This window comes from Eleutherodactylus coqui, chromosome 1 (genome assembly GCF_035609145.1).
Source record: "Eleutherodactylus coqui strain aEleCoq1 chromosome 1, aEleCoq1.hap1, whole genome shotgun sequence".
Classification (NCBI taxonomy): Eukaryota; Metazoa; Chordata; class Amphibia; order Anura; family Eleutherodactylidae; genus Eleutherodactylus; species Eleutherodactylus coqui.
The window spans coordinates 285,777,954-285,850,042 of NC_089837.1; the positions used below are offsets into that span (position 1 = coordinate 285,777,954).

The 72,089-nt window shown below is 43.3% G+C and overlaps 1 protein-coding gene across 1 annotated transcript; it reads right to left on the reverse strand.

Annotated features, from left to right (window-relative positions):
* Nucleotides 1-4,192: 4,192 nt before the first annotated feature.
* Nucleotides 4,193-49,195, reverse strand: LOC136571798 (pancreatic secretory granule membrane major glycoprotein GP2-like). Its single transcript, XM_066572429.1, has 11 exons — nucleotides 49,010-49,195; nucleotides 39,779-39,793; nucleotides 33,204-33,392; nucleotides 33,028-33,129; nucleotides 31,016-31,236; nucleotides 19,932-20,086; nucleotides 17,553-17,801; nucleotides 16,846-17,002; nucleotides 11,985-12,048; nucleotides 9,675-9,710; nucleotides 4,193-8,515 (listed from the first exon to the last, which is right to left on the reverse strand). Exons 1-11 carry the CDS (start codon nucleotides 49,056-49,058, stop codon nucleotides 8,454-8,456), a joined length of 1,299 nt encoding a protein of 432 aa, XP_066428526.1. The 5' UTR covers nucleotides 49,059-49,195; the 3' UTR covers nucleotides 4,193-8,453.
* Nucleotides 49,196-72,089: the final 22,894 nt, after the last annotated feature.

The following is a 72,089-nucleotide window of genomic DNA, read 5'->3' on the forward strand; positions in this document are numbered from 1 at the left end:
CCCCACTTGCCATTCATCAACGGGTGCTGCTTTCTCGATTAAAGGTTTCTTCACGTGTTCCTCTTCTTACGTAATTTACCTTTTGTGTTGTCCATGTGGACTGCAGTACGTAGGAGAAACAACACTTGAAATTCATATCAGAATTAATGGACATAAGTTCTATTCGTACCCAAAACCTGTCATTACCTGTTTTGCGCCATTTTGTGGAGAGTGGCCACACAGTCGGTCAACTACGATTTAGGGTGATCAACTGTGTGCCCCCTCTCTCACGTGGTGGCGATCGTGAAAAAATTCTTAAAGAACTACGCTGGATCTATACTTTAGACACTTTGACACCACGTGGCCTTAATATAGATTACAATATCACGCAATATCTATAGTGCTGTTAATCCTCACCGTATCTGTCTTTTATTTTTGCATTTCTTGTATTTGGTATTTATTTTGATATGTTTTTGCCATATTTTTGCTTATTTATACTTTTTTCTTTTGTTATAGTGTTGAAATGTATACTCGTTTGTGAAATTGGATATTGGAATCTACCGGAGTGAACTTGGAGCTACACATGGGGACTTACATCCTTTATTTGCAAATAAATTCTGCGTTTTGTAGCGATTTTTATACCATGCATCCTTTTCCTTGGTGCTACTAGTTTCAGCTGTTATATCTGCTATGTTTCTATACATTGCCATATTTGGATGTTTGCTCTGTGTGTTTTGCCCTTGTTCCTACCGTACTGTATGTCTTCTTGTATTTGACTAATGCATGGACTCTTGTTGACACTTTCGGTCTTTTTTCGCATTGAATACGTAGTATCTATGTGCTTCGCTTTGGAACGCACATTTTGACACGCAGGTCCTTTTTCGCAAGTTTGCGATTAATTTATGCGCCCTATTTGGAAGCGCTGACTGATGCGCACATGTGGCGCATTCGATGACGTGTGTTTACGTGACAGTTTAGACACGCTGTATGAGGCCCCTATGTGTGGTACGTCGTGACATCATGACGTTTTATCACATGACTTTCTCCATGACGACGCCTGATGTCGAAGTGCCCACAGGTATCCATGCATTGATTCTGAACCCTCCACATGAGGTACTAATTTGCAATTAACTGATTGGCTGTTTGACTGCATATATACCCTGTTGTACCATGGCTTTCATTGCATTTGAAAAAGACTGTCGAAACGTCATGTATCTGTGACTTGAGGAGGAATAAAGCTCTGCATCATTTATCTGCACCTGGTTTGCTGCCATACTTTTCTCCAATACGTGAATTGTGGATTGTACGTTAAACTGTCATGTATCTAAAATCAAAGATTAGGGCAAAAAAATTGGACTGTTTCCAAAGACATCCAGCAGAATTTTGAAATCACTTGCACACTATAGAAGATTGAGAAAATATAGCATAAATTAATCAAATGTTAGAAATTACACACTTGTGTAAAAGCATATGTATAGTATATAGAAAATAACCAAAGCTTAAAGGGGGTTTCTAAGTTGTTACTTGTATATAGATTTGGAGTCGTCCATGCTCAAAACTATAATATACTCACCGTGGTGCGCGAAACCGCTTTTTTGGTAAAGAGCCCATGTCACCACTGCAGCCAATGTAATTAGAAGACCAGAGTCTTTACATATTTGAATGGAACAACACTCCTTCATTGCTTATTTTAAGTGAAACATTCAAATATTTGTATAAAGAAAGGTAGGAAAACCCAATGTTGCTATTCTAGCACTCTACTAGTTACATAACCGTTTTCACTAGAAAGTCAAACAAAGCTTAGAAAGGTTGTATAGATCTTCTTTAATGTGAACATCAGCCTAATGGGCCATACACAAGCAGACATTGCCGTATCTGGTTTTTGAGATATCTACTTGCCCTCAGAACCTTCATTTCCTGCTGATGAATAGAGCGTTGCTCTATTTACCTGGAAGGGGTCTGATTCCCATCAAAATATAAGTTCTGGCTGTTACAGCACACCAATTTATGGTTGCCCTTAGACCAAGTTAAGGTCAGCTTAAGGGCTCAGTCAGACGGGCGGTTTTTCGCGCGATTTGCGCATGCGTCCAGCGATTTTATAAAACCATTGCTTTGCAATGGTATCGGACACATGAGCACTTTTTATGCGCTCGTCCGATAAATTATATAACAGAAATCGCAGATCGCACCTATCTGCGATTCCTGTTCTCTTCTCTATATGCGCTCAATGGGGCCGGCAGCAGCAGCGCCAACCCCATTAAGAACATATAGTAGACAAATCATTCTCCTCTGCCACAGCTGTGGCAGAGAAGAATGATGTTTGCCCATTGAATTCAATGGAGCCGGCAATACAGCCGGCTCCATTGAAAGCAATTGGCTGCCGGCGATCGCACGATGAATTTTCGGGAAGGGCTTAAAAATATAAGCTCTTGCCAGAAATTCATCCAGAAATGTGTAAAAACAAAAACTATATATATATATACTCACCTAGTCCCAGCAGACGGAGTTCAGCCGCGGCAGTTCTCCTGAACTGCTCTGAGTAGTATTCAGCAGCCGGGGAATTTAAAATCCCCGCCTGCTGAATGAGCTGCCTCTGATTGGTCACAGCCCTTCCCGAAAATTCATCGTGAGATCACCTGCAGCCCATTGCTTTCAATGCGTTGGACAGCTCTGGCTCATTTCTATTGAAATGCGGCTAGGAGCAGTTTTTTCGGGCGTTTTTTTTTTTTTTTTTTCCCCCGGCTCCCGTCACGCGATTTGTGGATGCGCATCCGTCATGCGATCCGCAAATCGCGAGAAAAAACGCCCGTGTGACTAAGGCCTAAGACTGCACAGTTCTATAGTCAACTCCATGGTCTTTTCTATGTGGATTTTCAGTAGAGTAGTACCTCATATTCTATGAATTCACGTTACCTGATAAATGAAACCACACTTTCTCCATCATAAAGTACAGCACAGTCCAAAAGTCCTCTAGCAATCATAGTCAGCAACTAGATAAGCTCTTTTAGTTCCCGTCCTAATATTTGATACAGTTTCAGATTCAAAGATTTCAGTACTCGCCGATGTGTCATTCGTGATACATCAACTTGCTGGGACAGCCCCGTAGTTATTATTAATAATAATAATAATAATCATCCTTATTTGTATAGATTCAACTTATTCTGCAGCGCTTTCAAGCATGGAGTTGCTTTTCCACAACTACTTGCAATCCGCTACTGAATGCACATCTGCCCAGATGGAGACCTTGGTTTCTTCATGTTTGCTACAGACCCAATTTGGCACCATTTCTGAATCAGGCTCTGAATACAAAATTTAGCAGGTGGTTATGTACCTGGGTACCTGTCAGGGAAAGGTCTATTGCATTTCCTTAATTGATCTGCTTAGCACATGGCCTTTTACAATAAATATTTGCTGGGGCAGATTTATGGAAGCGGTCTGAAAGACAATCTGTCTTTGTTACTATTAAGGTAAAATAAAAGGGCCCCAGCATCCTCCAAAAAGTGTGGCGTCTGGATCGAAGATGGACTACGTTTCCATGGCCCACCCTATATTAACCACTTTGTACTAAATAATATACCATGTTTCCCTAAAAGTAAGACTGTCTTATATTCATTTTTACCCCAGAGGAGGCACAGGGTCATATTTTCGGAGAGTCTCTTATACTCACCTAGCAGTCGCTGTTTGGGGCCCTCCCGCTGGGCTGCAGGACTCCGGCAGGCTTCTGTGTAGTCCTCAATTCCGATGGAGCATCTCTTGCTGGTGACGGGGCTAGAATACCCCGCCTCCAGCAAGCAATTGCTCTGATTGGCTGAGATGATGCTCCTGTGCCAATCAAAGCCGGCACTCGATGCACCAGTCATTCATTCAATGAATGACTGATTAGTTTATCAAACACTGACTCTGATTGGTTCAGGAGCACGGTCCCAGCCAATCAGAGCAATCGCTTGCTGGAGGTGGAGTATTCAAGCCCTGTCACCAGCAAGAGATGTTTCATCGACATTGAGAGCTGCACGGAAGCTTGCCGGAGCGCAGCAGCCTAGCGGCAGGGACTCAGCCGATGCCTGCTAGGTGAGTGTTTTTGTTTTTTTTAATGTAGTGTAGCTAGGGCTTATTTTGGGGGAAACGTGATAGTACTATAGTAAAATATGTTAGACCAAAGGTTGGCTTTGTTCATAACTAGACTTAACATACAGGCTTTATACAAATTTACTAATTATGTTTCAAAAGATTTTATTTGAGTTCATTAATAAAGTTGGCAACACTCTGCCGCATGGACCCCACGCAGGGGATGTAGCCATTTCTCTACTGGAGTACAGAGATTGCATTATTAAACTAACAGAAAAAACAAACAAGATAAAATTTTAAAAGAATACAGGGAATATTCATTATCTCTCCATACATCACAGAGGTAAGAAATAAATCTCAATATCTCCATTTTTTATGATGTTTTTAATCACATAAAACATAGGGGCCTAGATCTGCTAGAATACTATCCTTAATCTGCGGATATATTACTGATTCATCATCCTTCTATAGTCTCACAAAATAGTGCAAGTTAGGAACATTAACAAAGGTTATCCAGGGACTCCAAATCTTTTCAAATTGCGAAATTTTGTCTTGGCGTATATCTATGAATTTTTCGTTTAAAAGAATTTTATTTATGCATGATATAAAAGATTCAAATGGGAGTGTTTGTTTTCGCTACTTCTATGCTATCGAAATACGTGCTGCCATAGTAATATATTGCAGCAATTTAAAGGGGGCATTGCGTATACCTACAGGTTTATTTCCCAGCAGTAAGACATAAGGGTTAAGTCCAAGACTCTTCCCAATCACAGAAGCTATGAGATGGGAGACCCTTCTCCAAAAAGCCTGTGCTATTGGGCATGACCACCAAATGTGGTGATGTGAGCCTAGGTCATCACAGCCTCGAAAACCTAAATTGGAGATCTCTGGGTAAATAGCATTTAGCCTCTTGGGTACCAGATAGGCTCTGTGTAACACCTTTAAGAATGTCTCAGTCAAAGAGACTTGCCAGCTATTTTTGCTTAAAGTCTCACAGCAGTGGTGCCAACGGTCTAATGACAGAGAGAAGTGCAAATCTGACTCCCATTGTAAAGGGAAGTTTGAAATCTTGTAATGTTCAATTCAAAATGTTATAGAAATGGGATAGGGTGCCTGGATGTGTGGGGCAGAATTTACATATGGCTTCCATGCGACTCATCTCTACCTTAGCTGATGGTGATATAATAGAGGACCAATAATGGAAAACTTGCGTTCTTCCCCACCATTTCTCTGAAGGTGGTTTATATTTGCTATTAAAAGAGGATATTTAAATCAATTTACCATGTATGAGAAAATCGTAGAGAGAAGTCAATTTATTTGTTTGCCACCATATGAATTGTGCTGCCTCCAAGCCAGGGAAAAATGCTGGGTTGTAGAGTAAAGGGGTAAGTGGGGATGGGGTAGATTGAGGATTCAATTTGAACCTGACCAGCCTCCATAACAGGATAGAGAAAAAGAGTATGGAGCAATATTTCTTAAGTTGGAAGAAAGTCGGACTTTTGTCCAAAGTAGGGAAGGCCAGTTATGAGGAGAAAACTGGCTTTGCTCAATGGAGGTCCATAGCGGGGATTGGGAGCCAGCATAAATGGGTGGAACTTGCACCAGGCGGGCAGCTTTATAATATTTCAGAATGCATGGAACAGAAGGACCTCCATATTTCTTGTGCAAAAACATTATGGATTTGGAAATTCTGGGATGTTTGTGCCCAGATAAAGGCAGATATTTTTTTTTTTGAAAGGCTCGGAGATCTGGGGCAGGAAAAGGAATAGGAAGCGTTCTAAACAGAGCAGTTTTGGGAGTAAAGTCATCTTTATACTATGAATGCGTCCAATCCACGAGAGGTATGGCCAATCCCATCTGGCTAGATCTAGACTTAGTTGACGGAAGAGCAATTCACAGTTCCATTTGTATAGGGTGTCTAGTGTGTTTCTAAATTTGATTCCTAGATAAGGAAGATAGAGGTGCTTAGTTTTAAACTGAAAACTGAGTTCAATTAGTTTTTGGGTATGTGAAGGAGTGTTGCAGTAAAGAACTTCTGATTTTGACTGATTGATTTTAAGGCCAGAAATGAGACTACATTTTTCTAGGAGTGCTAACAAAGTGGGCAAGGAGGTTAATGGCTTACGCTTGATAAAGGCTATTGCATAGCCGAAACGCGTTATATACCCCGAATAAACGTTGCCTCTTTGGTACTACATGGACACGATCTCATTTCTACAAGCCGACTAGGATCTTAGGGGTGTCATCTCACTGACACCCCTACGAAGTCTTCTCTTTGCTGTATCTTCATATCCACTTACTGGAGCATTGGGGTTTTTTGCTTGTTTTATATTGGGGTTTTGGTGTTTGCGATATGAATAAAATTAAGACATTTTCTTACATTGTCAGGCGCCTGCCTACCTGGGATGAAACCCACTTGATCTTGATGTATTAATAAGCGTAGTAATCTGTTAATCCTGTTGGCAATTATAGAGGGGAAAAGTTTTAGATTAACATTGAGAAGGGAGATAGGCCTGTAATTAGAGGGAAGAGTGTGGTCTTTTCCTGGTTTGGGAATGGCTGTGATCAGGGCTTGTAGAAAATCTGGATGGATGTGGCCTTTGTGGAGAATGTGGTTGAAAAGACTGACTAAGTGGGGTTTCAGTATTGGGGCGAATTTTTTTATAATATAGAGATGAAAATCTGTCTAGGCCTGGGGCCTTGTTCTGCTTAAGGTGCTTATTTGATCAGTCTACATCCTCCTCAGTTATATTAGAATTGAGATTCAATAAACCTGACTCTGTTAGACGGGGTAGCTTGAGTTGGGAGATAGTCAGTGTCATGGGTCTCCAAAGGGGTTTGCGGGTCTTTGTATAGTTTCTGATAGTATTGGTGGAAAACACTATAGATCTTATCAGGATTGGTGAAGTGGCCACGCCTAAATTGAATTTTATGAATTGTATTAATGCATTGTTTCTCTTTGAGTTTCTTCGCTAAAAGTCTGTCTGGCTTATTTGCGTATTGAAAATATGTTGCTTGGGTCCAAGCAAGCACCTTTTCCGTTTTATGAGTTAGTGCATCTAACTCCAGTCTGGAGTCCTGAATGGCCTTCCTTGAATAGGGTGAGGGATGTTGAGTGTATGCTATTTCTAATTTGGGGGTTTTGTATTCTAAATTACTTTGGGCTCGAGTTCTCTCTTTTTTTTGTTGTGATGCCAGGGAGATCAGAACACCCCGTATCACGGGTTTATGTGCTAGCCAGCAAATGTCTACCTCCGTATCATCAGAGCTATTTTTGCGAAACTATTCCTCAAGTTTCTGTTGTATGATAGTAACTAACGTTGGGTTAGTGATGAGGGCTTCATTTAGTCTCCACGTATATGGAATTTGTGTTTGGGGTGTAAATAACTCAGATAGGACTGCCTCGTGATCTGACCATGCACTAACTAGATGACGATAGAAGGACAAAAGGGGGAGGATTAGGGAGTTAGTGAGGATCCAATCCAGTCTATAGTGGCGTTTGTGGGCTGGGGAGTAGTATATGTAGCCTCTCTTGTGTTGATTAAATTCTCTCCAGGTATCTGATAATGATAACTATTGGAGTGCTTCGTTGAACCTAGTCCCCCAAATGTACTAATTAATGAGAAAACACAAATCTTGTTTACTACAAATACATTTATTTTATACCATGGGAGAATAAATACATGCAGATCTGTATGCTTCTGATTTGAATAGTATAGGAAATAGAAGAGCAAATGTTAAAACATTCCGGTACTGAAAAGCTATTCTTAGCATGCCAGTTCTAAAAGGAAGGGTATAATGATTTTATTATTGCCAGACATTATCCCTTTTATGTTCACAATCCCTTAAGCCTGGGTTCCCACACAGCGGAATCCCGGCGAAAATCTCGCAGTTTGGCCACAGCGAAAAACCGCGAGATTTCCGCCGGTAGAAGCACTGCTTCAAAGCCCGCGACACTTAGCTGCTGGTTTTGAAGCGGCCAGGCCGCTCGCTCTTCCGCTGCAGCCGGAGCTCCCATAGAGGAGAGCGCGGCCGCAGCGGAGGATGAAAAAGAATGAGCATACTGCGGCCGGCTAATCCGCGCCGCAGTGCCGGTTTCTACCGGCTTTGCCACGGCAGATTTGCTGTCCCATGTGGATGAGATTTCTGAGAAATCTCGTGCACATGGCTGGCCAATCCCAGGATTAGTGGCCACAGGCGGATTTGCCGCGACGAAATTCCGGACGGAATTTCCGCGGCAAATCCGCCCTGTGTGAACCTAGCCTAAGAGTTGCATTAGAGAAATATTTGTAAGTTAAGAAGAAAAATAAATTAACTATAGAGCCAAAAGTAAAACAAGCCTTAATTTGAAGTATTCCAAAACTAGCACATTTCTATGGTTTTTAGCAGAATGAGTCTGAGGGATCTTATTAGAAGAGCTTTAGAGACAATAATCCAAGCAGGTAGACAAGCAACATAGGCCAGGATACAGCTAGACAAAAAGAGATATACAACTGATTATTTTATATCAAACAAAGTGGTATATGGGCATTTAAAGTATTTATTGTTACAAACTGTATAAAATTATCAACTGTTCATTAATATGGGGAGCACAATTTTGATCATAATTATGTTATGGACACTATAGGGTCATATTTGAAATACTGGAGACTAGCCTTGGCATCCAAAACCCAGCCCTACTCTTATGCTATAAGTTTTGTCCCTCAGGTTTTATTCACACAAACAAACGTTTTATCGCAGCTATTTTGCCATGATAAAACGCTGGCTAAAAATCGTGTAAAAATGGCTGGCCGGGAAAGATAGCGCATACGGTGCTCATTCTGGCCACCCGTTTTTCTGCCGTCCGGAAAACATACGTCTGGATTTATCTTCTGGCCAGAATACCCCGGACGGTCCCATAGACTCCTGTGGAAGCCTATGAGAGCTGCCGGAAAAGGTAGGTAGTTTAGCAGAGGACCTGCTAAAGTCCCTTTCCCTCTTCGCCCCTTGCCAGCTGTCAGCAAAGGGAGGGGGCAGGACGGGGTGGGAGTTTAGCACACTAGCTCCCGCCCCCTGCCTTTGGTGATAGCCGACAAGAGACGGAGAGGGGGAGAGAAAGGAGAGGGAGGTTAGCAGAACTAAACTCTCTCCCCCTGCCGTACAGTATTCTGGGCTGCTGCATATATACGCCGCAGGCCTGGCCATCTAAATGGGTTTTAAAAAAGGAAATGTAGCTGGGACTTGGTCACAGCTGCCTCTCTTTCATGCGATTTCTGGCCGCACTGCACCCGTGTGAAGGAGCTCTCAGAGAAAAATATAGTGCTACTAACCAACATATTTGATCAGAGGATAACAAAGCTACTGGGTCCCAATGCAAAATCTGTAACAAGGCCCTGAACTATTTACCCCCTTACGTTCCAAAATACGTGTAATCACATCCTAAATGCAACCCCTATAGTTAAACCCCTGCATTTGATACTACCTGAGTGAATTCTGATATCGGTTGGTTTTATCTACCATATGAAATGTCTAACTACATGTCGAACATCTACCAAATATTCAGACAAATTGCACCGAACATGGTCATCGTTATGAAGAGAAACAAATGGAAGACACCAGCTATTATTACTTGTGTGGTAATATGAATTTACCTGTGTGATGTCCGGAGCTACCAAAATCATCATTAGCTGCAAAATAAATTGAACAAAAATCAAACACTGCATAGCAGAAATACTGAACACATACAATGTAAGAAGAGTCCAGAGCTGGTGACAACACCTGCAAAAGCCGGACAGGTGTCAGGGGCGAACAGCACTCTGGGGAACCGTCTGCTACCCACCCCAAGGTTTGCTAGCTCCCTGGGGAAGGCCTGAACCAAGTCACAAGAAATGCTATGCCCATTACGGACAGCTCACCTATCAATGTTGGAGCCGAAACAAGAAAGATGTGAACATCTGCTATTGTGTTAGCTGCCAGGTTCTTCCATGCTGCAAACATCCAGTGCAGGCAGCATGATGACATCACTGTATTGCGCCACGTAAGAAGGGTAGTGTGCTGCAGTGACCGGAAGAAGTCCCAGTGGAGCGTTATAAAACAGGTAAAGGTGAGTTTTGAGTTTAAGGGTTTTTTACACTGTTGCCGAGAGGGATTATTACTGGATGGGAAAAGGATGCACAAAGAGGAAAAAGTACTATTAAGTGTTTAGCACCAAAGGGGGGAAAGTACTAAGTTGTGAAAGGGCATAGGAAATGACTGCATGTGGGAGGCACAAAGGGGGAAGAGTATTACTGTGGGGGGGGAGGGGGGGACACAAAAAGGTAAAAATTACTTCTGTGGAGACACAAAAGGGGAAATATAACTACTGTCTGAGGAGTAAAAATTATTACTTTGGGCACAAAAGGAAAAATGACTACTGAAGTGGCATAAATGTGGGAATATTAGTACTATTGGGGCACAAGTAGCAAAATTACCACAGCATGGATGCACAAAAGGGAGACATTATATCTATGTGAAGGCACAGGTGGGGACATTATAAAAGGAGAATTTGTGTAGCTTGAAAAATTTAGGCAGGGTTCTGAAGAAGCAAATGGCCAACTATATCTGTGCACAAATTCTAGTAACACAAGTCGTATTATTCAATTACTGTGTGATGGCAATGGTATGACTGTATTACTCAATTATATAGTCGTGATATTGTATTTGTATATATTGATAATCATATATATTGATGATAATGGCATTGGTATGCTATGTCTAATTTGGTAACCGTACAGTGATATTTGTTTGTATAGTGGTATTTGGAAAGTGTGAGGACCATTGCCTTGGCAGCATAGACCACCTGCTCTTCTAGCATGGACCCAGCCACTGATCTCTCTCTGGAGGCACTGATAACAGCTAGAGACCTGGCACAAAAGCATAGAAGGACAGCGCAAAACCACAGGGACATGAGAGAAATGCACACGAGGAGGGGACTAATACAGACCATGATGGAGGGCACAGTGCAATTTAAAGGGTCAGTACCACTCTCTTGGATTAAATGGAGCCCACATAAAACTGGAGCTGGCTCTATAAGAGTCTGTAATCTTATATGATACCAAAAAGGATATTTGATAATGTACTTTCTGATAAAGCATAAACTAAACTCTCATGTCAGTGACAGATCAGAAGTTTTAATCGGTGACGGTCTGAATGCTGAGACCCCCACTGACTGCTAAAATAAACTAGCAAAAGCACTCAGCTGGGCACTGTGTCTGTTCAGTTGTCATCACAAGTGGAGCCTGCTTACCAATAATGGAAATAGCTGAAGGGGAGTGCTTCTGTCCCTTCATTTCACGTATCGGGGAGGGTGTCAGCACCTGGACTACCACAAATCAAAACTTCTGACATGTCATCAGAAGTTTAGTTACCCTTTAGTATTCACTCTTTTTCCATTGTCAGCAACTATGTAAAAAAAACTCTTAATATTAGTTATTATGCTAACTTAGCATTGTAATGTCTTGCAGTAAGTGAAAATGTGATATATTCTGTTAACTGCATATCCACAAAGATGTTTATGGGCCAGAATTGTCCGTATGGATGCAGCACAGATGCGGGTTTTGTCAATTAGTGCGTATTTTGTTGCATTTTTAACTGCAGAATGGATTCTGAGGAACTTCTTACATTTTTTTCATACAGCGTTTTGTTTTAGAATTAAATCTCCTGTATATTAGCTATCCACAAGTACAGTCCGGCAAAACTTTCTTCATTCTGCAGCGGAACTGAATCTTGAGGTTTTGAAGTAAAGACGGGAAGATGCGGAATTTAAGCCCCATGGGGATATGTGACATAGAAATGTCCACACTGACAAATTCCGTCCCATGTGAAAGGTCCCTATATGTGTCTGTCCTGGTAACATCTCGGGAAAAATACAGATGTTTAACTAAATATTTCTTTATCTATAGTACTCTGAGAATGAGATTTACCTTGTAAATTTAGTTGTATTCCCAGTTGTGGAAGGTCAGCTTTTAATGAACGGTCAACATTACACTGCAAGCAGAAAAGAGAATTTAGCAATTAGATCATATACTTCTATGTGAGAATATTAAGTGATTTTTTTTTTAGCAGATGTATTAATGATTTTATCATGTATATAATTACAAATGTAACTAATTCAGTAGATTACAAACACCAAGCACAAACCTGCCATTGTGAACCTGTCCTCATACCTCTAAGCAGCTTTGGGCTTATGAGTCCATTAGGCAATTTCACTTAATGACACAATCAATGTATGCCGGCTTACACAGGGAGAGTTATCAATCACTAAGCTTTTAAAGATGAGGCTCCCCCTTGCTGGAAATGTCACATACACTCTCTTGTGCACAATAACTATTTTTTTTCTCATGTAGAGGCACATCAAGCTTGATGGTGGAAGTTAATTTAAGTGCTATGTAAAGCTTAATGGTTACAGTCTCTTTAAAAGGTGCAATACAGTTGATTGTTTTCTCACACTTGGTGGACAAATACACTTAAACAGAAAACTAGTTTAACAGTTGCAGCAATGTATACGGTCTCTTTTTGAGGTCTAGAGGACTGTGTCCCTGACTATGGTCAGGTCATGCCCAAGATGGCTGACTGGTCTTGGCAAACCTTCCATGCAATTAGGGAGACTATGCTCTGTTCTGTGATGAATACCACTTCTGTTTTAATGTGGATTACTGTTACGTAGTTTAACTCAACAGTAACTCTGATATTTAAACCGCTTTGCTTTGGGTACCACTATACTATTCATTATTTGCAGGAGGATGGCCACTTTAGAAACTTGTCACAGTAGTGTACTGATATGTTCACATGTAGACACATGTTCTCTCTCTTTCTCCAATCATAGTAGATGCACTTTCATAGCCTGATTTTCTACTTCACCTGACTTAATATGATGCTGAACTAGTTGGGGCTTAAACAATGCTCTGTGACAGCACAAAGAAGCTGGTTCCCTTACAACAGTCTCTCAGGTTCACCAAACTTTGATTCTCTTTTCTCTAATTACCTGTATGAGGGCTCCAGAAACCATGTCTTTTTCTCTTCAACTATCCTCACCCAGTGGTACCACAAGGGCTACTCTTCAGAGTAAAGTCAATACTTTGGCCTTTGTCTCAGCCGCCAACATGCTCTTCGGTGGCTGACTAGACCCAGACCTTCATTCAGTCTCATAACAGTTTCCACTGTCTGTCATTCACTTGCTGTGCACATACTCACTAGACATGTCAAAAAAGAATATTTATGGATGCACCTTAATCCTACCTACAGATGCTGCAGTGCAATGCTTCTAGCAAACAATATCTACTGTACGGTCATTTCAGGGCACTTGGTGATGGCACATTATTTCAGAAACCTTCCCCACCTGCAGTCTGGCATCCATGAACACCAGTCCTGGTGTCATGAACTGTACAAGAAATGGTAACACCAACAAAGAAAACAGTTCACGAGCTCCTATTTTTGCACCATGGGTGCCTACATAAGTAATAGTGCATAACATAACAGCACTCTTGTAAGGAGGCAAGTGCAAGCATCTTGAAGTTCACCCACTTTCAAGCTACTGGCTTTGTTCATATCTCTGAGGCTCCATTTTGAGCATCCATCATAGATTTCCTTGGAAATCCAGAGATGACAGAGGGCTTATAAGGTTCCCAAATATACAGGAAGTCCGGTCACAGAGAGGAACCTAAATCTTAACCTTTAATATTAAATGTTAAAAATAGAGCACAACTGAAAAGAGGAAAAATTATGACGCTTAAACTAGTTGTTACGTGTGCTGCTGGGATCTGTTGTACTATGTACTCCTAGTAGCACAGTCAGGCGGTTGAGGGTTAATTGAGCTGGCTGGGTGTGGTACTTCCTGCTAGCCAATCTCCTGGATCTGTGCTCAGATATAAACCCAGCTCCTGTCAGTCTCTGGCTGGGTTCCCTAGGGTGAGCACTCATGTTAGTTCTGTGTCCTGTAACGTGTTATAAGTCATGTTCAGCCTGTTCCCTCTCTGATCTGTGTTTGCAAGTAAGTCTATTGTGTGGCTCAGCTTCCCCAAGATTGTCTGGACACCTGTCGTCCTAGTCTGCAGTACATGCAGCCCCCTTTTCCTTCCCCCTGTTCAGGTGCAGCCTCCAGAGGTCTTATGTCTTACTCTGGGTGTCAGTTGGTGTAACTGGACACTCCCCTATGTCAGCTTGTGTAGCTGACTGTCTATTCCCCCCGGTATGAGGACACATAGACTTGTGGTGAGTTCCTTCTGTGTGCATATCTCTGAGTGGAGTCTGTCTCGCTGTGTTCCCTGTACTCCTGTCCTGTTCCTGATGCAGCTGGCTGTGTGTCCAGTGCTCTGTTCTGTCCCATTGCAAGCTTTGCTGAGTGATTTCTGTCTTGCTGGTTCATGTCCGTTTGTACGTTTAAATTCTGCCAGTTTCTTGTCAGTTTGCTGTGTGACCTGCTATCTGTGTCCTGTCCTGTTGCAGCTTTCTGTGTGAACGCTGTCCGGTTCTGTTGGACTCCTGGTTAGTGTAGGGACTAGCGGTATAACCAGGAGCCGTGAAGTGGCCCGCTGGCTTTCAACATCTTGTACAACATGTCAACTAATACCTGGTATTTATATTCAGCTTATTATCTGTTACTAGTAGTTGCATGTTGGCTGCCGTATGCTCTGTGTTCTGGCTCTGTGCATCCTGTGGTTCTGTCTCTGTCCTGTAGCATGTGTATGCCTCCTGTTCTGTGGCGTGGCTCCTAGGATAAGCTAGGGCCGAGTTCCGAAGACCGCTGGGCTGCCGTTATTGGGGCAATGTTCCCCGCTTAGGTAGGGCCATGCCATCCTCCCAGTAGACAGGGTCAGTTGCCTGAATCCTGTGTGAATCCCGTGTGACCCTGGTGCTACCTGTGTGCGTCCATCCCATCCATTACATATCCCTTTTAGGGTGCGATCGTGTGGGCTCCCATGCTTAGGTTGCCCACACGATTGTAACACTAGTCCAACAGACTTCTCAACATTTTTTGAAGTGTCTGGGACATAGTAAGTCATACATCAATGGCCACCGGCGTTATATCATGGGTTAGGTGAATTTGTGGAAGTCACCCAGATAAGGATAATACTGGACCAGTTCACCGAACAAAAGATTATAAATATGTCCACCAGGATCATATAGTAAATCAGCCAGTGAACTGAATAAATAAACACTCTCCTTCTACCCATTGGGGAGTGGAAACTTATCTAGATGGTATAAAAGAATAACCACAATCTGTAGAGATATATCACAGCTTTTGATACCCAACTTGTATCTTGAATGGTAAATGCTGACTGCAAATTACCCTAAAGCATGGGGTCCATTACACCACCAGCCAGACTCAGATTGGCTTGGCATTCTATCTTGCCCTAGCAAACAACTATTGATGAAAAGTATATACTAACTATGAATGGCAACTAAGCCAGGCTGACAACTGAGAAAATGGAGCTGCAACAGCTCACTACCTATTGAACTCAATTCACTTGCCATGATCAGGCTGATAAATGAGAGAAAAGGCTACAATAGCTAACTGTCTATCAGATCTACACAATAGTAAACTGTAATTCTGCTTATTCAACACGTTTCCACACTGCAAAAACCGCAGTATTTCATCACGAGTTAGCTGGAATGAGAGAGATAAGAATACAAAAGCTTCTGGCTGAACAGAGATGATGCCTTGGTGACGGCCTATCTAGATCTGCTGGAGCCCAGGGAGTGTTGCGTTTATATGCTACTAGCTCCGCCCCATCATTGCCGGGGGTTTGGTGCTATCCTCCAATGAGGATCCAGTTACAAGCACCAGGGAAAGACCTAATCAACTTTGTTATCCCCTCTAAGTGGGCAGTGCATGTGGGGATGCTATTGTGGAGGGATGCTATTGTATTGGCCTGATAGACAGTTAGCTATTGTAGCCTTTTCTCTCATTTATCAGCCTGATCATAGCAAGTGAGTTGAGTTCAATAGATAGTGAGCTATTGCAGCTCCATTTTCTCAGTTGTCAACCTGACTTAGTTGCTATTCATAGCAAGTATATACTTTTCATCAATAGTTGCTTCTAGGGTAAGATAGAATGCCAAGCCAGATGGAATCTGGCTGCTGGTGTAATTGGCCCCATGCTTTAGGGTAATTTGCAGTCAGCACCTAGCATTCAAGATACAAGTTGGCTATCAAAAGCTTTGATCTCTTTCTAATGATTAAGTAGGCTGTGGTTATTCTTTTATACCATCTAGATAATTTTCCACTCCCCGATGTGTAGAAGGAAAGTGTTTCTTCATTCAGTTCACTGGCTCATTTACTATATGAACCTGGTAGACTTATTTATAATCTTTTGTTTGGTGAACTGGACCAGTATTGTCCATATCTTGGTGACTTTCAAAAATTAATAAAAAAACCCATGATATAACATCAGTGGCCACTGATGTACGACTTACTATGCCCCAGACTCTTCAAAAGATTTTGAGAAGTCTGTTGGACTAGTTTAAGCATCATAATTTTTTCTCTAAGTTTTCCTTATTCAGTTGTGCTCTATTGTTAACATTTAATATTAAAGGTTAAGTTTTAGGTTCCTCTCTGTGACAGGACCCCCTGGAAACTCAGGACGAAATAGTGTTGCATGCAGTGTTATCTCATTCCTGAAAATGCAGGAGTTAATAACAGCAGCTAGATGGAACCCGTTCTAGTCAATTGGTTTTGTCCATCGCCGTTCAGATCTGGCACTTCTGGTTTTACTGTTTTTTTCGGCTCATGAGATAGTCAAACAATGAAGTATCAGAATGCTAGTATAAATGAGCCCTTACTTACCCCTTTACAGCTATTTGTTTTGTTACATATTTTTACATCACAAAATATGTACACTTGAGAAAATCCTTGAAATAGAAAGGCGTTGATTTGGATTCTGGCCTCAGTTGAAATCCCATTTTCTAAGACTGTTGACTCAATATTATCACTTACTGCACACCTGTAATACAGATCAAATGATATTATTTATAATCAATTAAATGGACTGTGCCAAGATGGAATTCCTGTTCATATATCCTATTAGGACTTATGAACGTCATACAGCGAGGTTCCAGACTCGGGATTCCTCTCTATGTCCCAGAACAGGCAGCCACTCAAGAAAAGCAGCTGCCATCCTGTCATCTGATTATTACAGAATGACTATTCACGTGAATGGTCATCCTGTAATACTACATTTGCCTTGTAGCTGGCTGGTCATGGCTTCCCCTGGCAAAATGGTGACTAGCCCCACAATCTCAAAGGGGTTGTGCATCTTATCATATAGTTTGGTATAGTTGGGGAAGATTTTAGAAGCGCAGATTCATGTCAGTTTCATACAAGCATGATTTGGGTCTGGACTGTGCTATTAAGATCAGCTTTATATGTACATGTTTAGCATATATATATATATATATATATATATATATATATATATATGAGCCACGACATTATTTCATAAATCTATCTACCAACGATATGGACAAACAAATAATGAGAATCATTTGACTTACCCTCCACTTACAAACAGAACATTATTTGGATCATCTGGGTTACTGCTAGGAGTAGCAAAGCACTTCTCTACCCTTAAAGCAAACACATTTCCATCCAAATTTGGAGAAAACAATCCCAAATAGATATTTGATCCAACTAATATTTCTTCATCCAGCTGTATTGGAACAGAGTATTGTGCATCTGAATAAGCAGCCAAGGTGACAGTAAATGATCCAATTTCAGGTCCTGATGATGGTATAACAACTGAGCTACACAAATAAAAGAAGGCACTTACAAAAGGTGCTTTTCACCAAAAAATTATTTTACATATTGTAACATTGTCTTAATTTTAAGGGAGACTTGTGAAAACTGAGGGCTGAAAGCTATGAGCCCTATTTTTTCCATAAACATTCATATTCAGCTAGCGAAAATTAGGTAAGTGGCTACTAAAGACCTCCAACAGTACTCATTTCAGAGGCAATAATATTATTAGGCAGCTTAAAATCCAACCCATAAGATCCTCACTCAAATCCAGAGATAATGGGTATTGTTCATAGACATCAAAATGTAATAGTAACATAGTATTAAAGGCCAACAAAAGACATGTATCCAGTTCAAACTATAACCCCCCCCCCCCCAATGTTGATCCAGAGAGAGGCAAAGAAAAACCCATGAGGTAGAAGCCTAATTTCTTAACTTTAAGGGAAAAAAAGTTCAATCCCGACTCCAAATCTGGCAATTAGAATAACTCCCTGGATCAACAACCCTTCTGAAGCAAACTAGTCACTACGACATGTAATATTACACTCAAGAAAGGCATCCAGGTCACTTTTGAATTCTTTTTGCAAGTTTACCACCACTACGTCCTCAGGCAGTAGTCTCACTGCCCTTACAGTAAAGAAGTAGAGGATGCGTCTTACAGTAAAGAAGTAGAGGATGCCTCCGTGTTAGTCACAGTCCTTGGTATAAATATACCATGGGAAAGATCTCGGTATTGAACTCTAATATATTATTAGATCGCCCCTCAGCTGTCTTTTTTCTAAAATAAATAACCCCAATTTTGACAACCTCTCTGGGTATTGTAGTCTGCCAATTCCATTTATTACTTTAGTTGCCCACCTTTGAACTTACTCAAGCTCCAATATGTCCTTCTTGAGTACTAGTGCCCAAAACTGTACACAATATTCCATGTGTGGTCTGACCAGTGGTTTGTAAAGAGGAAGAACAATGTTCTTGTCATGTGCCACTAGACCTCTTTTAATACACCTCATGATCCTAATTTGCCTTTGCAGCAACTCTGTTACACTGATCACTCCAGTTAAGTTTACAGTTAACTAAACTCCCCAAGTCCTTTTCTATGTCAGTTTTACCCAGTGGTTTCCTATTTAGTGTCCAATGGAGATATGTATTTCCTCTGCCCATGTGCATAACTTTACATTTATCAGTGTTTAGTCTCATTTGGCACCTTTCTGCCCAGTCCCCCAACTTATCCAGATCCATTTGCAACCACATTCTGTCCTCTCTTGTGTTAATTACTTTATAGTTTTGTATAATCTGCAAATATTGATATTACACTGTGCAATTCTTCTGAAGTCGTTAATAAATATATTAAGAATAGTGCCCAGTAGTGAACCCTGTGGTACCCCACTAGTAATATTAATAACCATCCCTTGCTTTCTATCATTGAGCCAGTTACTTACCCACTTACACACATTCTCACCCAAACCAAGCATTCTCATTTTATATACAAACCTTTTATGAGACGCAGTATTAAATTATTAGGAAAAATCAACATATACAAGAGCCGATGACTCTCCCTGGTCCAGTCTAGAACTTATCATCTTGTCAGATCCCATGATGTTTGGTGGGATCACCAAAAAAATCACAAGAAAAATCTAATGTGCATTTGGCGTGCTAAATCTGCTTTTGTTTGATTGTTCTCAGTGAGAAAAACCAAGTAATCTTGCAGATATGATGCCTTTTAATGGCTAACAAAAAAACATTCATTAGCCTGATGAAGGGGGCGAGATATCCCCGAAAGCTTGCTATAACATCATGTATTTTTGTTAGCCATTAAAAGTTATCAGATCTACAAGATTACTTGGTTTCTCTCACTGAGAACAATCACACATTGCTCTACTGGCTAACACGGTCCCAAACCTTTTTCTCGTTAAATCTGTTTATTTAATGCACTGAACGATAGTTTGGTGCATTACATAGTTTGCTTAGTCATTACTGTCGGGCTACACAAATTGCATAGGCCTGCTACGTTAATGACGTAGCTCACCATGACATTCAATTTTAGAAGTGCTGAATCTGTACAACACCAAATTCCTGTAGCAACTGCATGTATTTCATTTCACAGTGTTCCATTCACCTGTATACAGTAAGAGTCTCACCTTACGATTGGGTTTAGAGCGAAGTTAAGACTGGTCTTCATAGTCAGGTTATATTCACAGGTAAAGTTGAAGACGATTGGATTTCTAGTAATGAGCGGTCCACGGAATGGATCAATGTGGAGAGTGTTGGTGAAAAAGATTTTTGAGGAGTTATCCTGCATCAGAGAATACAATAATGTATTGGCTTTACAGTGGCATGCACAGTTTTGTTTCCTAGTGCACAAAATAAACTTGCAATCTTATTACTTTTTTAAGCTGATGGATGTTTTTCTGGATTTTTCAATATAGTGATTTAGTGCAGTGGCCCTGTGCTTTTTGTTGTTTTATTGGCTTTAACATTAATATGTATGACCTGGCATTGTTTCAAATCTACGCCATAATCTCTGAATACAGTGTTTACATCACTTGGGAAGAGACACATTCACTGCTCTGATGGTGTGCAAATACTACTGAATGTCCCCCACAGTTTTTTTTCTGTTGCAGTTTTAGTGTGTGATGTGGCTTGAATAAATGTCAGCATCCACTAGCTGAGGCATTTTTGTTGCCTGTCTCCTCTTATGACTTAACTTTTACAAATTTCAAGTAAAAAATCACAGATAAAAAGACTGTGTTTGAAGTTATACAAGCGAATTTAACAAAAGCAGTTTCATTCTTTAAAGGGGTTGTCCCGCGCCGAAACGGGTTTTTTTTTGTTTTTTTTTACCCCCCCCGTTCGGCGCGAGACAACCCCGATGCAGGGGTTAAAAAAACAACCCGCACAGCGCTTACCTGAATCCCGGCGGTCCGGCGTCTTCATACTTACCTGCTGAAGATGGCTGCCGGGATCCTCTGTCTCCGTGGACCGCAGGGCTTCTGTGCGGTCCATTGCCGATTCCAGCCTCCTGATTGGCTGGAATCGGCACGTGACGGGGCGGAGCTACACGGAGTCGGCATTCTACACGAGCGGCCCCATAGAAGACTGCAGAAGACCCGGGCTGCGCAAGCGCGGCTAATTTGGCCATCGGAGGGCGAAAATTAGTCGGCTCCATGGGAACGAGGACGCCAGCAACGGAGCAGGTAAGTATAAAACTTTTTATAACTTCTGTATGGCTCATAATTAATGCACAATGTACATTACAAAGTGCATTATTATGGCCATACAGAAGTGTATAGACCCACTTGCTGCCGCGGGACAACCCCTTTAAGTCCCCGTTTTTTAAAATTAATGTTCTAATCTCATAGACAATCATGAAAGCTTTATTCTCAAATATTTTTCAGATATGGCTATTAAAGTTGTGTGCTCCTCTCTACAACCCCATTCAATGTATTCTGGTAGGCCATACAAACGTCGTAGAGCCCCTCCCAAGCCAGAGTGGAGAGACTTTCTCAAAGAGCCATTCTCGCCCTGGCTGATCTGGGCCCTCTGTTTATTACATTTAAATGGCCAGGATGAAATGCTTCTAGAAATCAGTGGCTTGTCAGATTAGATTCAATTGAAAAATCAGTTCTGTTAATGTCATGGAGTGTGGTGTGCGACGCACATTTCAGGATATGATGGATCCAACCGGGAATTACAAAAATATACAGAATTTACTGAGATAATGATAGTAGTATGGAGAATAAATGAGGAACCCTAACTTTCACTTTATGGTTGTTTAATAGAGATGAGCGAACGTACTCGTCCGAGCTTGATGCTCGGGCGAATATTAGCGTGTTCGAGATGCTCGTTACTCGTAACGAGTACCACGCGATGTTCGGGTTACTTTCAGTTTCCTCTCTGAGACGTTAGCGCGCTTTTCTGGCCAATTGAAAGACAGGGAAGGCATTACAACTTCCCCCTGTGATGTTCCAGCCCTATACCACCCCCCTGCTGTGAGTGGCTGGGGAGATCAGATGTCACCGGAGTATAAAAGTCGGCCCCTCCCGCGGCTCGCCTCAGATGCCTTGTGAGATAGCTGAGGGACAGTGCTGCTGGTGCCGGAGCTGCTGTAGGGAGAGCGTTAGGAGTTAGTGTAGGCTTCAAGAACCCCAACGGTCCTTCTTAGGGCCACATCTAACCGTGTGCAGTACTGTGGAGGCTGCCTTTTGCAGTGGTGCACATTTTTTTTTTTTTTCCAAATCGGCCGTGCAGAGCATTGCGCCCTGCAGTAATACTACAGGGACAGAAGACATATTTTATTGATTGAATATACGCAGTGGGCCTTTCCTTGAAAAAAAAGGGAAAAATTTCTATTTGGCCTGCAGGCTTGTGCCAATTTATTTCCTGCCTGGGAAATCACCGCTCTGCTGTAGTTAATAACTCTGCAACACTGCAGTTCTGTGACACATTTGCAGGGCCACCACAACACATTTATTATTGATTGAATATACGCAGTGGGCCTTTCCTTGAAAAAAAAGGGAAAATTTCTATTTGGCCTGCAGGCTTGCGCCAATTTATTTCCTGCCTGGGAAATCACCGCTCTGCTGTAGTTAATAACTCTGCAACACTGCAGTTCTGTGACACATTTGCAGGGCCACCACAACACATTTATTATTGATTGAATATACGCAGTGGGCCTTTCCTTGAAAAAAAAGGGAAAAATTTCTATTTGGCCTGCCTCTGACAGTCCTCAGCGTTCTGGGTACGTGTGTGCTGGGTGGAGAACGTAAACAAAAATCATACGCAGCCAGCTAAGTTTAACAGCAGGCTTGCGCCAATTTATTTCCTGGCTGGGAAATCAAATCACTGGTAATACAGCATGCTGAGGGGTAGGGGTAGGCCTAGAGGACGTGGACGCGGCCGAGGACGCGGAGGGCCAAGTGAGGGTGTGGGCACAGGCCGAACTCCTGATCCAGGTGTATCGCAGGCGACTGCTGCACGATTAGGAGAGAGGCACGTTTCTGGCGTCCCCACATTCATCGCACAATTAATCGGTCCACGCGGGAGACCTTTATTAGAAAATGAGCAGTGTGAGCAGGTCCTGTCGTGGATGGCAGAAAGTGCTTCAAGCAACCTATCGTCCACCCACAGTTCTGCGCCGTCCACTGCTGGAAATCCGAATCCTCTGTCTGCTGCTCCTCCTTCCTCCCAGCCTCCTCACTCCACTACAATGACACATGCTCAGGAGCGGGAAGACTCCCAGGAACTGTTCTCGGGCCCCTGCTCAGATTGGGCAGCAGTGGTTCCTCTCCCACCAGAGGAGTTTATCGTCACTGATGCCCAACCATTGGAAAGTTCCTGGGGTCCGGGGGATGAGGCTGGGGACTTCCGGCAACTGTCTCAAGACCTTTCAGTGGGTGAGGAGGACGATGACGATGAGACACAGTTGTCTATCACTGAGGTAGTAGTAAGGGCAGTAAGTCCGAGGGAGGAGCGCACAGAGGATTCTGAGGAAGAGCAGCAGGACGATGAGGTGACTGACCCCACCTGGTTTGCAACGCCTACACAGGACAGGTCTTCAGAGGGGGAGGCAAGGGCAGCAGCAGGGCAGGTTGCAAGAGGCAGTGCGTGGGCAGGGGTAGAGGCAGGGCCAGACCGAATAATCCACCAACTGTTTCCCAAAGCGCACCCTCGCGCCATGCCACCCTGCAGAGGCCAAGGTGCTCTAAGGTCTGGCAGTTTTTCACAGAGACGCCTGACGACCGACGAACAGTGGTGTGCAACCTTTGTCGCGCCAAAATCAGCCGGGGAGCCACCACCAACAGCCTCACCACCACCAGCATGCGCAGACATATGATGGCCAAGCACCCCACAAGGTGGGACGAAGGCCGTTCACCGCCTCCGGTTTGCACCGCTGCCTCTCCCCCTGTGTCCCAACCTGCCACTGAGATCCAACCCCGCTCTCAGGACACAGGCACTACCGTCTCCTGGCCTGCACCCACACCCTCACCTCCGCTGTCCTCGGCCTAATCCACCAATGTCTCGCACCGCACCGTCCAGCCGTCGCTAGCGCAAGTGTTTGAGCGCAAGCGCAAGTACGCCGCCACACACCCGCACGCTCAAGCGTTAACCGTCCAGATAGCCAAATTTATCAGCCTTGAGATGCTGCCGTATAGGGTTGTGGAAACGGAGTCCTTCAAAAGTATGATGGCGGCGGCCCCGCGCTACTCAGTTCCCAGTCACCACTACTTTTCCCGATGTGCCGTCCCAGCCCTGCACGACCACGTCTCCCGCAACATTGTACGCGCCCTCACCAACGCGGTTACTGCCAAGGTCCACTTAACAACGGACACGTGGACAAGCACAGGCGGGCAGGGCCACTATATCTCCCTGACGGCACATTGGGTGAATTTAGTAGAGGCTGGGAGAGAGTCAGAGCCTGGGACCGCTCACGTCCTACCCACCCCCAGAATTGCGGGCCCCAGCTCGGTGGTGGTATCTGCGGCGGTGTATGCTTCCTCCACTAAAGCACCCTCCTCCTCCTCCTCCAACGCAACCCCTGTCTCGCAATCAAGATGTGTCAGCAGCAGCAGCACGTCGCCAGCAGTCGGTGTCGCGCGGCGTGGCAGCACAGCAGTGGGCAAGCATCAGCAGGCCGTGCTGAAACTACTCAGCTTAGGAGATAAGAGGCACATGGCCCACGAACTGCTGCAGGGTCTGACAGAGCAGACCGACCGCTGGCTTGCGCCGCTGAGCCTCCAACCGGGCATGGTCGTGTGTGACAACGGCCGTAACCTGGTGGCGGCTCTGCAGCTCGGCAGCCTCACGCACGTGCCATGCCTGGCCCACGTCTTTAATTTGGTGGTTCAGCGCTTTCTGAAAAGCTACCCACGCTTGTCAGACCTGCTCGTAAAGGTGCGCCGGCTCTGCGCACATTTCCGCAAGTCCCACACGGACGCTGCCACCCTGCGGACCCTGCAACATCGCTTTAATCTGCCAGTGCACCGACTGCTGTGCGACGTGCCCACACGGTGGAACTCTACGCGCCACATGTTGGCCAGGCTCTATGAGCAGCGTAGAGCTATAGTGGAATACCAACTCCAACATGGGCGGCGCAGTGGGAGTCAGCCTCCTCAATTATTTTCAGAAGAGTGGGCCTGGTTGGCAGACATCTGCCAGGTCCTTCGAAACTTTGAGCAGTCTACCCAGGTGGTGAGCGGCGATGCTGCAGTCATTAGCGTCACCATTCCTCTGCTATGCATCTTGAGAAGTTCCCTGCAAAGCATAAAGGCAGACGCTTTGCGCTCGGAAACAGAGCCGGGGGAAGACAGTATGTCGCTGGATAGTCAGAGCACCCTCCTGTCTATATCTCAGCGCGTTCAGGAGGAGGAGGAGGAGGAGCATGAGGAGGATGAGGAGGAGGGGGAAGAGACAGCTTGGCCCACTGCTGACGGTACCCATGCTGCTTGCCTGTCATCCTTTCAGCGTGTATGGCCGGAGGATGAGGCGGAGGAGGAGGATCCTGAAAGTGATCTTCCTAGTGAGGACAGCCATGTGTTGCGTACAGGTACCCTGGCACACATGGCTGACTTCATGTTAGGATGCCTTTCTCGTGACCCTCGCATTACACGCATTCTGGCCACTACGGATTACTGGGTGTACACACTGCTCGACCCACGGTATAAGGAGAACCTTTCCACTCTCATTCCCGAAGAGGAAAGGGGTTCGAGAGTGTTGCTATACCACAGGACCCTGGCGGACAAGCTGATGGTAAAATTCCCATCCGACAGCGCTAGTGGCAGAAGGCGCAGTTCCGAGGGCCAGGTAGCAGGGGAGGTGCGGAGATCGAGCAGCATGTACAGCACAGGCAGTGCAACAGTCTTTAAGGCCCTGGACAGCTTTATGGCTCCCCAGCAAGACTGTGTCACCGCTCCCCAGTCAAGGCTGAGTCGGCGGGAGCACTGTAAAAGGATGGTGAGGGAGTACGTAGCCGATCGCACGACCGTCCTCCGTGACGCCTCTGCCCCCTACAACTACTGGGTGTCGAAGCTGGACACGTGGCCTGAACTTGCGCTGTATGCCCTGGAGGTGCTTGCTTGTCCTGCAGCTAGCGTCTTGTCAGAGAGGGTGTTTAGTGCGGCATGGGGAATCATCACGGATAAGCGTACCCGCCTGTCAACCGACAGTGCCGACAGGCTAACACTCATCAAGATGAACAAAGCCTGGATTTCCCCAGACTTCTCTTCTCCACCAGCGGACAGCAGCGATACCTAAGCAATACGTAGGCTGCACCCGCGGATGGAAGCATCGTTCTCTCTCACCATCCAAAACGGGGACATTTCTGCTTCATCAATCTGTGTATAATAATCCTCCTCCTCCTGAAACCTCACGTAATCACGCCGAACGGGCAATTTTTCTTAGGGCCACAAGGCTCACTTATATAATTTTTCTAAACAATTTTTATACGTTTCAATGCTCTTAAAAGCGTTGAAACTTTAACTTGAACCAATTTTTCGTTCAACTGGGCTGCCTCCAGGCCTAGTTACCACTTAAGCCACATTAACCAAAGCGATTAATGGGTTTCACCTGCCATCTTGGTTGGGCATGGCCAATTTTTTCTGAGGTACATTAGTACTGTTGGTACACCAATTTTTTTGGGCCCTCACCTACAGTGTAATCATAGTAATTTCTATGTTCTTCGCCTGCACTCATGGTACAGAAAGGTGTGTGGGGTTGGCCTACACTTTAGCTACATAAATGTAATTGGGGCCTTGTCTATACTGCAGCTACTGAAATGTGAAAGAGACTGTTATCTCCCTAAACTGCAGCAATGGGAATGTTACTGGGGCCTGTCTTGAGTGCTACTATTACTGAAATGGAACTAAGACTGCGCTCCCCCTATACTGCTGCTAGTGATATGTTAGTGGGGCCTGTCCCTAATGCTACCGCTGAAATGTTAATAATTCTGGGCTCTGCCTATACCGCTGCTAATGGTATGTCACTGGGGTGTGGAAACAGAGGCTTCACAAAGACATGATGGCGGCGAGGCCATTTCCCACCAACGCTGTTACTGTTAACGTGCATATAACCACGGACACGTGTAGAGGACAAATAGTGCCTCCAAAACATCCCCCTCCTCCTCCAACAATGAAAACATTCTTGGCAAATACCTTTGCATTGGTCCGTCTGGTGGCAGTCCAAGAATTTCACCTTTAACGACACAACAAGAGAGCACCACCACCATCTCCCCGCCACGGCCCACTTAATCCTGGCCACATTCCGAAAACCATCTACATAAAACTGTGCTACCAGGTCCGCAGTCACCACCACATTACCACCAACGAGGTTACTGTTAAGGTACATATTACCAGTCTGACTGGGGCATGCAGTGTGGGCCGAAGCCCACCTGTATTAAGCACGACATTACCTCAGCTGTGATGGGCAATGCAATGGGATATTTTTATGTACCGCCGGTGGCTTCCTGGCACCCACCCATGCTGTGGGTCCACAGGGAGTTGTTACTACATCTGTCCACTTGTAAAGAACCCCAGTCAGACTGGGGCATGCAGTGTGGGCCGAAGCCCACCTGTATTAAGCACGACATTACTACCTCAGCTGTGTTGGGCAATGCAATGGGATATTTTTATGTACCGCCGGTGGGTTCCAGGGAGCCACCCATGCTGTGGGTCCACAGGGAATTATAAATGCATCTGTTTCCACTTCTAAAGAACCCCAGTCAGACTGGGGCATGCAGTGTGGGCCGAAGCCCACCTGCATTAAGCACGACATTACTACCTCAGCTGTGTTGGGCAATGCAATGGGATATATTTATGTACTGCCGGTGGCTTCCTGGCACCCACCCATGCTGTGGGTCCACAGGGAATTATAAATGCATCTGTTTCCACTTCTAAAGAACCCCAGTCTGACTGGGGCATGCAGTGTGGGCCGAAGCCCACCTGCATTAAACATGACATTACTACCTCAGCTGTGATGGGCACTGCAATGGGATATTTTTATGTACCGCCGGTGGGTTCCAGGGAGCCACCCATGCTGTCGGTCCACAGGGACTTCACAATAGGGAGTTGTACCTGCCTGTGTCTATGAATTAAAAAGCCCGGTCTGACTGGGGCATGCAGACACCTTGACAGAATGAATAGTGTGTGGCACATAGGTTCCCCATTGCTATGCCCACGTGTGCAGCTCCTGATGGTGGTGGCACAGGATTATATTTCTCATTGCTTCTGTACAGCATTGTGGGCTATCGCCCCGCCCCTTTTAAAGAGGGTCGCTGCCTAGCCGTGCCAACCCTCTGCAGTGTGTGCCTGCGGTTCCTCCTCATGGCAGACGCACTTATAAATAGACATGAGGGTGGTGTGGCATGAGGGCAGCTGAAGGCTGCGCAGGGACACTTTGGTGTGCGCTGTGGACACTGGGTCGTGCGGGGGGGTTGGGCAGCATGTAACCCAGGAGAAGTGGCATCGGAGTGTCATGCAGGCAGTGATTGTGCTTTGTTGGAGGTAGTGTGGTGCTTAGCTAAGGTATGCATTGCTAATGAGGGCTTTTCAGAAGTAAAAGTTGTTGGGAGGGGGGGGGGGCCCACTCTTGCCGGTATTGTGGCTTAATAGTGGGACCTGTGAACTTGAGATGCAGCCCAACATGTAGCCCCTCGCCTGCCCTATCCGTTGCTGTGTCGTTCCCATCACTTTCTTGAATTGCCCAGATTTTCACACATGAAAACCTTAGCGAGCATCGGCGAAATACAAAAATGCTCGGGTCACCCATTGACTTCAATGGGGTTCGTTACTCGAAACGAACCCCCGAGCATCGCGATAATTTCGTCCCGAGTAACGAGCACCCGAGCATTTTGGTGCTCGCTCATCTCTATTGTTTAACACTGTATATACTAGTTCAACTCTATGAACAATACTTACTCAAGCACTAAGAGAACCATAGTATTCAGGAAACAGTATTAACGATACTTTGCAAAGATTAGCTCTATAACACAGAAATATAATTCACGGAATATAAGATACAGTCCTTTTTGAGAAAAGTTAACACTTCCGAGCTCTCCGTATAAAAAAAGCCACACTCAGCATCTTTACTCCTAGAGTGCGCAGTAGTGTATAATGTTTCACCTCTGTCCATGACCTGCAAATGCTGTTCCTTTAAATGATAATTGCTGCACTTATGAGTATGCACACCCACTAGTCTTATGGAGATCGACCTCACTTACGATTTGTCATTTGTACATGAGACTACCCACTGCCTAAAGTCTTGTGTAGATGCACTCTGGTAGTTTTCTCCAGTAACACAAAGGTGTTGTGGTAGTTCTAGGATCGCTTCCTTTCTAAATAATTTGGTACAGGTTTTGCATGTGTTTCCCCATCCTCTGGCTCCGGTGGGAGTGGTGTTAGGTGAGACTTGCTTGACCTCATATTAGGGATTAATTTTTTTTAACAGATTTAGTGGATCCACTGGACCAACCCACCAGGGCTAAAGACAGTCTTGGAGTGGTTGGTAGCTGACTCCTGAGATAGGTGGACTATAGACAGGAATACAGAACCGACCCAGAGACAGGAATATAGACAGAACTGGGAAGGCATAGACAGAACTCAAAACACAGGAAGGGTTGACCCTTGGCTGCAGGGAAGATGGCAGGACCCTACCTATAAGCGGAGCAATTGCATCGATAAAGGTAGCCCCGTGCTGGAACCTCAGACCAGACTATCCCTGAAGGAGTAATACACAGAACCAGACAGAACTGGCACACAGACAGAACCAATTGGAACTGGCAGCAAACAAATGCAGGACAAAGCGAAAACAAACTGACATGAAACTGACAGAAAATAAACGTAAGAACAGATGCAGATTTCCTGGAAGCCTCATACAGAAGAGAAGGTCAGAAATAGACCCAGGGCAGAGAGGCAGACAGGACCCAGACAAGACAGAACCCAGAGAGAGGGCAGGCAGAGATGACACAGACAGAATGACCAGTGAGACTGATTGACAAACAACAATTCAAGGAAAACCAGGAAGTGCATCAGCTCAGCTCAAAAAGCGGAGTAATGCCTAATTAACCCCACAGGTAAACTAAGTGGCAGAGACCTGATTAACCCTGACAGTGCTGGTTAACCCTCTCAGCACTGGTTAACCCTCTCAGCACTGGACAAAAGCAGAAAGGAAAGGCAGAGACCCTTTACCTCACCTGTGGGTGTTTTGTTAGGCTTATTTAAAATGGTATGATGCTTAGCTTCAGTGCTACTTAGTCTTTCTCTGGCTGTGGTTGAAGTCAGTGCTTGGAGCTGGATCTCCTGTTTGCCTGAGACTTCTCAAAGCTAAGTACAGTAGTTATTATCTTTTACATTGTTTGCTGTGGTATTCTCCTATCCCACGTAGGGTCAGCTAGTGGCCAAGGTATGCGGTAGGGTCCGCCCTTCTCAGAGTGGGTTACCTGCATATAGACAGGTCGCTTCCATGGGAAAGGTTTTTGAGGGACAGTGTTTGGGGTGGATTTACGTTAGTCTCTCATGTTATGGATCCAGCGCATCCGTCTAGGATGCGTCAAAAGGCTCTTTCAGCATAGCACTCACAGCCACTGTCTCTCCTGCAGTTTGTGGCCTCCTCACAGTATAGTACCACAGCGGGCTAAGTAGCTTTCAATGTCTCTTTTCCTGGTGGCCAGGTCTCTCCAGCTCAGTCGGTCTCTGCAGGCTTCAGTGTTCCTGTTGTCGCTTTACAGGCAGCACCTCTCACTGACAGCCACACTCTCTGGTCTGACTTGGTGGCGCAGTTACAAAGTCTTCTATAGACTTGATAATATCTTCTTCTGAAAGTCCTCACTGCGCATGCTCAGCAATACATTGCGATATTTTGGTACAATTTGTGGCACGTGATAAATCTGGTATAAATTTTGGCACATCCTTATGTATTGCCACAGCTACCAATTATCCCCTTCTTGAAGAGACTGGCGTGTCAGCAGCACAATCTCGGAAGCCAAAATATGGCTCGACAAAGAATGCTTTCAGTCGAACATTGTATGCAATTCTTATCGTTTGGGAGTAATAGAGAAGACTTTTACTGCCCCATGTATGCTGTCACACCTGCTTTATCTACAGAATTATTCCCTTCTTGAGCAGCCCCTTACATTAATACATACCACTTCAATTTAAAAAAGGGGAATAAATTTAAAAAGTGTAATACTAATTATAAAGAAAGCTAAAAAAAAGCACAAGGATAATGATCGTACCTTAACAGTGTTTCCACACCATCCTATGACTGCTTTTACTTGAATACTTTCTACACGAACATTGTGGATATTTTCTGGATATATATATGTGCAATTAATGGAGTCATTGATAAGGTGAAAGCTGCTGTAGTTGTAGCCAAGTTGCTTCAGTTTGCACTGACTGACAGAAGCTATCATTGTGCCACCATCACAGTTCACTGAAGGTTTCAAACCTGAAATTGCTGTACACACAAACAAAATGCTATTTTAGTTGGGAAGAGTTCACAAATTCTTAGAGTAGCTGCAGTTTTCACAAACTTTTGACATGTTAGGCCTCCCTCACACAGGCATTTGCAGAAATGCAGCATTGAAATACGCAGATTCAGATTTACTGTAGATTCAGCCTGGTTTCAAGCGTGCTGACAGCGCAGCTGAAAACGCAGCCAAGGATGCTGCAAAAAAAAAAACAACAAAAAAAACTATACTCACCTGGTAGGTGCCGTCGGGGACTCTTCGAACTTCAGTGCAGGCTGCTGGGCACTTGTCAAGCCGGCAGAGGATCTTTTGTTAACAACTGAGATTAGAAATTCCTGCCTCCAGCAAAAGATTGCTTTGATTGGCTGAGCAATGCTGAGTGACAGCCCACTCAGCCAATAACAGCCAGCACTGGATGCTTCAATCACAGTTTTTCAGTACATTATATGGTACATCACATAGTACCATTTAAAAATACAACTTGCCCTGCAAAAAACAAGCCCTCAGACAGCTACATCAAGGGAAAAATAAGAGTTATGATTTTTTGAAAGCGGGAAGGCGAAAACTAAGAATGAAACAAAAAATGGCTGTGTGATTAAGGGGTTCATATATGGAATTACAATGCCATTAGTTATTTATCTATATAATTACCTTTCTCTATTACCAGGACTTAAATATTTGTGATCTATCCTTACGGTGGGGTGTGGGGTCACTTGACTAGAACAAGGTGCATTACTAGATGCAGCCACCTACATCAATGAGCAACTGTGCCAGTGTGGACATTAAAGTTCAAAGGGTTGGAACCCCACCAATCAAACATTAATGGCCTATTTTAAGGTTTTTAATCTTTATTTAATCTCCTCTTTGATGTTTTTTTTTATAATGAGCAACAAGGTCTCCACTGACTAAAGGCCTACTGCAGGCTAACTCAAAGTCCATGTTGTATCAGCATAAATTCAGGATACAGTTATAAGGGTAGTGTATGGTGTGATTGAGCATTTGATGGTACACTAATATTAGATACATGTTATTTAGGAAATACATAGTATTTTATAACTACATGCTTTTTATTTATACTCGATAGGCCGCGTGCAGACGAGCGGGTCGGATCCAGCGGCGAGAATTCTCGCCGCGAGACCCGACCCGAGCGCCTGCAGAGACGAGCGCGTACTCACCCGCGCCCGGCGGCTCCGGCTCTTTCATGTGCCTGCTGCCGGGCAGCCGGCGCATGCGCAGACCGGAGCCGGCGGCCGGGTGAGTGACGTTTCTGTGCGAGGCTCTGTGAGCCCCGCACAAAAATAGGACATGCCGTGGTTTGTTTGCCGCGCGAGATTTCGCACGGCCAAACCGCGGCCGTCTGCATAGGAGTGCGTATTGTAATGCACTCCTATGCAGGCTTTGAGCGGCAGAAATCCCGCCGTGGGATTTCCGCCCGTGTGCAGGCGGCCATATGCTGGAACTGTTTGGCACTGTATGGCAGAATTATGAGTACACTTCAAAGTAATGTTATGGATTGTATGCTACTGCTCTCTTTTGTTACACAAACTGTCCCTTTTAAAGTAAGCAATTCAGGTTACAGAAAGCTGTAAAAAATATAAAGTTAATATTAGGCCACTAGATTTCCATGTCAGTAATCTGTACACATAAATAGTTTTGTGTCTTGGGCTCTGCCCATCATGTTTTGCACACATTCAACCATGCATGGCTTCACAATAAAACTACCTCAAATACATTAAAATACATTGTAGCAAATGAATAACAAGGAATAATAAACTTACTTAATCCAGAATATATGGTTTTATTACAAATGCAGGATGTAACATTGTTTTCGATAACACATGTCTCATCACTAAAACAACCTGGATTACAAATTGGTTTATCTGTAATAGAAAAACAGAAATTAACTTTGTGTTACGTTTAGGCATAAACACTATTAGCCAAAAATCCAACTTACCTGTGCAGCAATCTAAATCATTATCCCAGAACAAGTCATTAAGGCTTGCACAACATGTGTTGTCATCCATTGGGCATAGAGTTCCAGTAGGGATACAATTTGTAATGCCATCATTACAGGTGCATCCATTATCAGTAGTACATGACCCATTACAGCTATCATCCCTACACAGAACTGGACTAGAACCGCCTGTAGAAAAACATAAATACAATGAAAGTACATGGAATCTGAAACTGAAGATGAAACAAGAATTTAAGAGTCCTGAAAGGGTCTAAAAACCTTTTTGCTAGATTAGCAATGCTTAATTATGTACTTTTTTGTCTAGGTAGCATATGTGGATCCCCTGTGCCACAAAACTGATTTGGCTTAGGGCTAAATCTGGGGCAACAGCTGTGGTTCCCCTTTTACTCACCCTTTAACCCCACCAAATGGGATCTGGTCTTTCCTGCAGAAGATCCAAAACCATTATGCCAGAAATAGTCTTGGTTGCAAGGCTGCTGACGCAAACTAGTAGAGATTTCCATAACATGGTACTGGAGGGTGTAGAACAGAGCTGAACTAAGGGCAGGCATAACACTTACATAATGGTGAAAGAAATCAAGGGTCAGGACAGGTAGCAAACAGAGTAACCATAATTCATTAACAAGCCGAGGTCAAGAGTAGAGAAGACTGGAAGGTTATTGAAACAAGTATGGATCAAAACCAGGAGAATGGTTAGAAGAAATAAAACACCTTTGTACACTGTAGAGACTAATTACTAGGCAGCCTCTAGTGGGAGAAGATTCTCTAATTAGACCAAAGCCTGCCAGGCTTGGCCAGGGAGTGAAAAGCTGGATATGTGCGCTGGCCCTTTAAGAAGCAGGCAAAGCGTGCAGCCCTGGATCACAGAAGGATGAGGCATCTGCCACAGATGACAGGAGAAGGGGAATTGAAAACGCAGCCACTAGAAGGAAGAAGTGAGTAAAGTCAGAGATACTTTCAGTGTTAAGAACAGTCTTATTTTATATTAATATGCTTAAATTTGCTCTATTCTGTGTCAATATGTTTCTGCTTAGATTCACAAAGTACCCTTGTTTTCTAACACACCCAGTGATTCAGTGGATACATTGGTTGTATTTAGGTTTAAATAGTGCTTATATAGACTCAATGAATAGATGTGGATAAGTGACACTGAAACCCTTAAGACCCACTTAAGTCTTCAGTCTTCTTAACACGATAGTGGTGGCAGTCAGATTCTGAATGGGGGCCTTTCACTTTTCCCCCAACACATTATGGGCTTATTCAGACAGGCGTATATCAGCCGGGTTTTCACGCCTGGCCGATATACGCTGTCCCTCTCTGCAAGGGGAGGAGGCGGGCCTGGCTGGGACCTAATGCACTGAGCTCCCGCCCCCTCTCCCTGCCCCTCGCCCGCTGGCAATGGGAGGGCAGGATAGGGGCGGAGCTAAGTTCCGCCCCTCCTATTGCAAACAGTGGTGTTGGGCAGAGAGGGGGCGGTAGCTCAGTGCACTAGCTCCGGGCCAGGCCCGCCTCCTCCCCTTGCAGAGAGGGACAGCATATATCGGCCGGGCGTGAAAACCCGGCTGATATATGCCTGTCTGAATAAGCCCTAAGTCAGAGGAAAGAAGGATTGTGGGATGGTTAATTGCAACTCCTGATCCCTTTCTTTCCCTTGGAGGTAAATTAAAGCAAATGCTGTTTGACTACGGTTTTCTCCGCAAAACATATGAGTGCTAGACCGTACCGTTTGTCCATGTGTTTGGGGGAGGTGGGCAAATTACCTGTCGGCCAAACAAACATTTGGCTAACATCTATTGAAGGTGCATGGTCACCTTTGCACTTGCTACTGTAGGGAGTGGACCCTGAGGCCTTGGTTCAGGACGAGTGTAATATAAATTTTAAAAAGGTAGATTTTACTAACCAGTTGATCCTTGTTTCTCATTAGGGAATTGCCTAGAGATATTGCTGAGAAATGCTTTCATACCTGGAAAACATCTTCGGTTTTCCCTGCACAGTGGTGCTCCTGATTGTTCAGAACTCAGGGAATTGCAACATAGCTGGGAACATTGCAACTGAATATGAGCATGCTTCAGTTGTCTGCATAGCATGTACAGGGAAATCCGTGAGTGGGATGCTGCACTAAATTTGCACTGAGGCTTATTCATTCTGAGAATCAGTGGGGGACCCAGATGTTGCACCCCTACCAATCAGAAAGTGATGGCATGTTCTATCAATATGACATCCCTTTATAAGAAGTCCTATTCTTATGAAATGATGTCATATTGCTAGGACAGTGTTTCCAAAACTACAATTGTCACAACCCCTCATGTTTTGAGAATATCCTATAGAGAGCAGCTGCAGCAATGTCTGAGGCACTGACTATATTTATATCACCTGTGCAATACTATGAAAACCCTGACTTTTGGGGGGTATGAGGACTTTGGTTTGGGAAACACTGTGCTAGGATATGCCAACACTTTGCTACCCATTTAAAACTAGACAACCTACATAAATTTAAAACAAACGGGGAGTATGTTCACATGGTCAGGATTTGCAATAAGCAAATTTGCTGTGGATTTATGTATAAATTGCATCTCAGGCTGCCTTCACACTGGCATGAAATTGTGCGAGATTTGTGCGTACAAATATGAAACCCATTCTTTTGAATGGGTTTATTCACATTAGGGATGTTTTCCTGCGGGAAACACATTGCAGCATATCCTATCTTACTGCGAGATCAACCATTGCTTTCAGTGGGGCTGGCGGCAGCAGGGCCAGCCCTATTAGGAGCAATGGGAGAAAGCCACAATCCTCTGCTGTGGCTGTGACAGCCATGGTGGGGATTTCCTTCATCCCCGGAGTGATGCAAGGCTTTTTTCACATAAAAATGTCTCGCATACACGAGTGAGTCAGTCATTGAGTGAGTCAGTCAGCGAGGGCTTTCGCATAGATAGATAGATAAATAGTTTTACTGTTTTGTAAAAGTTTAGAAAATCGGCTCAGGATAACAAACATATGGTTTATGCAACCCAAATGCCATGGATATCTCCCAATGGCCTTCATCGAAAACAGATTGATTACATCCCGTGTACTCATCGTTAGTGAAGTTCAGTCGCTGCAATAAAAACCTTTCCTGGTGCCACAGCGGCAGTGATCATGAACTCCTTGCAGCTAAGATCAAGAGCAATCAAGATGCTCCATGAAAGAAGAGCAGCAAAGGAGGCTGGCAACAAAGACGAAGATCGGCAACTAAATGCTGATTTTCAGTGAGCAGCAAGGAAAGACAAGGAAATTGACTGAAATGAGCGTTGCAAACAACTTGAAGCAGAAGCCATGAAAGGCCATATGTAAGGCCTATTCTCACTGGTCAAGATGACATGCAATGGCACAATCAAAGGCAAAAGTGGGAAGGAACTGAATGATCAACATCGTATCAAGGATAGGTGGCGGGAATACTCAGAGGAACTATATGCCTGCAACCACATACCTGGACCACTGCATGAGGTGGAGCCTGTGGACTTGGAGCCCTGCATTATGGAGTCAAAAGTGGTTATGGCAATCAAACCACTAGCCAAAAATAAATTACCAGGCATAGATAACATACCAGCAGTGCTATTGCTGCCCGTACCAGTGAAATCACAGTGCTCTGCCAGGCAGTATGGGTATCCACACAATGGCCACAGGACTGGAAAAGATCTGTCTTCGTTCCTCTATCAAAGAAAGGCGACTCCCAGAATTGCTCTAACTACCGAACAATAGCCCTCATGCAAGCAGGATCCTTCTCGAGATTATACAGGAAAGACTGAGATCAGTAATTGAAGCGGCACTCACTGATGCGTAGGCAGGATTCTGGCGAGGACACAGAACCCGAGACCATATTGCAAAACTGCGATGGACTGTGACAAAAGTACGAGAATACTAAAAGAATATCTACATGTGCTTCATCAACTACATCAAGGCCTTAAACTGCATCTACCATGACAAGCTCTAGCTATGGCAGGCCCTACAAGAGCTTGGTGTATCTGCACATCTAGTCAAGCTGATAAAATCTCTTTATACAAATCAAGAAGCACAGTATAGGGACACAGATTGGTTTGGAATCAGCAAATGCAATCGGCAGGGCTGCATCCTCTCACCCTTCCTGTTTACCCTATATGCGGAAGTGATCATGCGGAAAATCGACCTAGAAGAATTGAAAACCAAAGTGAAAATAGATAGCAGAAACATCAACAATCTCCGTTATGTGGATAACACAACTCTGCTTGCAGAAACAGAAGCAGGTCTGAAGCAGCTGATATGTAAGATTAAAACTGAAAGTGAAAAAATGGCCTCTACCTGAATAAAAAAGACTAAAACTAAACTGCAAAATTTCAAATCAATAAGGAGGCCATAGAATGTGTGCGAAACTTCATTTTCATTCAAAAATTTACCAGGCTGGAGAATCTATGCCAGAGATAAAACGTAGGATAAGATTGGGGTCAAAATCCGGAAAACTAGGGATATTGGCATAGCAACTAAATGCAGGATAGTGCAAACCATCGTTTTCCCCATAGTCATGTATGGATGTGAAAGCTGGACTGTCAAAAAACTGACAGAAGGAGGATTGATGCGGTTGAGCTGTGGTGCTGGCGAAAGCTGCTGTGAATACTCTGGACAGCAAGAGTAATAAACAGAGAAGTCCTGAATCGTATAAGACCTGATATATCACTGGAGGGCAAGATGACCAGAGTCAGACTCACGTATTTTGGCCATGTCCCTAGAAAAATCTATAATGCTTCGACAGATCAAAAAAAGACGTAGCCGCCAAAGGACATGATGGCTTGATACTGTCAACGCTGATACTGTCATGGATATCACACAACTAAAAGAAGCAGTGCAAAACCGAAAAACATGGAGGGAACTCGCCTTTAGGGTCACCAAGGGTTGTGAACAACTAAACGGCTAAGAACAAAAACAACAAAAGTTTTTAGTACAAATCAACATTTCATGGCACCAAGTTCATTATAAAAATTTAAGATGACACGACCAGATGAAGTAACATTTTATGGTCACAGATATAATACTGATTAAAATTAGAAAAAAAAAAAAAAAAAATATATATATATAATATATATATATATATACAAATTTAAAACAGTTAACAGTTATATCAGAGTGATCATCCAGCAAGGGGGGGGGGGGGGCGAAGAGATGCCACCAAACACCACATGCAACAAACATTCAGACAACCATACAACTGGAAGAAACCTCCATGGGTACTGGTGTATCTTGACGCCACTGGAAGCTAGGGGTTTGACAGGAGGAACGCCGCTGTTACACCCCCTAGCTCCCAATTGGTCCAAGAATTGAAGGTCCTGAAAGGTCCTAGTATGCATATTTCCCAGCCCTGTGACTGTCCATCCCAGACTGAGTGTAAGTTGCCAGTCACTCATCGTCCCCAGCCGCTGTGGCCTCCCAGCAGCAGTGAGTCACTGCCTCTCTGTGCTGTATGGGTCCCTGCTGTCGTCCTGCCTCGGTACTCTGCCGGTGCCACCTCTCACTGTACTTTGTCCTTCTTGCTGTCCTGTGCTGGTACTCAGTGGCCGTCGGCACTCTGTCACTGTCCCCCCGCGTTGTATGGCCTCCCAGCTCTCCTGCTCCTGGTGTGGAAGGCTGTGGCCACCGGCGGTGACTCTGTTCCACAGCACTGTGTGCTATGTGCTGTAGCGGTGCCAGGGAAGCCACTTGACACCGCTGTGGTGTCCCTGCTGACACTGCCCCTCTCAGGTGAATGAGCCGCGCCGCTGGGGAAGGAGATTAAAGCCGCAGTGCTGTTCCTGATGCCGACCCCGCTGTACACTTCGGGGAACAAACTTTCAGCTTGGCCTGGTTGCCTGCAGCGGGGGCCGCGATATGTTTCTCAAACCACGCATTGTGGCCGGCTGCCGAGGAAGGACCTTGCAGAAGCTGCTGTATGCTTTTCCCATAAATCATTAGTGAGCTGCCAGTAACTGCAGCCCATCTACCTCTGCAGTCAATAAGGTACAGGGGGCATCACCCCCTGTCAATCTTGACTCCACCAGTACTTCCTGGTGGCGTCAAGATACACCAGTACCACCTCCATGACCCTTCTTGCAACGGAGACAAACTCTTGCAGTCAAGAAGCACTGGGTAGGTCAATCACTATCTTAGCAAGTTATACTACAGTGTCCCCAGACACTAACTATCATGATCATATGTTCTCAAAATTTCCTATTCAAGTAGGAATCTTTTACAAGGGAACATACTGTATTTATTATCTATCTGGATCCACATCATAATGACCACCTTTCAGGTGCAAGACAATAGGTTCTTCAGACCCTTAGCATAAAGTCCTGTATAATATCATTATTAACTAGCAGTAGACATATTTGAGGAAAGAGGATATTTAAAAAACTAAAATATTAATACTGAAATATGATAACCCCATTTCTAAATGGAGTGATTCTGGAGCAAAACCTTACTGAATGCAGGAAAGTACCCACCTCCAAATGACAAACATTAAACACCCTTTTACACGCATTACTAGTAAGCAATGTGAATATGAAATGACTTACTGTAGCAAACTGCCCCTGTAGAGAGAGTGGAAGAAAAAAAACAACTTGTTAATGGAAAGAAACAAATATAGTAAGCTTGAATTAAAAACATTTTTTTTCTGGGCATACCTAAATACCAATTAAACATTGATGTCCCTGCGCATGTTCAATTTTTCTACTTTGTGCCCTATCTTTAAAGGGGTTTTCCAACTTTCCTCAGGATAGGTCATCAATAGTTGATTGGCAAAGGTCCCTTCCCTTGGGCCCCCCCACCTGTGAGCTGTTCACTAGGTTCCTGCACTAGTGTCCAGAGATGTGTTGCTGGAAATCCACAGCTCCATACACAGTGTAATGGCCTGGAATGGTACTACAAGCAAAAGTTCCCAATAAAGAAAACCCTATTTAAGATTGTTTTCATAACTATTTATTATCCCTTTCATTCAATTTTTCAAATCGGTCTCATATTCTAGACGCTAACACACTTGAGCTCAGTTGCAACATATTTGGCTAAATTTTGCCCTTTTTATATGCTTTCTGTGGTTACCTCTATCCCACTCCAATGGTTTTTTAACTGGGCTGAAAATAGCTTGCAGAATGCACTCTAAAGTAAGATAGATGTTTATTGGAAACGGGGTATTAACACTTTCCCCAACTACAAAGTGTAAAGCCTTGTAAATAGTTACATTTCTTAAAAACCAATGCAGGTCCAGTCTTGCTTTTCATGTTGTTACACACAAAGATGACTGTCGAACATATCAGTCATCCCTGGTTGGGTCTTAGCACCCGCTTCTCTGTTTTACAGTTTATGCTTTTACATTTCCTAAACTGCAATTTTATGTTCAGTTCCCTCTTACTTAGGTTGTCAAGTAAGTCCATTGCATTTCAACATCCTAGTGATCCACCATGGAGCTCTGGTGTATGGGGTGTCCAACAGTGGTGTGTAATCCCTGCTTATGGTCCATATCATCGCCCAGATGTAATTTGCATCCAAGAAACCCACATTTCCCCAGTCTTCCATCCTTAGCTACTTCCACCCACAATACTCTTGATTCCATGCTGCTTCTGCTCTCACAAAACTATACGATTTCTGGGATTAGGGGGTGCTGAGGACAAGGCACTCCAGCGAAGTAAGTATATGGAATATACTATTTCTGGAGTGCTGGGATTTTTTTCTTATACAGTCTACACAACATAGAATTGACACTTTTCCAAAATTCCCTACCTCTCCACATAAACCAGGTAGGCGCAACGGACGTCTGTATAGTTTCGGAAGCCTTATATGACCAACAGTTAGTTTTTATTAATGTACACACCACCTCAGAAAGTCTGCTCCCTACACTTCTACTTCATATGCGCAAATTCGCACAATTTATCTGCTGAATTGTTGTGGGCAGAGGACTTTAATCTTCCGTTCTCCCCGAGACTGGACAGAACAGCTCTTAACCATGACAGGTTTTCCGCTGCTCAGAGACGGAGATGGGCAGACACTCTGACATCTCTCTTGGTGGCTGACTGATGGATGGAACTTCACGTTCTCAAACAGGGGTATACATATTATTCTCCGACGCCCATCTATACTCCAGGTTATACTGCATATTAGTCTAGACTTCCCTCTTGCCAATGTTAGCCCAGATTAGACACATTCCTTGCTAATGGTCAGATCACAACATAGTGGTAGCCTACATCTAAAGCCCACATAAAATCCTCATAGCGTCTAAATGGGTCACTGCTGATAGATCCAGTACTTCTGCCCACATTATGAAACCACTTTAAGAGTACTTTGAAACGACTCATACCCCATTTGGTCCTTGCTGGCTCATAAAGTCTACATAAGAGGACACCTGATTAAAATAGGGACCAATAAAAAAAGGGCAAGCCCTCTTGGATCTTTTGAAGTGGAAATCCCACCGAAAGAATTCCTGGATTCTCAACTCACAGTAAAAAAAAAAGACCATATGTCTTTAAAGAATTATAGACCTATTTCATTGCTCAACTTGAATTACAAAATTTGTACGTCCATTCTTGCTACGTGACTGAACAGTCTGCTCCCAGCTCTCATCCATAGAAACAAGTGGGATTTATTCCTGCAGGACAGGCCGAAGATAACATTTGTTAGGTTAGTGCTTAATAGAATATCCACAATTATGCTTTATGAAAGGACCCATGCAATCAGGTCGGATACCTTAACTGATTTCCTAGGTACATGGCAACCCTGGATCTCGAAGTTCCAGGTCTACATTTCTATGTCTCATCCACATAACTTCCCCATCAAAAAATAGTCCCAGTTATTGGTCCTGATACACTAAAGAGTCGATATGGATCCTTGACGAGCCCGTTTTATACCCTTTGTTACCCCCTCCATATTGGGAGTATGTTGGTTTGTTAAAAACTAGTGTACTTTAAGATGACAATAATCAGCCCCTGTGTGGGGTCGTAAGAATGTTATGCACATGTACCACATTTGTGAAATTTTTTATAAAAACTGTTGAAGCTGTAGGGCTCCCAAGTAGGGAACATTGGCGTGGGGTGTCGGCCATTGTGGGGGAGACCTCGGGGAAACAAGTTGGATGTCAATGGTGGCTCCATGGTCCCACCCCATAAATGGCTGAATGAGGCTTAGCTCAGGCAAGGTTTAATAAATAATGAGTTTGTTTGAAGATAAAGTGTCATGTGACGCCAGTACCTTTTTTAAGGGGTGAACTCTGATTTAGAATGAAGAAATAATTGAGATGAATCAACGTAGATTTGTGGTAAACCGAAGGTGCTGCTGAGACCTGTAGTACTATGGTTTCTAGCAGCACAGCTCCACAGGTGGTGAATGATTGAGCTGGCTGGGTGTGGTGACTTCCTGCTAGCCAATCTCCTGGGTCTTTGCTCACATATAAACCCTGCTCCTGTCAGTGTCTGTCTAGTGTCCAGAGTGAGCAGTCATGTATCCATGTCCGTTACAGCTTGCTGTGTGTTTGGTGTTCAGGGTGAGCAGTCATAAATCCTTGTCCGTTGCAGCTTGCTGTGTGTTTGGTGTTTTGCTGGTTCATGTCTGTTTGTAAGTTTATTTTCTGTCAGTGTTGTGTCAGTTTGTTCTGCTGAGTTTGCTTGCTATTTCTGCACTACGGTGGCCCTAGTGTCATCTAGTAGATGTGTCTTGCTAGTGTAGGGACTGCAAGACACGAGAGGCCTTGCCAGGGCTTGCAGCTTAAGTTCATTGGCCAATGTACAAACTAACACCTCGCTTTTATATTCAGCTTTACCATCTGCTATGGAGTGCGATGTTGTGTGGTGTGTTTGTGCATTGTGTCAGTTCCACCTGGTTGTGAGTATTCCCCTTTCAGGGAGAGCAGGGCTGAGGTTCCAGCGTGGGGCCGCCTTTATAGAGGTGATCACCCTGCATAGTAGGTAGGGCCTTATCATCTTCCCTGTAGTTCATGGCCAGTTATCAGAAACCTGTGTGCATCCGTCTCCTGGTCGCGATCGTGTGGGCCCCGTGCTTAGTTTGCACACACAATCGTAACACACAGTTTACTCAACACTTAGAATAACTGTGAAAGTAACTGTTATCCAAAGTCTGTAAACTGTAACTACTCATTTGTTTTCCTAAGAGTTAGGATAGCACATTTCATTCTTTTCAATGCTCCCTCTCTCTTTAAAGTTTATCAAGGATGAACCCGCCAGACTCGGTTATCTGGGGTTTTCGCCAAATGGTTGCGTTGTGAAACTAGGGAGCAACTAAGACCCGACCCCACTGGCTTAGAGTTTCCCTGGGGAAAGTCACACTCACTATTGTGAAGACTGAAATCTAGTCTTTTCCTCCACACTGTGCTGATTCCAGTTGCTTTCTCCTCCCATTCCACACTCTGGTGGCATTGCTACAGATTGCAGCAGGGTGCCGCACCTCCGTATTCATTCACCTCCCGATGACAACGTCTTCTCCTCTCCTGTCTAACTCCTCCTTCCCTTGCTGTCGTCTACCCACACTTTTTTCTTCTCCTTTCCTGCCTCGCCTCACTCACTTTCCCAGGCTCGCTTTGATTTCTTCCCCTCACCCAATTAAGAAATTATGAGCCAGCAGCCAATCCGATGGAAGCTGTTGCTGGGCAGAAAAGCTTCGAGCTCGTGAATTAGGAACTCTCTCTCTCCCGTACGATAGCCTCCATCTCTCCGCAGGAGCTCATAGACAGGTATTAAGAACTTCTGACTATCTTAGTACCCAGTAGTACCATAGTACCCTCTGGGTCACTATATTGGCACCACTATTAACTGCTATTAGCTGCATATACTATAACAGGAAAATTTGATTATTGAAAAAACAGACAACCACTTTAACCCCTTAGAGTGGCTTCACACGAGCGTGTGCGTACATAGGTGCTCACCCCTGTACGTGCAAAAACACACGTGTATGAAGGTCCGTGCATTGCCTTCAATGGACCCGCATTACTCCCGGCGGCTCCATTGAAGGCAATGGTCTGCCGGCCCCCCCTGAAGTGATTTTCAGGGAAGAGCTTTAAGTATAAGCTCTTCCATGAAAAATATCCCTTTTAGTGTAAAAAAAAAATGTGAAAAAATATATATATACTCACCTCTCCGCCGCATGAATATTCACATTTGGAGTCCCCTTGACATTGAACACCGTGACAGCACTGTCACAGTGATCAGTGCCAAGGGGACTCCCGCGGGGAGCAAAGAATCCCCTGCCACAGCTGTCACAGCTGTGGCAGAAGATCGCAATGTTCTCCCATTGCTTTCAATGGGACTAGCACTTCTGCAGTCCCATTGAAAGCAATGGGATGCTGCAAGCCCTGCAGGGATTTTCGGGGAAGGGCTTTAAATATAATCCCTTTCAGTTGCCATGGCAGCTGGGAGCCTTTTGAAAGCCCCCAGGGCTGCCATTGCAGATTGCCTATCAAGCCATACCTGTGGCTTAATAAATTGTTAGATTACGGTATAATGTAATAGTATGGCAACAGCGATCAAACCATCAGAAGTTCATGTTCCCTTATGGGGACTAAAATAATGTGAAAATCAGTTTAAATATTGTATTATTTAGTAAAAATATAAAAAGCAATAAAAGTTAAAAACAAAAACACTTTTCCCATACTTATAAGAGAAAAACCCCAAAACTTGGCATCGCTGCGACTATAAAGGTCATATCAAAGTAAGCATTATTTCCCTGCATGGTGAACCTCCTCAGAAAAAAAAATGCACAACGTCAGAATTATGGTCATCCTATCTCCAAGATATGTAATGAAAAGCAATCAAAAAGATATATGTACACCAAAATGGTACCAATAGAAACTACAGGACGTGCCACAAAAAATGAGCCCTCAGAGAACTATGTTGATGAAAAATTTTAAAAGTTATGGTTGCCAGAAGATGGTGGCAGCAAATAATTTTATTTTGTTTACAAACCTATTTTATTTTTTAAAAGTAGTACAGCAAAAAAAGATATAGATTTGGTATCGTAGTAATCGTATTGACCAACAAAATAAAGTCATTTTTGCTGCAGTATGTACACTGTAAAAACAAGACACCTCCAAAGATGGCGAAAATGCCTTTTTTTTCATGTTTCACTCCACTTAGAATTTTCTAAAAGTTTCTCACTACATTATATGCTGCATTAGGGCTTATTTACACGAGCGTCTATCGGCCGGCGTTTTAACGGCTGCCTGATATACACTTCCATCTAGGCAGTCCCCTCTTTCCCTCCCCCTCACTGTCTCTCTGCCTCTCTGCTCCACTCCAGAGTTTACAATGGGAGGGGGCAGGATGGGGGCAGAGCTCACTCCCATTGCTGGCTATGGACAAGGGGAGGGGGTCGGAGCTTGGCTCCGCCCCTGCCCTGCCCACTCCCATTGCAAATCGCTCGGGGGGAGGGAAGGGCGATACTGCTAAGATAGAAGCGTATATCGGCCGGCCGTGAAAATGCCGGCCTATATACGCTCGTGTAAATAAGCCATTGAATAGTGCCATTGAAAAATACAACTTGTACCAAAACAAAAAAACCCCTAGACATCTAAGTTGATCGATAAATCAATGTCTAGGATTTTTTTTTTAAAGTGGGGAGGAAAAACCTAGAATGAAAAAAAGGGTCGAATTCCTAAGGGGTTAATAATGTGATACTCAAATATGTCCAAAACCGATCCTCTACTCATTTTCATGTGTAAATCTAGTTTGTAAAATCAAAATAATTTTGATTTTACAATGTCTTCATTGAAGTTGGATATTGTATTTATCAATATAATTATGTTGTCTGAAAGAAAACAATTTCCAAAGCAAGTGTGCAAAATAATTGGTGCTGATGAAATTACGACACAATCATTTCAGTTGGCTGCTATCACAACATTTGTACATCCAGGGCAGGTCTTAGATAAGGTAGTGCCCTGTGTGAATTTTTTTTTATTGGCGCCTCTCTCCTCTACCCTTGCTTATCACAACAAACTAGGTAGAAAACTGGGTAGAACTTCCATGGACTAGGTATACAGGCTATTTAATGAATTTTAGGCCAGTTGCAAAGGAGCAAGTTACAGGACACCGGCATGCAGCTGTAACATGCTCATGTGAAACTGGCCATAAGGAGTTTTGTTTCCATTTTGACCACTTGACATCACAGCCAGTTTATTTATTCACGTCTTCTAAGAATACAGGATGGACTTGGTGCAGAATGACCTTGGTGGACATTCTTCAGCAGATTAGCAGCAGAAAATCGACATCAGAAAACACAATATTTGGAATTTTGCTGTGGAATTCACCCTCTCATTTGAAGGGTTATAATTGACATGCTGCGGATCCAAAACCCGCTCTGTGGGTCAAATTCTGTAGTGGATTTTTTTCCTTCGGGTGGTTAAGATTTTTAAAGTCTCATCCACTTTGCTGCTACTGTAACTGCCGTGGATATTCTGTGCGGAGCATCTGCACAGAATCTGCCCCTTTTTGTTTTACTGTTTTCATTACTTCTCCCCACTTTCAAAAAATAACAGCTTAATTTTTTGACAAAATAGCTACATGTAGGCTTGTTTTTTGCAGGACGAATTGTATTTTGCATTGCTACCATTTATATTCTATTGGAAAACTTTCAAAAATTTACAATTGGGGGGAACTGGTCAGCTCGCTGCAGCTTACCCCCCCCCCCTACTCCCTAGCATCTGATGGCTAATGCTCTGTGTGACAGCACAGGTCCCATATAGCTAAGGCCGGCCCTTTGTACATCATTTCATAGTCTCTGAAGACATAAGACTTAAAAAGAACCTGTCATGTCTTCTGACCAGGGGGACAGGCTTCATATCTTTAGGCTGGCATCATAGAGGCCATAAATGTTCTGAAACTTCCGTAGCGGATTTTGCATCGGAAATACCACAACATTTATAGTGCGAGCCATGTGGAGGAGTTATCAAACGTTTCTTCACATGGAGTGGAAAATTTTCACATCTTTGAAAAATGCTGTTGATTTTAGGGCCCAATGTCCACGGGCAGATTTTAATTATAAAATCTGCGCGTGTCTCCCGCGCGGGAAATCCGCAGATCTAAAAACCCATAGGGATGCATTAACATCCGCAGGGCAATTTAATGCATGCTCTATTTTTCTGCGGATCCCACAGGGACGGCTTCCATTGTAATCAATAGAAGCCGTCATATCGGCAGCATAGCCACATCAGTTGCATGCAGGGAGAGCAGGAGATTCAAAAAAAAAAAAAAAAAAGTGGGCACAGCGCATGCGTGCAGCACGCCGCCGGCGCGCCGAGCTCATCTGCCAGGCAGAAAAAAGAAGATCCAGGATCGACAGAGGAGAGCCCCGCAGTGTCCGGACAGGTGAGTAAAATGTAATTTTGGTCTCATGGCTGTGGGCATGGGTGGAAACTGCTGAGGGATTCCACACTTGAAAACCGTGCATGCCCGTGGATATGAGGCCTAAATCTGCAAGATGCCTACTTTTGCTGCGGTTTCAGCCTTCTTAATAAAGAGGGTTAAAATCGCCAACAATTAATGTACTGCGGATTTTCGGCATAGACTACACCGAATACGCACTGTATTATGGTACCCTTCCAGTCCCTGCTGATTCCATTGCTGCTTTAGTTTTTGTTTTCAGCCACAGTAGTTATTTACAGAGCCAAATACTAAACTGCCCAGCATCAATCAAATGTCATGTCTACCAATGACACTAAGTGGGGGAGAGGAGGGGGTTGTGGACACCATCCACTTAACAGTAGACTAAAATCAAGCTCCATATGTAACAGGAGCTATTGTAGCAGAAGGAGGGACTAAAACTAGAGTAAGAACTATAGTACTGTAGTACTATAGAACTATAGTAAAGTAATCCGCAGGGATGCAGCTGTAAATACGCCATCCGTCCCGCTTGTGATCACTTTACTCTTGACAAAAAGCAGTAAGTATTAGAACACCATAGCATGGTCAATAGTTATTAAACTCGATTGCCATACAGCAGAGTATCAAAAGCTCTTATAGCTAATAAAATATATTTTTCTAAAACATACAGCACACCTTGTTCTGCTATGAAAGAAACACTAACCATACAGCTGCAACAATATGTAAACATAAAATAAAATTTGAACATTCAAAAACTGTAAGTTGTGGCAGGCCATATTTTTCTACCAGAAATTATTTTAAGTTGAGAGAAAATAATGAAACAAAAATATTCTCTATGCTTAATTATGTTCTTCCAGCCTTAGGCCCTGTTCACACAGCAGTATTTGGTCATTATTTTGCTTTATTCATTTTAAAGGGAAGCTATCACCCCCCCAAAGTACCATAAACTAAGTGATGGTGCTTTAAGGTGACATGACAGGGATAAAAAAATGCATCATCTAGCTCCCTGTCATGTCCTCTATCGGCACCATAATTTAGTTTTTTGTGCTGTGCGGACATGACAGCTTCCCTTTAAACTAAAGCCAGGAATGCAAGTTACAGAGGAAAGCATAATGGAAAGATCTGTACCCACTCCACCTATTTTGGACCCACTCCTCGTTTTACGGTAGCTTTTAAATACTGATACCAAAATATTGCTGTGTCGATGAGGCCTTAAAAATCGCGTTATATTAGTAGGCTTAAGTTTGCAGTATTTTTGTGTCGATATTGTTCCGCTTAGATCTCATAGAGCAGTTTGTGTGGACCAGCTTCTCTGTCCAGTGATCTTATGGATATACTGCCTATATTTAAGTCCTGATAGTGTTTACAGAGACTTCATGAATAGATGTGGATATGGGAAACCTAATCATGTAATCGTCAGTAAACAAATGTTACCTGTATATTTCAGCAGAGTGCAGAAGGCAAGCAAGAAAAGAGTTTTCATTTCTTTACGGGTTTTGCCTCTTCGTCAGGATGGGATTTTCTGGTGTGCTAACAACTGTGATGCAGAGAGTGTCTGTTGCTTTTATAGAATTTCTCAGAAGTAGAAAGATGTACCAGCCATACAGGATGCTCTAGATGTAGAGGGGGATGTAACAGGACAGTGACATGAAGGCTGAGGGGGTTTAGGTCATACCGAAAAGGGAGGAACTACCTTGGGGTATATGTGGCTAATTGCATTCCCCTTAAACGGGCTTGACATCAACCTTTAATGTATTACAGACATGTATTTCAAGAATGTGACTATACAAATGCAGTGGATACTGCCTTTGAAGGTGAGTCTTTGCCCTACCTTACCCCCGAGGATACATGTCATCAGATATTCTTGACACTGAAGTTTAGGTTTGATGTTTTCTATACATAGCTGTGTGTATTAACTGATAGGCTCAGTTAGACCTTACTGTTTCCCTAATGAAAGTGTCCAGGTGTATCCTTAGAAAATTTCCCTTAGAATCCCTAAAGCATATCAAACTTTTCAGAAAATGTATCCTCATCTAATAGTCTGTGTCTGTAGCCTGAAGTGCAGCCCTTATGCTTTCCACTGCAAAATATACACACTCATTGTCAAAATAAAATCAAGCCCCTGTAAGGAGTTGTCATTTTGCTGCAAAACTCTAATCATTGGTATATCTGCTTGAGATGTAACTACATGTAGAGTTGTGGGGTGATTAGATCGGTCTTGCCACCTGATGCCATAAAAGTGGTCACACCCTTGGCCTATAAAAAGGCTCTCAGAGGCTACTTGTGTGTAGTGGATCTCTTTTTCCACTTGTTGCACACTTGATGCCTGTATGATACAATCGAAGAAATTTCGCACAGTTAACAGAGTTTGAGAGGTGGCACATTATTGGAATATGGATGGTTGTATTGACGAATTGCCTGCCACCTGGAACCTGTGTCTGTCAGAACCATTTACAGGTTTTTGGCTAAGGACATTTCGGTCTCACTGTGCCCGTTATGTGTATTGCCTTTGGCACCCACCCACTGCCACCTCTGTAGGCAGTGATATTGTGAATGAAGAAACTGGACTACTACAGAATGGAATCGGGTTGTCTTCAGTGACACATTCAGGTTTAGTTTGTGCACTGATGACGGACAAGTTCGTGTCTGGAGACCTAGGGGTGAGCGCCTCAATCTTGCCTTTTCGGTGGAGTGGCACACTGTCCCCACTGCTGATGTGATGGTCTGGGGCGCTATCACATACAACAGTCGTAGTACAATGACAGCTCAGTGATATCTTCAGAACACCCTGAAGCTACATGTGTTGCGCCTCATAGCAGGACTTCGAAGAGGCATTTTTCAGCAGGATAATGCTCAGCACAATCTGGAGGCTCAATTACAGCAAATGTGGACCGATATGCTGCAGGATGCCATACGGAACTGTGGCGTCCGAGCAGAGGCGAGCCGTTGCAAGGGAGACCACAGGTAAACAAGATGGATGTCACGGTTGGCTCTGCAATCTCTCCGGACAATGGCTGAAAAAGACCAGGCTCAGTCGCACGCAGTGGAACAGGCATAATGATGAAAACAAATATGCTTAACGGTTTTATGACGGGACGGTGGAACCTTTCTGGGGTGAACTTGAGTTCTGGGTAGTGAAAAAACTGAGATGAGTCCATGTAGTTTTGTTGTAAATCGAAGGTACACAGTTTACTTAGCACTTTTCTAACACACTTATGCAAGTCTGCAACACTGGGAATTGTAAATTTGCTGTCAGTCACACTTGAGAACCCAGAGGAGGAGGGAGAAGCAGTTTTTAACCGCTTCTGCCTTCTCCTTTTCTGAGTACATAGTGCTCAATGAGCGCTATTTACTACAAAGTGAAAGAACAAGTATTACACTATGCGACCCGGCGATCATGTGACCTAGCAGACCCTTTTCGGCTCTGCCAGTGACTGATATTACTACAGGGGATGTTTTTACCCCCAATAAAACAAAAAAAAATGGAACAGCAAAAATAATTTTGGTAACTGAAGGAAAAAAAAAGGGGCAGTAAAACCACCACATGGGTAAAATTCCAAAAAGTCTCTGGTCCTTTAGGACCAAAACAGCCTAGCCCTTAAGGGGTTAAAAGTTGCAGATTATTGCCTGCACCTCTATTCCGGGCTGTGGTGTATACACGCCACACCCAGAGCCATCTGAATCAGCGAAAGAACAGGAGATGTAGTTGCATTCATGCGATTTTTGGCCATGCTGCAACCGAAAATTGCAGCGCCCATTTGAAGTAGCTTAAATACGATTGACAGATCTATGTATATGAGCTAAAAGAAACATAGACGTGCCCCATCCCCAACATGTTTCGCCAATGTTGGTGTTACTACCAGCGTGCCCACCTCCTGTCAAAGTTTCATTTGACAAATGGCTCAGAATATTACCGTAGTTGAATACTATCGCCTCCATGACACCAATTAACTTGTCTTGCAATGGAGGGGTCCATTTTCATGCATATAGAGCTCAGGCTTTTGAACCGTCTTGCCTAAATAATAATAAAACCCTCAAAGGCATCCAGGCGCCTCCTTGAACTTTTTTTTTTTTTTTTGAATAATTGAAAAATTTTAGTTAAACAAACAAAAGGAGGTACATTTCCATTTGCGGATATACACTTGCCATAAACATATTAATTGCAAGACAAACATCAAATTCTTGTAGTCTCAGGGGGAGAGGACTATCTCTACATCTCTAGTAGGGGCTATTTGACGCAAGAGAGTATCTCTACACCCTGACCCAACTCAGTCCACACATTTATATCACCTCCATAGCACAAACGCAGCCTCCACGGTTCCCAATTATAGAGGGTTTGCCACCGTATAATCCAGCCATGTGTCCCAAGAAGACCTCTGGGAGGACTAAGTGACAAATCTGCGAAAGTAAGCTTCCTCTAGGTGAAAAGTTTGGTTCACCGAGTTTCTCACCTCAAGAATAGAGGGAGCTTCTTTTGATCTCCAGTGTCTAGCGATTGTCAATCGTGATGCAAGAATGATGAGCGAGGAGAGGACTGAGTAGAAAGGGGACAATTTATTTGTATTTAAGAAACGCAGGGTTCGGGGGCACAAATTGGTGGGAGACGGAGTAGATTAAATCAAATACTGTATTCCAAAAGGAACGTATAACCGGGCACGACCACCACATGTGAAAGTAGGTGCCCTCCGCACCACACCCCCTCCAGCATGTCTCTGGAACCTCTTTATTCATTCTGGACAACCTAGCTGGGGTCAGGTACCAGCGTAAAAATATCTTCTGGGAAGGTTTTTACACTTCTAATGCACATGCATCTGATTTTTTTTTCCAGCACGGATTTGTACATGTGGGTCAAATTTTAACTTGCACAGTATGCTACTTCTGGATTGATCGCAGATTTGGTGAAAATCCAACTTAGATATCAGAGATTTTAAAAGCTGCACTAAAATCTGTGACTGGCAAGTTGTCTGCAGGTACAGATTACTCCACTAATTAGAGACCTCACCTGTTATCATTAGAGGTAACTGCACTGCAATCACTTTTATCTGTTATTTGGCTACTGATTTATAGGTAGACTAGACCTGAGCCGCTGTATCTGTATCTTAAAGGGTTTTTTCAAGGAGAATGCTACTGATGATGTATCCTCAGGATAGGTCATCAATAGTTGATCGCCTGGGGTCCGTTGCTCAGGACCCTGATCGATCAGCAGAGCGGGCACATGCTGTCATCGCTGCAAATACATAGAGCTCGGAGTGGAAGCAACGGAAGTCTCCGCACCGACCTCTGTGTTGTGGCCGGCACTTGTAACTGCAGGCACAGCTTCTGTTGATTTCAATGAGAGCTGTACTTATACCACGCCGGCCACTACACAGAGGTTGGCGTGGAGACTTCCGCTGCTTCCCCTTTTTATCGGCATTGTTCCCATTTTTTCTGTATTTTATTTCCTTTTTATTTTTCTTTTTTTTTTCTTTCTAGTTTTCTAAAATGTGTCAAAGCAATTATTTATTTTCTTTTGGTCTGCAGGAATGATGTACGCACTTGATAACGCACAGTGACTGAACAATTCAGAAAATGTATGGATCAAAAGCGTCCAAGTGTCAATATTTTGAGAAGCTAAAGTTCATGTTACCCAGGTGAGTGCACACCCCATTATATGACTCCTTCTCTTTTAGCTCTTGCCGCAGTTAAAAACTACAGTTCTGAAGTGTTCTATTGATAGCCAGAAAAATAGAATAGATCTGGGCTTGGGCCTGAATTATCAAACTATCTTGCTCCTCACTCATTGGTGTTTATTGGTCTCTTGATGTTTTGGTTTTAAAGCCATGTTGCAGGCTCTTGGGCTTGGAGATTACTTCAGGCAGTAACTCTATGGCTTTACTCACACGAGCACATATACTGTACACCACGTTTTTACGCACGGGCATATATACGTGCCCATGAGAGGCATAGATTTTCAATGCAATCGGTGACAGGGGTGAAAATATGGTGTGTAAGTATGCTGGCAGTATGAAAAATAGAACATACTCAGCCAGCACATATACGCTCAGCCAAAACATATTTCTGGAACTATGTTTTGGGTGAAAAACGGCGGTGGCTGATAGGCTTTTCGGGTGATTTAATGCCGCCACCGTACGAACGTATTTACTGCGGCGTGAAAACGCAGTGTATATGCGCTTGTGTGAAAGAACCCTATGGTTGAGAAAAAATTATTAAAGAAAAAAAAACCTGTCCCTTGAAAAATATAACACCCTGTTATATGGGTACATTTTTGTTTATAGAAAACCGTCTTCCACCTATATTCAGGGTGCTGAATCCAAATACGGCAACCAAAATTGTCTGTCAGGCAAGATAATGAAGTTCTAGACATGATAAGAAAGTAGGAAATCTAATATTGTATCATTTTGTTACAGTATATTGACCATTAACACCATGGGCCTCATTTATCAAAACTGTCTAGGAGGACTTCCAGGAGACATACAGTGACATCAGATGAGCATAGTGAAAGATTTTACCACGACATGCAAGCAATTGAAAAATGGTATGAAGGAAAGTGGATGCCTGATTACTGCTGGAATATTCCAAGGGATTACACTAGTATACATAAAAGAAATAGGTGACTTATGCAATCATTAGATCTAACTTCCCATATTTTCATGCCACTTACACAAGTTCTTTGTTATTATGCATCTGCCACCTGGTGATCTTATGTCATGCTTATAACTGTATGTTACCATGTGCAGGATTTACTGTTTATACATACATTTATAAGACATATTTAATTGCAATTATATCTACACTTCTTCCTTCTACTGTTAAGGTTATTGTTTATAAATCTGTTCCTCACAGTCGAAATTTGAGCATAGATTTGAAATCGAAAACTCTTTAAGAAACACAAAAGTTTGTCCAGAAAAAATAAAAAAACATTTTTTGTAACAGTGAAATTGTTCAAAGATATCCGTTTCACTACTGTGAAAATTCTTTGCCATAAGTTACTCTTAATTTTTTCTTTACAGATAGCAAAACATTGCTCTTGTGCAGCAGATCTCCCTGCCAAAGAAGGGAAGTGGCAAAGGGGCATGATCAACCACTGTCTGAAGATAGGTCACAGATGAAGGATGCAGATGGTACCCGTACAGATCCCTCTGAACCATCATTGGTGTTCTCACAACAGTAAACAAAACTCCAACTAGTCCCACATCTACTCCCCAAAATGGGCTGTCATAAACAGAGCCTCAAAGATCACTCTGAAACAGAGACAAAGAACAGACTGTGGAGACAGAGTCACTGTCAATGATTTGGAGGGTGGAGAGCGAAGGGCAAGGATGATCTAGAACATTTTGAGTATGCTGTGGTAAGCCACTGTAGCTATCTGCCACAGTATAGACAATTATCTTTCGTGTCAGCTGTCTTTGGCACCACCAGTGTTTTTCGAGATCTTTGACCAAATCACTTATGTGAGATGGAGATGATGACTTCATCATCTCCATCCAACCTTTAGGAGGCAGAAGAAGATAGTCTCAGCAATGTGATGTAAACCCAAGAAAGGATCTGACCCAGAGCCAGAAAGCACTCCTCATAGAAGAAAAGTCAGGCAGCATCAAATGTGCATTTTTATCCCCAAGGGGACAACTTTATTCCTTAGCAGATGACAACAGCAACGTTTTTACTCCTACATGAATTCTTTATCAAGCTGCCTGTGCACACACAGTACAAATACTTATATACAAATATGTAGCAAATCACAGAACACAAACATAACTAAAACACCGCTCCCTTGCAGGTGAGGATCATATCTAGCTACACCTATGATAGGTAAGGGACACCAGGCAACCATTCGGTTCTGCTCCACTACTGGACGCTCACAGCGGCGACTTGATTGTCAGACTGCGCATGTACGAGATTTCTACAACTCACTCAAGACCAATCCAAATTCCCTGCTCTAGCGCCGAGCCACGCATGGAACCCCATAGATCACGCAAGACCTGTCACTGTGTGACGTCAACTGGCGTTACAATTAAGGCTGATGCGCTCTAACACGCATGTGCTGGGATCAGTGGCGTAGCAAAGTTAGGGGGTACTCGGGGCGGAATTTTTTTTTAATCAAACCCCCCTAATTGTTGAAAATATTAAAAGAAACTTAGTCGAAAGTGTAATTTTCTGGTTTATTTACTTAACATTGTGAGCATAAACACTTAAAACCTTGGTCTCCTAACTTTGTTCTCTGAAAATTTTGAAATCGCATCATCAAAATCAATTCCTTCCACTACTTTGTTTTCAATTGGCAAGATGGTTAATCCAGAGAACCGAGCCTGACTCATCATGGACCTAAGAGCTCTTGATTAATTTTAGTTTTGAAAAACTCCTCTCCCACGATGCTACTGAAACACATAACGTTAACAAGAATCTTAAGGCTAAAGTGATAGTCACAGCTCACTTCCTCCCCCTCCCTGCACAGGTCACAGTGCTGCTGGAATAATCTACCATAGAAATTAATAAATCAGCTTCTGTCCACTGTGTGAAAAGCCCATGAGTTCTGCAGTAAAGAATCTCTCTAAATGCTGTGAACTGCAGTAAAGACAACATGGATGCCCTGTAGTCATGTATAGACGATAGAATAAAAGGAAAATAAAAATAATCATAAAATAAAAATAGAAAAAAATAAGAGAAAAAAATGGAATATGTCTCACTATCTGGTTTTCCTTAGTGAAAAGAATACAGGAGATACATTTTCTTTAAGGCCTCCCTGAGCCATCAATTTTTGGGTGATTTCCTCCACCCCCCCAAAAAATGGCTTAAAAAAATGGCAATATCTTTTTAATCAACACAAGAGTCTTTCACAGGTGTTTTTTGGGTGGTGACTTTTTTTTAACTTATGTTTAGCATACATTTTTTTTCTGCCATTATTCATTGAGAAGTCTAAGCAAAAACATATTAAAATAAGCTCTCGATCCTCTGATGCGGCTGTGACAGCCGTTGCAAGGATTCCCTCCATCCCTGCTGTGATGCTAGGCTGTTTTCACATGAAAACTCATCACATTTACGGGACTTTCACATGGTAGGGAGCGCGGTGTCGGGCCGTGATTCACAACCCCATATTGTGCTCGCCCATGTGAAGGAGCCCTAACCTATCTCCGGTATATTATTATATATGTACAACTGCCGTATATACCAGTAGTGATATACCAGGTTATACCAGCCTGCTCCATATCACTATATACAGGCGATGTCTAGCTTATCCCAGTAGTACATATATAATTATATACAGGGGATACTCAGGTTATACCAGCATGCTCCATATCACTATATACAGGAAATGTCTAGCTTATACCAATAGTACATATATAATTATATACAGGAGATAGCCAGGTTACCCCAGCATGGTCTATATCACTATATCCAGAAGATATACATCCCCTGTATATAGTGATGCTGATATAACCTGGATATGTCCTGTACATAATTATATGTACAGCTGGTATAACGTATACCACCTAAACATGCAAGATTACATGCAGTACATGGTACATACCTCGTTGTACTGCATTTACTGCTCCTCTGCTCTCATCTATAGGTCCTGACACTGTCACTGCACCGCGGGCTGGACATCTATCCTGATCCCCAGACATCACACACAGCTCCGCTACATTCATCCTGATCCCCAGACATCACACACACACACAGCTCCACTACATCCATCCTAATCCCTAGACATCACACACACAACTCTGCTTCATCCATCCTGACCCCCACAGCTCAACTCCATCCATCCCGACCCTCACAGCTCAACTCCATCCATCCCGACCCCCACAGCTCAACTCCACCCATCCATCCTGACCCCCACAGCTCCACTCCATCTATCCTGACCCACACAGCTCCACTCCATCCATCCATCCTGACCCACACAGCTCCAACACATAGAACACAGCAAAGTCCTGCATCCACTGATCTCCCCCATGGTCATGTGATCTCTGACTTCTCCCACACAGGGTATCACATGATGTGACATCACCACAGGTCCTGGAAGCTGCTGGGAGCATTAACCGGCGCTAGGGGGCAGTGCAGGCTCTGTGAGGGACTTCTGGAAGACTCTGCTGTACAGAGAAGCTCCTCTGCAGCCATTCAGTCACACGTGACCCCGGGTAGAGCGCATACAGGGAGGCCAGCAAGCGCTGGTTCTCCTGCAGCAGCTCTAATAGTAGCTCCTCCACCCACTGCCGCTGCCAAGTTGTTGCGCGCCAGGACCCCAGCTGACTGGCTGAGCCACTGATGGCACCCAGGGCTGACCGCCCCTGCCACACCCACCTTGCTACGCCACTGGCTGGGATGCAAACGTAACCCTGTGTCCTACATCAGCAGAGACCAGGGAAAGAAGAAATCAAGGTGCAATGGCATGGGGCAAATACAGAATAGCCCAACCCACATATTGCATCCCATATATCAGAACAATGAACTAGACACACTCAACTACTCTGTTCCATAGATAACAAAACAAACCAGTAAAGATAAGCACTGTCCTCACTGTTTGTATTTAGATGTATGCCTCATTATATGGTATTAACACAAATATGTGCAAATGTAGGGGCCCAGAACACCATCCTGGTCCCCTCCATAAATGTCATATATGTTTTGTCCTACGTGGATGCACTGTGCAAAGCTTGTCCTGTCATATCCAGTGTGTGTGTTGCACAGCTGCGGCACTTGAGAGGTTAACTGTAGTAAAATCATTGCATGCATTTAAATGTATCAGTTTGTCTTGTCATATGGTATAGGTGAGGATGTAAATGGGAGAGATTGAGAGCAGAAAAGGAGTCCATCTTCAGGAGTTCCAAGAGTGTGCTAACACAGAGCCACATGGAAGCACCTTTAGCTTCCATGTAGGTGAAGATAGAGGAGGAAGAGCGACATCCCGTAGCATTTGGAGTGTGGATGTGAGAGGAGTGAGTCCCTGCAGCAAAGAGACAGAGAGCGTACTATCCCAGTTTCTAAAACAGGTACCCGTTCACACCACAGGCTTTTCCTGTGCGGCCGTCCGTAATTAGGATCACCGCGCAGATGAACGTTATTGAGACACCCGCACATCGGCCGTGCGGGGTGTGTATTGGCTAAGCCTTTCTGAATAATTGTTTGCCAGAGTGTCTGCGGAGTGACCCCCCCTACCCCCTTCCTCCTCTTGAGTGCTCCCAGGACCGGTGACATACAGATAACGTGGACTGTAGGGCCATATTCATCCTGTGTATCCTCCCTACCTCTGAGTTATAGCCTGTTACTGCTTACAGTGAATTGTACCTGCATTACCTGTTAAACAACTTTATTTCTTAATTAAAGTTATACCGGGCCCTAAACATTCCTAGGGACCAGAGGTACTGCACACGAGTCTCTGTGTTCATTTCTCCGCCGCATAGAATAACAATGTGTGGGAACGGTGGCATCACGAGTGGCTTGTACTACTACTCCCCCCAACCCGTTTATTGGCATTCCCTATCATAGGGGTGTTGAAGCTGGCCTGTGATCCTGCTGTGGCCTTGGCTATGTGTCATTCCCCCGGGACCACAGCCTGGTAAGTCCCACCATAATGAGACAGTCCTTATCCCTCCCAGCTCTTCCCGTTAGCCAGGTGCCCAGGGTCACCCCTCTGGGGTGTTACACAAATGTTTAGGAAGCAGAAGGACTGCGGCATCTCCAGTTGCATCCAAAGTGCCATGTCAAATTCTTTGGAATGCCAACTTGCTCCATGTTAGCCATCCTTTTCTTGCACCCATTCTTCAGACCCCTCTTTCTCTCAGTCTTTCTTTTTCAATTACTTATGTTTTGATGCTGAACTCTTCTTATAAATATCTCTGCGGATTAGTTAATCCGCAGAGATATTTATAGAAAGACATTTGAAAAATGAGGCAACAAAACGCCTCACTTGTAATAATTAGAATTTATTATAATTTTTTTATTATCATTGGTTATTAAAAACTAAGTGCCCCAAGTTGGGGTGATGTCTCTTTAGAGGTAGGACTTCTCTCAGGCCAAATGAAGCTTTTTCACATGAGACCTCAGTAAATGGTCTTGGAAAATGCCCTTGCATTCTGGTGATAGAAACAATAAGATGCTCTAAAGGAAAGACAGAGAAATAGCAAGGAAGAGCAGGTTACAAGACAAGATGGAGAGTGGAAAATATTATAGCTTCTCTCACATCCGAGTTTGAAATTTTTAAGTTTTACAACACATTATATTATAATAGTGTCTGCGCTCCACAGAAGAAATGAGTGATATACAGTGCAAGTAGAGATAGTGTATAGGTGGATTCACTCTGTTGTGGGGCCTTTCAGGTGACATAATCTCATCACATGTTATATGGCTGGGAGAGCGGCAATGGAAATATCCAGGGTCAGAAAACCTCGGTTGCAGGAAACATAGTAATCACAAAGTGAATTTTAAAAAATCCTGCACTATTAGGTGCTAGAAGGTGTGTTATATAGAAGGACTTACTTCACTAGGGGACTTGGGTGCCACCAGGCCCCCCCCCCCCCCAGTCCAGATTTGCAAATAGGGATCGCTTCAAACAGTAGAGAGTGGTTTCCAGTTGTTTATTTCATATTGGAAAATGGAAGTAGACAGATATGCACAACAAAATACAAAACATATAAATAGTATTGGGGTAGCATGGCTACATGTTTCAGGGTTTTGGTAGCCCCTTTTTCAAGCCTGATTTGGTAGAGAAAGAACTTATTTTTATAGAACTATTACAGCATCAATGCTATTTATATGTTTTTCATTCTGTTGTGTATATCTGTATGCATCTCTTTTATATGTACCTTTATCAATATGGAATAAACTACTGGAAACCACTCTCTACTCTTTGAGGTGATCCTATTGGAAAACCTTGACTGGGTGAACTAAGTTCACGGCCTGATATCGCGCTCGCCCCTTTTGCTAGTAGCCTGAAGGGGAGCTTCCTGTCTACCACTGATTCATTTGAAACACCCTAAAAAGGATGTACAACAACTGAAATGTGTGTAATGATCTGCAGCAGTTGGGACACTGAACTGTCTAATATGCCCTGTAGCTGCAGAGCCTCGTTTTAAATAAAGTCGTATTGCTGCATTGTAACCGCAGATTAGTACTAATAGAACATGTTAAACTGACAAAATCTTGTGTTGCCTTTCATCACAGTGACATATAGATCAGAGGTTTGGAACTCACATTTCTACAAAGTCTGGAAGACAGATTTATCACATTACAAATTGCTTTCTCTGATACATTATGGGCAGGCTCACATGAGCGCAATTTCATGGTGCTGAATGGAGTCAATGAAGATATTGATTTTAATCAACCCTCTCACACTAGCACAATAAACACTGCACATACACAATTACATTACGTATGTGCAGCGTTTATATGCAATGTTGCTAAGCGACAGAGCGGGAAATAAAAAAAAAAGAAACAAGTCAGACTGCGCAGGACAGCGTGCGTGAGATACACTGTCATGCGCAGTGCAAAATCGCTGCCATGCACAGCAGTATAACTGACAACACTGGCGCAGACAGCAGTAAAATGTTGCATTAACACAGTGTTTTCACATACACTCGTGTGCGCCAGTCCTAAGAAGAGCCATCATTTCACAAATATAATTCATAAGAGTAACAAAAGAGATTTAAAAATAGGTCTCAAAAATTTTCATATAAATTTGGTACAGAAGGTTAGGATTTTTTCACCCCCGTCACTGGGCACGGACCCGTCGCATGGCGTGGGATCTTATATCTGACGGGGGCAGTGCGAGTACCCCATATTCATTCCAGCGCAGCTGTCATGTGACTGTCAGCTGGTTCATGCTGTGGGGACATCTGAGACTTGTAGTTCTACTGTATATCGGTGAGGTTATAGACACATCACCGATGTCACCGGGGGGGTTAAACCCCCGACAGCAGACCTCCGCATACAAGCTGGACCGTACCCCCTTCGGCTCTGGTTGTCGGGGGTTTAACCCTTTGGTGGCCCTCCACATTCTGGGTTTAGTTTGGTGATTTGATACAATCGTGGTAGCTGTGTGAACACGTAGCGTCCTATCGGTGTGCGCCCTTCAGGCAGCACAGACTATGAATGGACTTTATATATGATGCGTACTTGTGCGGCCGAACGGCGGGGCTTCACTTTGCGCACCTGAAACGCTTGAGCTCCACAATGCGGGTTGGTGACACTAATGGCGGGAAAAAAAAAAAAGGTTAGGATTTTTTTACATTTGCAGTACTAACATAGGTTGCAGGGGGGATGTTTCCTCATATGGAGAGCACACAGGAGTGAATGAAAAAAGGTATCCAGATGTTTACTATACAGTACAGTATAGATACCCATAGAACAGATGTATATCAAAAGTATATGTCTGGCAGGGTTATATCCAGAGGCGTAACTATAGAGGATGCAGGGGATGCGGTTGCACCCTTGCCCAGGAGCCTTTGGGGGCCCATAAGGCCTCTCTTCTCCATATAGGGAGCCCAGTACTATGAATAAAGTGTTATAGTTGGGGGCCCCGTTACAGGTTTTGCATAGGGGCCCAGGAGCTTCAAGTTACACCTCTGGTTATATCTCAATATCTTATTGGTTTTTTTCTAGTGCTTTAGGCACTAGGATGGAGCCTCAGGTGTAACAGCCACAGGTCTGGAAAGTAGTCAGATGGAAAGCCAGGAGTCAGCAATGGAAAGTCTCGGTATGCAGTACAATGGATGAGGCGGGTAACGTAGTCAGGAGGGAAGCCAGAAGTTGGGGTACTGGTGTATCTTGATGCCACCAGGAAGTACTGATTGATATTGATAGGGCGTGACGCCACCAGTAAGTGATTGGCTGCAGAGTTGGATGTGCTGGAGGTCCCCAGCTAGAAGGTCCTTCCCCTGCTGGCCAGCCAGAAGGCATTCATTCTGCGGCCCCTGCAGTGACGTCCCCTGTAATCCTGTGAACTGCTCAGCCAATCAAAATCAGAGCTACCAGCAGGCAGGGATTTTGAATCCCCGATTGCTGATAGCTCAGTACTACAAAGCCGGGGACAGCGGCAGAAGTCGCGGCTGAGCCCTGGCAGGTAAGTATAGGTTTTTTTTCTGCTCTATATTAACCCCTTAAGGACATGGCCTATTTTGGCGTTGAGGACCAAGCAATTTTTGGTATTTTTCCATCTCCATTTTTAAAAAGGCATAACTTTTTTTATTTTTCTGTCGACGCGGCTGTATAAAAGCTTGTTTTTTGAGTGACGAACTGTAGATTTTTATCTGTACCATTTTTGGGTACATAGACTATATTGTAAAACTTTTATTAATTTTTTTTATGATTGTAGGGAGAGAAAACGCATCAATTCTGCTATAGCTTTTTTTTTTTTTTAAAGCATTAATTATGCAGCATAAATGATACAACACATTTTTTCTGCGGGCCAGTACGGTTACAACGATACCAAAATTCTTATATTTTTTTTAGGTTTTTCCACAATAAAAGCCCTTTTTTCTAAATTATTATTTTTTTCTAAACTCACTGCATTCAAAGTCCTATAACTTTTTTATTTTTCCATGGACGGAGCTCTGTGAGGGCTTATTTTTGCGACACGAGCTGTAGTTTATTGGTACCATTTTGGGGTGCATACTTTTTTTTGATCACTTTTATTGCTTTTTATGGGAGGCAAAATGCTAAAAATTAGCATTTTGCCTCCGTTTTTTAGCATTTTTTTACGCTTTTTTTTAACATTTTTATTTTTTGAACTTCATTTTTCTCTTTTTTTTTTTTACAACACTTGTGTCCCTCTGAGGGACTTTTACTGTAGCACTTCAGATCGCTGCGATAAGGTATGGCAGGTCTTCTTCCCTGCCATGCCTTATCGCTTACTATAGCTATCATAGGCTATGGCAGTACAGGACGCCGGTATCCATATCAGGACGCTGGTATCCATAGCAACCAGCCGGGCTCTCCTTGTATGGAGCATGTCACCAGGGGACGAACAACCTCAGAAATAGTTCTTTGAATAACCGGGGACGGCATGTGCAATTCGAGTGGGGACTAGATACCAAAGCAGAAGAACTTTGTATGAAGTTTCCAGCATTAATATGTTACGGGCCCCACTGTTGGTAGATCTCCATATCTGAGACCACTCCTCCTCGCTCAGGACCCCCCCTAGATCCCGCTCCCATTTAGTTACATAAGATAATTGTATGCGGAATTTGGTGTGAACAAGGTTCGAGTAAATTTGGGAGATGAGGCCTTTTGCTTGTGGGTATTTAAGGCAGTAGGATTCAAAGGGGGTGAGGGAGTATGGAGGTTTTGTGTTCTTCAGTAGGGAAGTTGACTGGAACACAGCCATCTTTAATGCCCAAACTAAACCTGAATTTGTTGCTAAAGCCAAGCCGGTTCCACTCAGTTTAGTCGTTCAGGACACCACTGCAAATCGAGGCGATGGTGAGTGTCAAAGGCAGTACACATGATAGGCACTGTGAGATCAAATGTCCTTCAGCCAAGCATCTGGAAATGGTTCCAACAGACACAGACTCCTGTAGCGATGATGCCATCTTTCTCTGGATCGTAGACAATGAAACTGTTGAAACTGCTTGTGCTTGTCGGATCATCAGATTATCGTCTCTACTGGTGGTCTGTCAAGGGCGTCCTCAGTACGGTCGCCTTGTGTGTGTCCCCTTATGCATCCACTGGTCCCAACACCTCTTAGAGCAGTAAATGTGTATCCATTTTGTATCAGGTATCCATCTCGTATACATGCAGCCTGTCATATCATATTGCCGTCATTTTCTTTTAACAGGAAGTTTTCAGATGTGCACCCACTTTTAAAGGACCTTGATGGTTTAGTACAAAGAGATAAAGAAAGCAGACTCACGGGCCCGGTGTCGGAGCAACCTGTTCTCATGTTCCTAAATATCTTATTGTTTATACATTTCAGTACATTTTGTTTTGAGAAATCTATTACCCATAGTTCCAATCCGCTTGAGAGAAGTCTGTTTGTAAGCAAGTATCTGACAGCATCTGAAGTAAATAAATGTCTTTATTCCTCCCAAAACCTGCATGGAAACGCGCAACATTTCAGCTCCTCTTGCAGGAACCTTTGTGAAGCCAATCTTATAAACAGGTCTGTATAGCTATCAGACACTTGCTTACATTGCTATCTTTGTTAGTGGACATAGGATCCATCCACTGTCTGGTGTGCATTTGGTCGCTCCAGCCACTGTTGGGCTTTACGTGTGTGCTGCTGGCACTACTACGATGTATCTCTACTGCCTGGCAACTAAGATAATAATACTCTTGTTTAGTTTTATGAACCAATGATAATAAATGAATTATAATAAATTATAGTTATTACAAGTGTGGCATATTCTAGCCTCATAGCAAATGTCTTTTGCACATATACTGCTGCTTGTTACTGGAATAAACAAGATGACTTCCTATTACATCAAATTTGTGTGTGGTCTGCAAGTTACTTCAAGCTCTAATATAAACAATTAATTTGGAATCCTAAAGACATACCTTTTAGTAACCTTTATTGCTACACTAACAACCACCTAACAGTCTGGGTAGAATTAATCAATATGAACATCCAACTTCTCGCACTCCAATAATCCTCCCCCTCTCAAACTCTGTTAACTTGGTGAAATCTTTTCAATTCCATCGAAGAGGAATGTCTAGTGGTCAAGAAACTCTACACAAGCAGAAAAAGAGGTCCACTATTTACAAGTAGTCTCTTTATAGACCAAGGATTGAACTACTTTTAGGACCTCAGGTGGCAAGACTGTTCATCTAATCCCTCCATTACTCTGATCATTTGCATATGTGCTTGAGCTGTAAGGCATTGCTAAGTTTTGAAGTAAAACAACAACTTTTCTGGGTGTTTGATTTTTTTTTTTTACAAGGAGTGCATATACACAGTATATATATGTTACACACTGTGTATCTTTTTCTATAATTTTCTATAATGACTTATAAGAATCTGTATAATATTCGTGTTTTTCCCCTTTTTTATCTTCTCTCTCCCACCCTTCTCTCTTTCTTACTATATATTGATTTTATGTTTGATTATAATACATTTGGGAAGTTTTAGTCAATGTGTGGTAAATATACATACATGCATATTATATTATATATATATAAAGATATATGCATGAATGTATATTGACCACAATATACTGTATAATTATGTGTATATGTATAGTATATATACATACACAGAACAAATAAAGTGGGTTCAAAAAGTCTTCAGACCCTTTCATTTTTTTTACATTCTCTTATGTTGTGGCCTTGTACATATGGTATTAAAAAATACAAGTTTTCCCCCAGCATTCTACACTCAATAATCTATAATGAGAAAGGGAAAGCAAAATGTTAGAAATTTTTGTAAATATTTTTAAAAAATGGAAAACTAACAGTCCCTTTTGTATGACACCTGAAATTTAGCTATCAAGGCCTCCCATTTCTCTTGACCATCCTTGAGATGTTCCTACACCTTTATTGGAGTCCACTTATAAATTCATTTAATTGGACATAATTTTAAAAGACACTCCTGTCTAAATAAAATCTCACAGCTCTTAATGCATATCAGAGCCTAAACCAAAAGCATGAGGAGGAAAGAACTGCCTGTAAAATTCAAAGACAGGATTGTTTGGAGGCACATATCTGGAGAAGGCTACAAAAAAAAGGTCCCAGGAGCACAACGAAGAAAATGTTTGAAACAACCAGGACTCTTCCTAGAGCTGGCCAACCCACCAAACTAAGTAATCGTGGGAGAAGGGCTTTGGTAAGCGACATGACTAGGAATTCAATAGTCACTCTGGCTGAGCTCCAAAAATCCTCTGTGCTGATGGGAGAAATGTCCAGAAGATCAACTATCACTGTAGCACTCTACCAATCTGGGCTTTATAGCAGAGTAACCAGAAAAAAATCCTCTCCTTAGTAAAAGACACATGAAAGCCATCCTGGAGTTTGCCAAAAGCACCTAAAGGTCTCTCAGACTGTGAGAAACAAGATTCTCTGTTCTGATGAACCCAAAATTGAATTTCTGGACTCAAATCTAAGAGTTTTGTCTAAAGGAAACTAGGCACTGCTCATCAGCTGCCCAATATCTTCCCTACAGTGAAGCATGCTGGTGGCAGCATCATCCTGTGGGGTGTTTTTAGCAGCTGTGAGCAAAGTACACAGATATTCTTCATGAAAATGGGATCCAGAGAACAAGGCACATGAGAATGGGCATGAGATTCACCTTCTAACAAGACTATCACACTAAGCACACAGCCAAGACAACACAGGAGTAGCTTAGGGACACCTCTGTGAATGTCCTGCAGTGGCCCAGCCAGAGCCCTGACTTGAACCCAATCAAACATCTTCAGAGAGACCTGAAAATAGCCATCCACAGACAGTCCCCATCTAACCTGACAGAGCTTAAGAGAATCTGCAAGGGAGAATGTCAGAATATTCCCAAATTCAGGTTTTCAACTCTTATGACATCATACCCCAAAAGACTGGAGGCTGTAAATTGCTGCCAAAGGTGCTTCAACTAAGTACTGAGTACAGAGTCTGAATACTTATATGTCAATGAAAAATGTTAGTTTTTCATGTTTAAGAAATGTACAAAGATTTCTAACATTCCGTTTTCACTCTGTTATAATGGGGTATTGCGTGCAGAATGATGGGGGAAAACTTTAAATTTGTTTTTATGTTTAATCACTTTTTATTAAAGTTTGTGTATATATCAAAATAAAATAAACAGTAGCAAGTGGGTCTCGCAGGACCATATAAATTGTATGAAACACTTAACCATAACATTTTCTTGTGTAGTTTCAAAACACAATTTGGTTTATGCATTTCTCCTTTTGATTTTATGATTAGTCAACTTTGACGTGATATTGTTATCACGATCAATAATTCAAGCTTATACGTTGCCTAATCTATGGATCTGGTTTACTAAAGTTATTATAATGAAATAGATAACTATACATCCATGTTGTCAAACCAAAAGGAGGTAATATCTTAGTTACAACATTCAACAACCAAATTTAACTCTACATAGGTTTAATATTGATAGCTTAGTAGGAAGGAATTTAACCAAGAAGAGAAAGAGAAGGAAGAAGAAAGAAATGAAGAAAGAAAAAGAGGAGAAGGAGTAAAAAAGAAAGGGGGACTTGGAGGAGTTTCACAGATACATACCAAAAGAGTAAATTGGTATCACTGGTAGAGTGAGGTTTAGGTTAAAAAGTCCTGAAAATCAGAGGCGTTTTGAAACTCTAACCAAGGGCTCCAACATTGCTATAAATTTCTCCAGGGAGTTTGAATCCTCAGACAGCATCTCCTTCATTGATATGATCTCATTGAAAATTCCTGTATCCACTCACGGGTAGTGAGTTTTTATTCAGTCTTCCAACATCTGGGGATAACAGCATGTGCTGCAGTTAAAAAATGGTGTAAGTGATCTTTCTTTATTGACGAGATAGATCCTGGGAGGATAGAGAGCGAGGCAATCTGAAGGGATGCTGTAATAGATCATCTGGTAACTTTTGTGTAGGTGGAGAACACTATGTTCCAGAATGGTCTAAGTTAAAGACAATCCCATCACACGTGCAGCGTGGTTCCAGTGCTTAAACCGCATCTCCAGCAATTTGGTGTAATTGATTGATAGATATGATGTAGCAGAGCCAGGCATCAGTACCATCTTGTTAATAGTTTATAATTCTTCTTCTGAGCTTTATAGGCTATGGACAGCTTGCAAAACGATAGAAATGCTTTGCTCCACTCTTCTGGTGTTATGGATGTGGCAAACTCTTCCTCCCATATGGAGTTGCATGTATAAGAACCATGAGCGTGAGACTTCTGGGTGCATATTTTTAAGGTCGGTGAAAGAGGATGTCCTGTTTCTGTTCAGAATCTGGTGGATTCTACTATCATCTGACTCAAGCCACCCCATGAATTTCTCTGTTGCTAAGCCAGAGGGGAAACTCAGGATTATGGAAGACAAGTCAGAGGGCCTCTTTGTCTGCATAGAATTTTTTTTGCAATAATCCTATCCCTTGTGGTGAGGAAATCTGGGACGAAGAGGGAGCATTTAAACCTTATTGTGGGGTCTGAATGAGGGCGATATCCATAGTAAAGTTTTTAGAGAAGTTCCCACAATGTTGGTTTACAATTGAATCTGTAATTTGGACCTTCCGTGTAAGTGCCAGTTATACAGTCGTAAGAGGACAGTAGCATGTGATAAAGCCTAAAGTCAGGGAGCCCTGCCCTTCCTGCAGTTTAAAGTTTTGAGTGGGTTCAGTAGTAGTGATGAGCGAGCATACTCGCTAAGGGCAATTGCTCGAGTGAGCATTGCCCTTAGCGAGTACCTGCCCGCTCGAGAGACAAGGTTCGGGTGCCGGCGGCACGCAGGGAGCTCTCTCTCTCCCTTCCCCCCCTCCTCCCCCCCGCTCCCCCCTGCTGACTGCCGCTACTCACCGCTCCCCCGCGCCGGCACCCGAACCTTGTCTCTCGAGCGGGCAGGTACTCACTAAGGCCAATGCTCGCTCGAGCAATTGCCCTTAGCGAGTATGCTCGCTCATCTCTATTCAGTAGCTCATCTGACTGTATCTCCCTCCCCATATAAATTGAGTAAAGGCAGATTGTAGGTGCTTGAAGAAGATCCTGGAGGGCTGGATAGGCAAGGTCTAAAATAAGTACAGGAAATGGGGGATGATGTCCGTCTTTAGAATGTTTATTCTGCCAAACCAGGAAAGGTACTTTTTGTCATAGTTGTTCAAGTCTTTCAATGTGTTACCCAATAATAGATAATAATAATAATAGTTCAGGACATACAGAGAAAAGAGGTCTCGAGGGATTAGTATACCTAAGTATTAGATATTGGCATTTTTCTATTTAAATAGGAACTGCTGGGATAGGTGCTGAATTTCAGAGGAGATATTTAATGCCTCCAATTTAGTGATATTTATTTTAAAATGAGTTTCCTATATTTTGTACTTTAGCCAGAATAGATGGGAGGGAAATATGGGGCTGGGTGACATATAGAAGCAAATCATCAACATATAGTGATGCCTTATACTGCTGGAAGCCAATGGTAAGACCGTGTACACTGGAGTTTTGCTACAAGGCTATAGCCAAGTGTTCCATGACTAATGCAAAGAATAAAGGAGATAGGGGCAGCCCTGCCTGGTGCCATTATTTAATGTAAATAAGCCTACATGCTTTTTCTTGCACCACACTTTGACCCCTTTGCTTTAACTTTGGCGGCTGATGTTGGTGTCATTAGATGACACACATGCTCACCGATGCTGTAAAATCATCAAATGTGAGTTTAATATATTCAGGGACCTGTCAGGCGGGTTGGAAATTGCAATGTTTAGTCTATGGGTGGCGCTGCTGTGCTTCAGGCATGCGCTGGAATGTGTGAAACGTTTCTAAGCAACACAGCATACACTGCTAAGCTGCATCATACACTGCCCAACAAAGAGCGATAGAGAGACAGAGAGAGAGAGAGATAGCGATAGAGAGAGAGATAGCGATAGAGAGAGAGAGCAATAGACAGAGAGAGAGCAATAGAGAGACAGAGAGAGAGCGATAGAGAGAGACAGTGAGGGAAAGCAATAGAGAGAGACAACGATAAAGACAGAGAGAGAGCAATAGAGAAACAAAGTGAGAGAGTGACAGAGAGCATTAGAGAGAAACAGTGAGAAAAAATGATAGAAACACAGAGACAAAGCGATAGAGAGAGCAATAGAGAGGTAGAATAGATAGATAGTGAGACAGACAGAGATAGCAATAGAGAGATAGACAGAGTGACAGACAGAAAGAGCAATAGAGAGACAGATAGAGAGCAATAGTGACAGAGAGAACGATAGAGAGACAAACAGTGAGAGAGTGATAGAGAGCCAGAGAGAGAGAGAGACAGTGATAGAGAAACAGAGAGTGCAATAAAGAGACAGAGTGAGAGAGCGATAGAGACAGAGATAGCGATAGAGAGAGACAGTGAAAGAGTGATAGAGAGACAGTGATAGAGAGACAACAATAGAGACAGACACAGAAAGAGAGAGCAATAGAGAGACAGAGTGAGAGCGATAGAGACAGAGAGAGCAATAGAGAGAGACAATGAGAGAAAGAGCGATAGAGAGACAACAATAGAAACAGACAGAGAGAGAGAAAGCAATAGAGACTGAGAAAAAGAGCGATAGAAACACAGAGAGAAAGTGATAATGAGAGAGCGATAGACAGAAAGAGAGAGATAGTGAGATAGACAGAGAGAGAAATAGAGAGACAGAGTGATAGAGAGACAAACGGAGAGTGCGATAGAAAGACAAAGAGAGAGCAATAGAGAAACAGACAGAGGGGGGAGTGATAGAGAAACAGAGAGAGAGCAATAGAGAAACAGACAGAAAGAGAGAACGATAGATAGACAGAGAGAGCGATAGACAAAAACAGAGAGAGCATATAGAGACAAGAGAGCGATAGACAGAGAGAGTGATAGAGAGATAGCAATAGAGAGACAGAGAAACAGATAGAGAAAGAGCGACAGACAAACAAACAGAGCAATAGAAAGACAGAAAGAGTGATAGAGAGACCCAGAGAAAGCAATAAAGAGACATAGGGAGAGTGATACAGAGACAGAGAGAGAAAGCAATAGAGACAGAAAGAGAGAGCGGTAGAGAGAGAGCAAGAGACAGAGAGGGAGAAATCGACATAGAAGGACAGAAAGAGAAAGAAAAAGACAGAGACAGAGCAATACAGAGACAAAAAAAGAGAGACAGACAGAAACAGACAATGAGACAGACAAACAAAGAAAGACAGACAAAGACAGAGAAAGACAGACAAACAGAGAGAAAGACAGACAAAAAGAGAGAGACCTGTAGGCTTTTTTTTATATTGGATATCTGCTCCAAATACAAAGTGACACTCTAAATAATCACCTAACCGAGCAGATTAAGAAGTTCACAACCACCACTTTTGAAACATTTATGTTCGTGTAGCAAACATCTGGTCAATCTAGTTAATAGGAAAGGGAGAGGAGAGGAGAGTATTCCGTTCGTTCTGACCTGCACTGAAGGTCTGTCATAGAGGGGGATTTTGTCAATAAATCCCTGCCCTATGCAAGGGGTTTTTAGTTTTTTTATCTTCTTTTAAGTAGGGTTTTGTTACTGTTATCTCTAGGTTCCCGGACCCCCACAAACCCTACCTGGTCTCCATGTATTAATACTGGGAAGATAGGAATAAGCCTGTTTGCTAAGCATTTAGAGTATAGTTTATATTGATCAGAGAGATGAGCCTGTAACTAGCACACTATGAAGGATCCTTACCCGGTTTTGGAATTATAGTGATAACTGCGGAGAGAGATTGAGATGGGAACAGTGAGAGTGGTGAGATGGAGTTTAACACTTTGGTAAAGACGGGAGTTAGTTTTTCCCAAAATGCTTTATAGAAGCGAGAAGAGAACCCATCTAGGCCTGGGCTTTTGCCTGCTGCAGTAGGTTTAACCCCTTCAGTGGCAGGTTTATTATTACCATGTCATGCCTCACAGGGCAGGTTTTTT

Excerpts from the sequence above, each read along its gene's own strand:
- LOC136571798 (XM_066572429.1), bottom strand. The coding sequence starts at position 49,058 with ATGAAAACTCTTTTCTTGCTTGCCTTCTGCACTCTGCTGAAATATACA. Across the intron at positions 17,802-19,931 it reads GCTCTAAACCCAATCGTAAG|CTCAGTTGTTATACCATCAT; the intron begins GTGAGACTCTTA and ends TTATTTGTGTAG. Across the intron at positions 17,003-17,552 it reads GTTCTGTTTGTAAGTGGAGG|GTGTGCAGTAAGTGATAATA; the intron begins GTAAGTCAAATG and ends TCTGTATTACAG.